Source organism: Oncorhynchus mykiss, chromosome 12 (genome assembly GCF_013265735.2).
Source record: "Oncorhynchus mykiss isolate Arlee chromosome 12, USDA_OmykA_1.1, whole genome shotgun sequence".
Lineage (NCBI taxonomy): Eukaryota > Metazoa > Chordata > Actinopteri > Salmoniformes > Salmonidae > Oncorhynchus > Oncorhynchus mykiss.
Window position 1 is genome coordinate 64,451,073 of NC_048576.1, and position 63,156 is coordinate 64,514,228.

A 63,156-nucleotide genomic window follows, 5' to 3' on the forward strand; every position below is an offset into this window, starting at 1 on the left:
GCTGGGTTCCTGCTAGAGATATCCTGGGGGGAGGCTGCTGTAACGCCCTGATCTGTTTCACCGTTCTTTGTGATTACCTCCACCTACCTCCAGGTATCGCCTGTTTTCTCCATTAGTCCCCGAGGCATTTATCCCTGTGTTTCCTGTCTCTCTGTGCCAGCTCGTCTTGTTTTGCCAAGTCAACCAGCGTTTATCCTAGCTCCTATTTTTCCCAGTCGCTGTTTTTTCCTAGCCCTCCTCCTACATCATCCTGAACTCCGCGGGGACCCTTTCACATGTCCAGGACTTACTGGAGAAGTTGGAGGGAGGAACCCCTCTCCCAAGAGTCACTCTGGGCAAGGCTATTTCACACAAAATAATTACTGTTCACAGGCATCTCAACTGTCTAAACAAGTGAGAGAATATATTTGCTAACATAACACATTGGTCAAGGTGAACACTTCTCTGGCCTATTTAAGAAAATTGATGTTTTGTGTATGATTATACAAACACTTGAATACCATACTTGTGTCAATTATCAAATACTATTGTGTTTTTTTATATGTATGATCATTTTAATTGTTTCCTCTATTACCAAGGCATTAATAAACGCTGTCTTCGTCAGCCATCAAACCACGTAAATCTCTTGTACTTTGTGGTATTATTACCATTCAAATTAAATTGTTGCTGTGTCATATTGTTGCCTTAGTCTTACTTCTAGAATGCTTTGAGTAGGGCCTAAATAGAAAAACAGTAGCAGGAATGGTTTGTAAGAAGCGGAACTCCCAAAACAATAATCTCCTAAATCTCTTCCATCACCAAGAGTCTCTCTGATGGAAAATATTTTTTTCCTGAACAAATACCTGAGAAACACAGAGAGTAGTCTTGCACTTTTGAAAGACTGTGTGCAGGTTTGTGGACTTTATGAACCTAAACACTGAGATAACATTTAAGTTAATTGATAATCAAAGGGTCAGTCGAGGTAAAGGCCTCGAAATTCAGCAAATCACTAAATTCCTCAAGTTGTCAAATAAACAGAAGTTTATCAAATAGCCTACAATTTAACAAATAGAGGCAGGCTAGGGATCAGGTTTGTCATTAATCTCAATTGCCCAGACGATGAGCTACGCACAAGCCAAGCATTGAGCATGTAATCAGAGCCCCGTGACAAAGCACACATTCCCACAGCTGAGGCCATCTCCCACAGGGCAGGCAGCACAACATCGCCTCTGTGCAGAGTTTGACCCGGGCAGGATTCAGATGGGCACACGGAAACACACAGAGAGAACTGGGTACAGTGCTATCCATCTCTCACATGGGTCGTTCGGATGATGGCATGATCCTTCCCCATGGCACATATCCATTGCGCAACACATTCCAGGTCTAACTACATACTGTACAGTTGAACCATAGTTGTAATGTGGTATCAATAAGAGCAAACTGATTTATACAAACACCCTTTTGGAGTTTGATTACTTGTTACTGTACTCCCCACTGATAGATTTACACTAGAGAGATTTTGCAATGATTCCTATGTCAGATGTGAATACTATTTATTGGTCTGATGTGTGTAATGAGGAACACCCGGAAGCTGCACTTGAAGCATTCATGAAACTGCTTCTTCCAGTTACTGATAGGCATGCACCCATCAAGAAATGGAATGTCAGAACTGCCAAATCTCCATGGATAGATGACAAATTGAAAACTGTATGGGTGAGAGGGATGAGGCAAAGGGAATAGTGTCACGTTCTGACCTTAGTTATTTTGTTATGTCTTTATTTTAGTATGGTCAGGGCGTGAATTGGGTGGGTTGTCTATGTTAGTTTTTCTATGATTTGCTATTTCTGTGTTTGGCCTGTTATGGTTCTCAATCAGAGGCAGCTGTCAATCGTTGACCCTGATTGAGAACCATATTTAGGTAGCCTGTTTTCTATTGTGTTTGGTGGGTGTTTATTTTCTGTTTTCTGTGCCTATGTGTTCCACACGGAACTGTTTCGGTTTTCGTTTCTGTCTTTCTATTTGTTATTTTATATTTTTGTGTTCAGTGATTTTGTTCATTAAAACATGACGAACACGTACCACGCTGCATATTGGTCCGATCTCTCATACTCCTCGTCAGAGGAGGACGAATCCCGTTACAAATAGCAAATAAGTCTGACAAGGCAACAGACTGGCAAACATACAGTAAATTGAGAAATCACATAACTAAACAAAAATAAACTAGACTATGGAAGAAAGATTAATGATATATAAAAGAATGATAGAAAAAACCTCTGGAGTACTTCAAATTAAATTATAGACAAAAAGCTAACTTTGCTCCATCTGTCATTGAGGCAGATGGCTTGTTCATAACAAAACCCTTTAATATTGCCAACCACTTCAATAACTTTTTTTGTTAACAAGATTAGCAAACTTAGGTATGATGTGCAAACTACAAATGCTGAAAGGAAGGGTACCAAAGAAATGTCTGCAGCATTGAAGGTCTCAGTGGCCACCATCATTCTTAAATGGAAGAAGTTTGGAACTACCAAGACTCTTCCTAGAGCTGGCCGCCCAGCAATCGGGGGAGAAGGGCCTTCATCGGAGAGATGACCAAGAACACAATGAATACTCTGATAGAGCTCTAGAGTTGCTCTGTGAAGATGGGAGAACCTTTATGGTAGAGTGGCCAAGTAGAAGGCACTCCTCAGTAAAAGGAACATGATAGCCCGCTTGGAGTTTGCAAACAAGGCACCTAAAAGGACTCAGACCATGAGAAGCAAGATGCTCTGGTCTTATGAAACTAAGATTTAACTCTTTGGCCTGAATGCCAAGCGTCACATCTTGAGGAAACCTGGTATCATCCCTACAGTGAAGCATGGTGATGGCAGCATCATGCTGTGGGGATGTTTTTCAGCGGCAGGGAATGGGAGACTGGTCAGGTTCGAGGGAAAGATGAACGGAACAAAATACAGAGAGATCCTTGATGAAAATCTTCTCCAGAGTGCTCAGGACCTAAGACTGGGGCAAAGGTTCACCTTCCAATAGGAAAACAACCCTAAGCACACAGCCAAGACAATGCAAAAGTGGCTTCGGGATAAGTCTCTGAATGTCCTTGAGAGGCCCAGCCAGAGCCCAGACTTGAACCCAATCGAACATCTCTTGAAAGACCTGATAATAGCTGTGCTGCAACACTCCCCATCCAACCTGACAGAGCTTGAGAAGTTCTGCAGAGAAGAATGGGAGAAACTCCCAAAATACAGGTGTGCCAAGCTTGTACCGTCATACCCAAAAAAAATTGAGGCTGTAATCACTGCCAAAGGTGCTTTAACAAAGTTCAGAGTAAAGGGTCTGAATGTGATTTTTCCATTTTTATAAATGTGCTAAAATAAAATGTTTTTTTACTTTGTCATTATGGGGCACTGTGTGTAAATTGATTGGGGGGGCAAAACAATTTAAACAATTTCAGAATAAGGCTGTGACGTAACAAAATGTGGAAAAAGCCAACGGGTCTGAATACTTTCAGAATGCACTGTAGGTAAATTGCAGTTGGCCCTGAACAATGCAGCACGTATCACACTTAGATGTACACGGAGGGAAAGTGTCAGTAATATGCATTTCAGTCTCTCCTGGCTCAAAGTTGAGGAGATATTGATTGCATCACTTTTAGTCTTTGTGCGAGGTATTGATGTGTTGAAGGTACCGAACTGTCTGTTCAAGCAGTTGGCACACAGTTCTAGTAGTCATTGGTACAACACAAAACATGCAACATGTCTCCTCCTCAAAGTCCCCAGGTCCAGAACAGAGGCTGAGAAACACAGTATTAAATAGAGACATGACTACATGGAACTCTCTGCCACCCTAGGTAACTCAAGCTAACAATAGAACCAGTTGAAAAAAATTGATAAAAGAACACCTTCCTGCACAAAGGGGACTGTGAAGAGACAGTCTTTTTATATATATATATATATATATGTTGTATTGTCATTTGCACTGTACTATGAATTAGACCTACATAGTGTGTGTATGTACTGATATGTAGGCCATAGCCTATTTCAGTCCTTGACTAAAAATGTTCTATACTTAGTAGTATGCCATGTTTCATGTGGACCCCAGGAAGAGTAGCTGATGCTTTTGCAGCGGCTAATGGGGATCCTAATAAATAACTAATTGTATGTATAACAATAGAAGAAATTGATATTATACATAGGGACTCCCTCTACGGGTGATTTGTTGGACATGCAGTGGTGGAAGTGAAGTTGCCTGTATGAAATGGGTCAGAAATAACACTAAACATGCAATATTGCATAATGTTATTTTTCCAAGAAATTTGCAGATTTTGATAAATAGCTGGAAATCATGGTCTATTTGGTGTCATAATTGTGTGGGAAAAGTGGAACAACAGACTTGAAATCAAAATTGTACACGTTTACAGTTCCACAAATGACCTACCGAATGAAGTGCCAATGAAAGCCAATGAAGGCTCATACTGGCATCAGTGCATGCATCAAATTGCATAATAGTTCAGATAAGGGTTGCCATGTTCCTAGTTTTCCTGTAAAATTAGGCTACTTTGAAAAGGATGCCGCTGGTGAAAATGTATTGGTCACTAGTTGCTGGGTTTTGGCCACCATGGCAATTTATTAAAAATATACATTTTACTGTGACCTGCTGCTGCTGACTATCAGGCAGTGAGGGAGCCTATTTCTGAGTGAGTGAGTGAGAGTGATGGGGAAAGAGCAGCAAGAGTGCACGTTGTGTAGGCTATTTAGATTATTATTATGGAGACACCTATTTCCAAACTCTTTTCCATAAAACATTAACGTGCTAAAACTGATGTGCATCAACAAATAATGATGACAAAGCACAGGAAAACTACTTTAGGTGCTCTAGAGCACATTAGATAAATTCGCTCGGAGGTGGTTTAAACTGCATTCTTATGTCCACGTTGCTTATTGAAAACCATATCAAGTGAAGGATTTTATGCCAGCTCAGCTCTTGGGTCTCGAGCGCTAAGTGGACATTTGAAATCGAAGTTATGGAACTGGGAAAAGTCCACAATGAAAGTGACAATGACACACTGCATCTATTAGTCATCAATTAGCCTATTCATTTACATGCCTATGTATGCTAATGTAGCCTACCATTTTACACATAAATATGTTAAATATAAATATAAAATATTTATATATTTTTTAACGCACCTCTGAGACTATCACAGTGCAGGTGCATTTATACGGAGACTTGATTACACACAGGTGGATTGTATTTAGCATCATTAGTCATTTAGGTCAACATTGGATCATTCAGAGATCCTCACTGAACTTCTGGAGAGAGTTTGCTGCACTGAAAGTAAAGGGGCTGAATAATTTTGTACGCCCAATTTTTCAGTTTTTGATTTGTAAAAAAAGTTTGAAATATCCAATAAATGTCCTTCCACTTCATGATTGTGTCCCACTTGTTGTTGATTCTTCACAAAAAAATACAGTTTTATATCTTTATGTTTGAAGCCTGAAATGTGGCAAAAGGTCGCAAAGTTCAAGGGGGCCGAATACTTTCGCAAGGCACTGTATATCCATCCTGCCTTGCCTTCTAAAATCTTTGAAAGCCAAGTTACCAAACAGATCGCCGACCATTTCGAATCCCACCGTACCTTCTCCACTATGCAATCTGGTTTCCGAGCTAGTCATAGGCGCACCTCAGCCACGCACTAGGTCCTAAACGATATCATAACCACCATCGATATAAGACAGTACTGTGAAGCCTTCTTCATCGACCTGGCCAAGGCTTTCAACTCTGTCAATCACCGTATTCTTATCGGCAGACTCAACAGCCTTGGTTTCTCAAATGACTGCCTCACCTGGTTTACCAACTACTTCTCATATAGAGTTCATTGTGTCAAATTGGAGGGCCTGTTGTCCGGACCTCTGGCAGTCTCTATGGGGGTGCCACAGGGTTCAATTCCCGGGCCGACTCTTTTCTCTGTATATATATATATATATATATATCAATAATGTCGCTCTTGATACTGGGGATTCTCTGATCCACCTCTACGCAGACGACACCATTCTGTATACATCTGGCACTTCTTTGGACACTGTTAACAAACCTCCAGACGAGCTTCAATGGCATTCAACACTCCTTCTGTTGCCTCCAACTGCTCTTAAATGCAAGCAAAACTAAATGTATGCTCTTCAACCGATTGCTGCCCACACCCGCCCGTCCGACTAGCATCACTACTCTGGACGGTTCTGACTTAGTATATGTGGACAACTACAAATACCTAGGTGTCTGGTTAGACTGTAAACTCTGTTTCCAGACTCACATTAAGCATCTCCAATCGAAAATTAAATCTAGAATCGGCTTCCTATTTTGCAACAAAGCATCCTTCACTCATGCTGCCAAACATACCCTCGTAAAACTAACTATCCTACCGATCCTTGACTTCGGCGATGTAATTTATAAATTAGCCTCCAACACTCTTCTCAATAAACTGGATGTAGTCTATCACAGTGCTGTGACCACTGCGACCTGTATGCTCTCTTTGGCTGGCCCTCACTACTTATATGTCGCCAAACCCACTGGCTCCAGGTCATCTATAAGTCTTTGCTAGGTAAAGCCCCGCCTTATCTCAGCTCACTGGTCACCTTAGCAACACCCACCCGTAGCACATGCTCCAGCAGGTATATTTCACTGGTCATCCCCAAAGCCAACACTTACTTTGGCCGCCTTTCCTTCCAGTTCTCTGCTGCCAATGACTGGAAAGAACTGGAAAAAAATATTTAAAAAAAAATCACTGAAGCTGGTGTATTATATCTCCCTCACAAACTTTAAGCATCAGCTATCAGAGCAGCTTACCGATCACTGTACCTGTACACAGCCAATCTGTAAATAGCACACCTCATCCCCATCTTGTTATTTATCATCTTGCTCTTTTGCACCCCAGTATCTCTACTTGTGCGTCATCATCTGCACATCTATCACAAAAGTGTTAATGCTAAATTGTAATTATTTCGCCTCTACGGCCTATTTATTGCCTTGCCTCCCTACTCTTCTACACTTGCACACACTGTACCAAGATTTTTCTATTGTGTTATTGATTGTACGTTTGTTTATGTGTAACTCTGTGTTGTTGTTTTTGTCTCACTGCTTTGCTTTATCTTGGCCAGGTCGCAGTTGTAAATGAGAACTTGTTCTCAACTCGCCTACCTGGTTAAATAAAGGTGAAATACAAAAATAAAATGTTTAATTTTTAATGTCCATGTTTAGTTCATGAAATTGGAAGTTATCAATTGTGATCATGGTCACATTTCTACCACAATTGCCGATCAGCTGTTAGAATGCATTAGATTAGGCTACAGATTTTAAATAAATAAAATAAAAAAAACTGGCTGTTGTTGACAAGCATAGGCCTATTCAGTTCATATCCATATTATTAATATTTGATTCAGTTATTGAAATTACGATCCCATCCTCAGTAGCCTATAATTGGGCAACAGAAGCATTTCTCACCTTGAAATCACCTCATGTTTCAAATCACTATTCATGTTGAGTGAATTACTGTCAACTTGAATTAAGCAAGCTGCTAAATTGTTCATTTTACATCTTGCCTCTTTCATTTTATATCTGGCACATACAGCAGTCAAAACTTTGGACACACTTACTCATTCCAGGGGTTTTTCCTTATTTTTAAAAATCTTTTCTACATTGTAGATTAATAGTGAAGACGTGTGCAAAGCTGTCATCAAGGCAAAGGGTGGCTACTTTGAAGAATCTCAATATAAAATATATTTTGATTTGTTTCACACTTTTTTGGTTACTCCATGATTCCATATGTGTTATTTTATAGTTTTGACGTCTTCACTATTATTATACAACCTAGAAAATAGTAAAATCTAGAAAAACCCTTGAATGAGTAGGTGTGTCCAAACTTTAAAATGTGTGGTAATGTATATGAAAATATACAGAGGTATAATTGATAGCAAAACGTTTTACTGGTACTGTAATAACGGCACAATTGTCAGAAAAGTGTAAAAAGGCGAATTATATTTTATCTTACGACATATTCAAATTCTTTATTAGTCACATTATTTTGCAAGTATTATTATTTTGATGGAAAACCGAAATTTGCTTCTGAAGTTTTTAGAAGTTAAATCGATATTCCTTCTTCGCTCGATAACGTTGTGGGGGAAATGGGTTTATAGGCTAAATGTGGCAACTCCCTTCTTCCTGGGACTACTTTTCAGGCCTTATGAGCGGGTTTTGAGTCGTCATTATCCGGATTTTGATTAGGACCTGGCAACCTTGATTCAGAGTCCAAGATAAGGATAATCATGGCGGCGCAAACCCGGGCGCTTGTTTCAGCCAAATGGCTTGCAGATGCGATAAAAAGCAACCTTATTGGACCGAATCTTCGAATTCTGGATACGTCCTGGTATCTAGCGAAATTAAAACGCGATGCAAATGCGGAATTTAACCAACAGCACATACCTGGAACTTCGTTCTTTGATATTGACAAATGCTCTGACAAAACTTCCTCGATGGACCATATGCTCCCAACTGCAAACTACTTTGCAGAGTATGTGGGTGGTTTAGGTATAGGAAACGATACACATGTAGTAGTGTACGATACCAGCGATTTTGGGTCATACAGCGCACCCCGAGTGTGGTGGATGTTCCGATTATTTGGGCACAATTCTGTATCGGTCCTGGACGGGGGTATGAAGAATTGGCTGGCCGAAGGGCATCCGGTCACTGCAGAATACACCAAACCAGGACGTGCGGACTTCAAGGCGACCGCCAATCATTCTTGGGTCAAGTCGTATGAAGATGTGCTGAAAAACATCGAGACGAAACAGGTGCAAGTGATTGACGCAAGATCCGCCGGCAGGTTCCGGGGAACCGAACCAGAACCAAGAGATGGTCAGTGGGAGCATATGCAAAGATTTATTTTGTCCTCCTAGAATTGATTACATTTGATGTTATTATACATTTTTGCTAATATGATTTTTTTAAATGTTAGGACATCATATTTTGCCCAAATATTTTTTTAAATAAAATCTCGCCTTCCCTCTTTCTCTATCCCCCTCTCTGTATTGCTCTCCTTATAATATTTTTCCCTCTCACACACAGACATTGAGCCTGGCCACATTCCTGGTACTATCAACATGCCTTTTGCCAAGTTCATGGATGCCTCAGGCAAGGAGTTGGAGCTTGAAGTGCTGGCAAAAATGTTCCGAGAGGCAGGGGTGGACTTGGAGAAACCTTTCTGGGTAACCTGTGGGTCAGGGGTCACTGCATGCCACGTGGTTCTGGCTGCTCACCTGCTGGGACATTCAGGGTCAGTGTCTGTGTATGACGGGTCATGGTCTGAATGGTTCAAAAGGGCTGCCCCGGAGCATGTCATCTCTGAGGGCAAGGGGAAGCAAGTGTGATGTGGAGAGACGAGTAGAGATGAGCATTAAGGAAAATACTGTTGAATGAGTTGCTGATTAAAAGCAGGGAGGGGACACTATGAATCACAAAGGAAGCTACAGATTGCACAAAATATGGAGGTTTTTACTGATTTTGACTGAAGATTTTTGCTGAGTTGGACAAATGTGTTATTGCGAAAGAGGTCACCGTTCAAGAGTCCATGAATACAGAATGCCTATGTTTATATTCAAGATGTCCAATAAAGGTGTTACAAACTATGCTATTTTAATCTATTAATAAAGATTAGAAGGATGGAATGTTTGAGGTATTTGGATTAGAATTGGACTATGGTTGAGTTGTATGCTCCTACTTAGGGGATTGCAGCCTGGCAACATTGTCTTGTAGATGTTGCCACTACCAGACATTTTGTAAGGGGCTTTTAAAATAATGAAACTTGCTCTTAATGCACCATGAAAATGTAAAGAACATGTAATTTTCATGTAGTTGTAGTTGCCTTGGTGTGACCTTGTTATGAGATGTAGGCTCACGAAATGTCAAGGGGTTTTTCTAAGTGCAGTTCGGTTTTAGTATTAACAGAATTTTCTGTCAGTTTGATTGCAGGATGCCACTTTGTTTAATTTGTACAATAAAAATATGCCATCTACTGTACAAAGTAATTTGTATTGTATTTTTTTCAAAGTATAACCATTTTTACCATATACAGTAGTCCTTTGTACAACTTTTACTTATTCAGGGTCAATTTTTAACTTTGGTTAGACAAGAAGTAAATGTAAAGACTTCAATGTCCAACATGTCTACTTTTTACATAGATGGTCATCAATCTAGTATGTGTAGGTCTATATTTTTTAATGGTAACAGCGTTTCAGGTTAAACCACATTTTTCTATTCTTTAACTTATTTTGGTTAGGCATTTGATGTGAGAATTCATGTGTAATTGTCTAATTCTTATTGTACTCACAGTTTGGGCTGGATCTTTGAACACTTTGTGTCCTTATGTGAATGTGACATCACTAAACCCTCACATCAGAAGAAAAAACAGACAACTGCCAAATTAATTCAAAACACAGTTGCTGCACTGTTAAAAATTAAGTGAATCAAAAATTAAATATAGGGTACACACACTACCGTTCAAAAGTTTGGGGTCACTTAGAAATGTCCTTGTTTTTTAAAAAGCACATTTTTTTGGTCCATTTAAATGACATCAAATTGATCAGAAGTACAGTGTAGACATTAATGTTGTAAATTACTATTGTAGTTGGACACGGCTGATTTTTAATGGAATATTTAAACTCAGCAAAAAAAGAAACGTCCTCTCACTGTCAACTGCGTTTATTTTCAGCAAACTTAACATGTGTAAATATTTGTATGAACATAAAATTCAACAACTGAGACATAAACTGAACAAGTTCCACAGACGTGACTAACAGAAATTGAATAATGTGTCCCTGAACAAAGGGGGAGGGATCAAAATCCAAAGTAACAGTCAGTATCTGGTGTGGCCACTAGCTGCATTAAGTACTGCAGTGCATCTCCTCCTCATGGACCGCACCGGATTTGCCATTTCTTGCTGTGACATGTTACCCCACTCTTCCACCAAAGAACCTGCAAGTTACCGGACATTTCTGGGGGGAATGGCCCTAGCCCTCACCCTCCAATCCAACAGGTCCCAGATGTGCTCAATGGGTTTGAGATCCGGGCTCTTCACTTGCCATGGCAGAACACTGACATTCCTGTCTTGCAGGAAAACACGCACAGAACGAGTAGAATGGCTGGTGGCATTGTCATGCTTGAGGGTCATGTCAGGATGAGCCTGCAGGAAGGGTACCACATGAGGGAGGAGGATGTCTTCCCACAGCGTTGAGATTGCCTGCAATGACAACAAGCTCAGTCCGATGATCCTGTGACACACTGCCCCAGACCATGAAGGACCCTCCAAATCGATCCCGCTCCAGAGTACAGGCCTCGGTGTAACGCTCATTCCTTCGACGATAAACACGAATCTGACCATCACCCCTGGTGAGACAAAACCGTAACTCATCAGTGAAGAGCACTTTTTGCCAGTCCTGTCTGGTCCAGCGATGGTGGGTTTGTGCCCATAGGCGACATTGTTGTCAGTGATGTCTGGTGAGGACCTGCCTTACAACAGGCCTACAAGCCCTCAGTCCAGCCTCTCTCAGCCTATTGCGGACAGTCTGAGCACTGATGGAGGGATTGTGCGTTCCTGGTGTAACTCGGGCAGTGGTTGTTGCCATCCTGTACCTGTCCAGCAGGTGTGATGTTCGGATGTACCGAACCTGTGCAGGTGTTGTTACTCGTAGTCTGCCACTGCGAGGACGATCAGCTGTCCATTCTGTATTCCTGTAGCGCTGTCTTAGGCGTCTCACAGTAAGGACATTACAATTTATTGCCCTAGCCACATCTGCAGTCCTCATGCCTCCTTGCAGCATGCCTAATGCACATTCACCCAGATGAGCAGGGACCCTGGGCATCTTTCTTTTGGTGTTTTTCAGTCAGTAGAAAGGTCTCTTTAGTGTCATAAGTTTTCATTACTGTGACCTTAATTGCCTTCCGGCTGTATGCTGTTAGTGTCTTAACGACCGTTCCACAGGTGCATGTTCATTAATTGTTTATGGTTCATTGAACAGGCATGGGAAACAGTGTATAAAACCTTTACAATGAAGATCTGTGATGTTATTTGGATTATTACGAATTATCTATGAAAGACAGGGTCCTGAAAAGGGACGTTTACATAGGCGTACAGAGGCCCATTATCAGAAACCATCACTCGTGTGTTGCAAATGGCATGTTGTGTTTATAATTTTAAAAGGCTAATTGATCATTAGAAAGCCCTTTTGCAATTATGATAGCACAGCTGAAAACTGTTGTTCTAATGAAAGAAGCAATAAAATTGGCATTCTTTAGACTAGTTGAATATTAGCATTTGTGGGTTCGATTACAGGCTCAAAATGGCCAGAAACAAAGACTTTCTTCTGAATCTCGTCAGTCTATTCTTGTTCTGACAAATGAAGGCTATTCCTTGCGAGAAATTGCCAAGACACTGGAGATCTCGTACAACGCTGTGTACTACTCCCTTCACAGAGCAGCGCAGACTGGCTCTCACCAGAATAGAAAGAGGAGTGGGAGGCCCCGTTGCAAAACTGAGCAAGAGGATTGAGCAAGGCCAGCATCCCAGAGTCGCCTCTTCCCTGTTGACATTGAGACTGGTGTTTTGCGGGTACTATTTAATGAAGCTGCCAGTTGAGGATTTGTGAAGCTTCCGTTTCTCAAACTAGACACTATTCTACTTGCCCTCTTGCTCAGTTGTGCACCGGGACCTCTCTCTCCTCTTTCTATTCTGGTTAGGGCCAGTTTGTGCTGTTCTGTAAAAGGGAGTCGTACACAGCGTTGTACGAGATCTTCAGTTTCTTGGCAATTTCTGGCATGGAATAACCTTCATTTATCAGAACAAGAATAGACTGATGAGTTTCAGAAGAAAGTCTTTGTTTCTGGCCATGAAACAAAGACACAAGAGCACGGGCAAGATGGCGATCCCTGAATTTCCTTTCAGGCTGGATACGCCTGGGTTCAAACAGAACCCTCCTTGACAGGTTGGGGAGCAGTATTGAGGGGGAGGGCGGGCAGCGGGACATGGAGCCCCAGCTGGTCCAAACTCCACATCAACATGCTGGAGTTGAGCAGTCTGGATAGCACTACTCAAATTTCTCCCACAAAGGTGGGACAAACATGTACTGGTACAGACAGACAGCACCACAGTGGTAGCATACATAAACCACCAAGGGGGTCTGGGTTCCATCCACCTCCTCAAGATGGCACATACAATTCTGCTGTGGTCACACAATAATCTGGTGTCACTAAAAGCTGTACACCTCCCAGGGATCCTGAACACTGTGGTGGACATGCTGTCCAGAGAAGGCCATCCGGAAGGGGAGAAGCGACTACATCCCTGAATATGAGTCGCATGTGAGGATTCTTTAGGTAAGTGGAGGTGCATCTCTTTGCCTAAGAGAGGAACACACAGTGCCCCCTCTGGTTCTCAATATCCAACCCCCCTGAGCCACTTGGCCTAGATGCCCTGGCCCACGAGTGGCTGAGGAAGAGGCTATACGCCTTCCCCCCTGATTCTGCTGATTCCAGCGACTCTGGACAGAATCAGGGAAGCGGGCCACCAGGCCCTTCTACTTTCCCTGAGATGGCCGAGATGCCACTGGTTAAGCACCATACTGTCACTCTTAGCGGGGACATCATGGGAACTACCTCGGAGGCCGGACCTACTGTCACAGGTGGAGGGCACATTGTGTCATCCAAATCCCTCCTGCCTGCAGCTGTGGGTCTGGCCGCTAAACAGCGAAAATGGTCTGGTTTAGATCTTGAGCCCTCTGTTGTTAACATCTTACAGAGTGCCAGGGCCTCGTCTACCACGTCAACTTATGGCACAAGGTGGCGCATGTTCTGCCAGTGGTGTGTGGAGCAGGGGGTTGCTCCAAAATATTGCAGCATAAAAACTGTGATCCAGTTCTTGAGGTCTTTGGTCAATGCTGGCAGGGATGCATCCACACGCAGCAGCTATTTCAGCATGCCACGATGAAGAGCAGAATGGTACTTGGCAGCCATCCTCTCATGGCAAGGTTTCTCATCAAATCAAATTTTATTGGTCACATACACATGGTTAGCAGATGTTATTGTGAGTGTAGCGAAATGCTCGTGCTTCTAGTTCCAACAGGGCTGTTTAACAGTCTGATGACCTTGAGATATAAGCTATATTTCAGTCTCTCTGTCCCAGCTTTGATGAACCTGTACTGACCTCACCTTCTGGATGGTAGCGGGGTGAACAGGCAGTGGCTCGGGTGGTTGTTGTCCTTGATGATATTTTTGGTCTTCCTGTGACATCGGGTGCTGTAGGTGTCCTGGAGGGCAGGTAGTTTGCCGCCGGTGATGCTTTGTGCAGACCGCACCAATCTCTGGAGTGCCTTGCTGTTGAGGGCGGTGCAGTTACCGTAACAGGTGGTGATACAGGCAGACAGGATGCTCTCGATTGTGCATCTGTAAAAGTTTCAGGGTTTTAGGTGACAGGTCAAATTTCTTCAGCCTACTGAGGTTGAAAAGGCGCTGTTGCGCCTTCTTCACCATACCGGCTGTGTGGGTGGACCATTTCACTTTGTCTGTGATGTGTATGCCGAGGAACTTAAAACGTTCCACCTTCTCCACTACTGTCCCGTCATGTTGATAGGGGGGGGGGGGGGGGGGGGGGGTGCGCTCCCTCTGCTGTTTCCTGCAGTCCACGACTTTCTTCTTTGTTTGTTGACATTGAGTGAGAGGTTGTTTTCCTGACACCACACTCCGAGTGCCCTCAAGCCCACTACTGTTGTTTCGTCAGCAAACTTGATGATTTTGTTGGAGGCGTGCATGGCCACGCAGTCATGGGTGAACAGGGAGTACAGGAGGGGGCTGAGCACGCACCCTTGTGGGGCCCCAGTGTTGAGGATTAGCAAGGTGAAGATGTTTTTTCCTACCTTCACCATCTTGAGACCCAGGGCCTCAAGCTTCATGATGTGCTTGAACGGTACTATGGTGTTGAATGTTGAGCTGTAGTCAATGAACACCATTCTTACATAGGTATTCCTCTTGTCCAGATGGGATAGTGCAGTGTGATGGAGATTGCATCGTCTGTGGACTGATGGGGCGGTATGAAAACTGAAGTGGGTCTAGGGTGGCAGGTAAGGTGGAGGTGATATGATCCTTGACTAGTCTCTCAAAGCACTTCATGATGACAGAAGTGAGTGCTACGGGGCGATAGTCATTTAGATCAGTTATATTTGCCTTTTTGGGTACAGGAACAATGGTGGCCATCTTGAATCATGTGGGGATAGCAGACTGGGATAGGGAGTGATTGAATATGTCCGCAAACACACCAGCCAGCTGGTCTGCGCATGCTCTGAGGACATGGCTATGGATGCCGTCTGGGCCAACAGTCTTGTGAGGGTTAACACGTTTAAATGTCTTACTCACGTTGGCCACGGAGAAGGAGAGGTGGGGCCTGCAGTCCTTGGTAGCGGGCCGCGTCTGTGGCAATGTATTATCCTCAAAGCGGTCAAAGAAGATGTTTAGTTTGTCTGGATGCAAGACACCGATGTCCGTGACGTGGCTGGTTTTCTTTTTGTAGTCCGTAATTGCCTGTAGACCCTGCCACATACGTCTCGTGTCTGAGCCGTTGAATTGCGATTCCACTTTGTCCCTATACCGACATTTCTCTTGTTTAATTGCCTTGTAGAGGGAATAACTATACTGTTTTTATTTGGCCATATTCCCAGTTATCTTTCCATTGTTAAATGTGTTGTTTCGTGCTTGCAGTTTTGTGTGAATGCCGCCATCTATCCACGGATTCTGATTAGGGTAGGTTTTAATAGTCACAGTGGGTACAACATCTCCAATGCACTTCCTTATAAACTCACTCACAGAGTCAGTGTATAAATCGATGTGATTTTCTGAGGCTGCCTGGAACATTTCCCAGTCTGCGTGATCAAAACAATCTTGAAGCATGGATTCCGATTGGTCAGACCAGCGTTGAATGGTTCTTGTCACGGGTACATCCTGTTTGAGTTTCTGCCTATAGGACGGTAGGAGCAAAATGTAGTTGTAGTCAGATTTGCCGAAGGGAGGGCGGGAGAGGGCCTTGTATACATTGCGGAAGTTAGAGTAGCAGTGGTCCAGTGTATTGCCCGATTGAGTGCTGCAATCAATATGCTGATAGAATTTTGGTAGCCTTGCTCTCAAATTTGCTTTGTTAACATCCCCAGCTACAATAAATGCAGCCTCAGGATATATGGTTTCCAGTTTACATAGAGTCGAATGAAGTTCCTTGAGGGCCATCGTGGTATCTGCATGAAGGGGGATATACACAGTTGTGAAAATAACAAACGAGAATTCTCTTTGGAGATAATATGGTCGGCATTTGATTGTAAGGAATTCTATGTCAGGTGAACAGAAGGACTTGAGTTCCCGTATGTTGTAATGATTACACCATGAGTCGCTAATCATGAAGCAAACATCCCTGCCCTTCTTCCCAGAGAGATGTTTATTTCTGTCGGCGCAACACATGAAGAAACCCGGTGGCTGTACCGACTCCAACAACATATCCCGAGAGAGCCATGTTTCTGTGAAACAGAGATTGTTACAATCTCTGATGTCTCTCTGGAGGGCAACGCTTTCCTTAATTTATTTTTGTCTAGAGACTGGACATTGGTGAGTAATATACTCGGAAGTGGTGGGTGGTGTGCACGTCTTCAAAGTCTGACCAGGAGGCCGCTCTGTCTTCCACTTCTTCCAGCAACGTTGTTTTGGATCAGCCTCTGGGATTTGATCAAATGTCCTGGGTGGTGGTCCGAACAAAGGATCCGCTTCGGGCAAGTCGTATTCCTAGTCGTATTGTTGGTAAGTTGATGCCACTCTTATATCCGATAGTTCTTCCTGGCCATATGTACAGTGCCTTGCGAAAGTATTCGGCCCCCTTGAACTTTGCGACCTTTTGCCACATTTCAGGCTTCAAACATAAAGATATAAAACTGTATTTTTTTTGTGAAGAATCAACAACAAGTGGGACACAATCATGAAGTGGAACGACATTTATTGGATATTTCAAACTTTTTTAACAAATCAAAAACTGAAAAATTGGGCGTGCAAAATTATTCAGCCCCTTTACTTTCAGTGCAGCAAACTCTCTCCAGAAGTTCAGTGAGGATCTCTGAATGATCCAATGTTGACCTAAATGACTAATGATGATAAATACAATCCACCTGTGTGTAATCAAGTCTCCGTATAAATGCACCTGCACTGTGATAGTCTCAGAGGTCTGTTAAAAGCGCAGAGAGCATCATGAAGAACAAGGAACACACCAGGCAGGTCCGAGATACTGTTGTGAAGAAGTTTAAAGCCGGATTTGGATACAAAAAGATTTCCCAAGCTTTAAACATCCCAAGGAGCACTGTGCAAGCGATAATATTGAAATGGAAGGAGTATCAGACCACTGCAAATCTACCAAGACCTGGCCGTCCCTCTAAACTTTCAGCTCATACAAGGAGAAGACTGATCAGAGATGCAGCCAAGAGGCCCATGATCACTCTGGATGAACTGCAGAGATCTACAGCTGAGGTGGGAGACTCTGTCCATAGGACAACAATCAGTCGTATATTGCACAAATCTGGCCTTTATGGAAGAGTGGCAAGAAGAAAGCCATTTCTTAAAGATATCCATAAAAAGTGTCGTTTAAAGTTTGCCACAAGCCACCTGGGAGACACACCAAACATGTGGAAGAAGGTGCTCTGGTCAGATGAAACCAAAATTGAACTTTTTGGCAACAATGCAAAACGTTATGTTTGGTGTAAAAGCAACACAGCTGAACACACCATCCCCACTGTCAAACATGGTGGTGGCAGCATCATGGTTTGGGCCTGCTTTTCTTCAGCAGGGACAGGGAAGATGGTTAAAATTGATGGGAAGATGGATGGAGCCAAATACAGGACCATTCTGGAAGAAAACCTGATGGAGTCTGCAAAAGACCTGAGACTGGGACGGAGATTTGTCTTCCAACAAGACAATGATCCAAAACACAAAGCAAAATTTACAATGGAATGGTTCAAAAATAAACATATCCAGGTGTTAGAATGGCCAAGTCAAAGTCCAGACCTGAATCCAATCGAGAATCTGTGGAAAGAACTGAAAACTGCTGTTCACAAATGCTCTCCATCCAACCTCACTGAGCTCGAGCTGTTTTGCAAGGAGGAATGGGAAAAAATGTCAGTCTCTCGATGTGCAAAACTGATAGAGACATACCCCAAGCGACTTACAGCTGTAATCGCAGCAAAAGGTGGCGCTACAAAGTATTAACTTAAGGGGGCTGAATAATTTTGCACGCCCAATTTTTCAGTTTTTGATTTGTTAAAAAAGTTTGAAATATCCAATAAATGTCGTTCCACTTCATGATTGTGTCCCACTTGTTGTTGATTCTTCACAAAAAAAATACAGTTTTATATCTTTATGTTTGAAGCCTGAAATGTGGCGAAAGGTCGCAAAGTTCAAGGGGGCCGAATACTTTCGCAAGGCACTGTAATAACACTTCATATTTTCTGGAATAACCATGTAAGAAATAATACATAAAAAAAATATATATACATTGCATGGTTTCCTAAGGACTCGAAGCGAGGCGACCATCTCTGTAGGTGCCATATTGCATGATCAACGAAGGGAAGGAAGGCGGAGGGATGTTGAATCGGGTGTGAAGCAGCCTCACCGTTGCTTCCTCCTTCTCCTCAGACTGACCATAATATATATCCAGAAGGGAAAAAAAGCCAATTGTTATGCTCACTTAAATGTTCTGAAAATAACAACATTGGCAGGGCTATTCAAGCATAGCCAATATGCAGGGACAATGAATTTGGCATATAGCCTACTGCACAAACCTCATTGCTAAATAACTGTAATTAACTGGTTAATGTTGCATTGGCAAACGTTTAAATAATGTTTTATTTTTTTAAAATCTGAGTTGTAGATCGCGGCTTTCAAAAGGTTGGTGACCACTGATAAAAAGCTTCGATATATAATATAACAAAAAAGAATTGTACAACACCAGATGAAGCCACACCAAAGATGGCCGAAAAGAATGTCCATCAAAGGTGCCCTGCGAAGTGCCTGTGGGTTATGTCGAGATAAACAAATTGAGGTCCTCTTATCTTTAGCGAGCTAACTAGCTGAATGCTACCGTTCAGGTATTCGCATATGCGGTAACAGGTAAGGAAATCTCTCAATCTATCGATTTATGTCAGGGGAAATAACTTGGTCAAATTATTAGCACGAAAGTATCGTCATTAGTAAGCAGCTTTAGCTAGTTTTGATAGTAAAAAGAAATAGGCGACGCAGCTCATTGTTTTTAGCCACCCCCTAGCTAATTTAGCTAGCTAACGTTAGCAAGCACCAACAAGCGAACGCCATCTAGACAGTATCACTTGAATTGTAAGGTAAGTAACTAACAATTTACCTGTAAACGAACTTCATGTTATTAGCAAACTATGGTTACAGGTGGGTGGATGTAAGTTGGTTGGCTAGTTTGATGATTTGTTGCTAATTAGACTGCTAGCAGGGTAACTAGCTACTGACAATATCAATAACCAGAGCCATATGTAAGGGATAATCAACTAGGGGCTATGCGTCCTATGGAAAATAATGAACAAATCAAATTGTATTTGTCACATGCGCCGAATACAACAGGTGTAATTTGGGATCAAATATGCTCTGAAAGCAAACACGTTGACATGAGTACCCTGATATCGGGGAATTTGTGCCATTCTGATTTTTTTCAAATGCTTAGTTACACGCCATTAACCAACAATACTTTAAGAAGTTAAGTAAAACATAGAAAATAAAAGTAACATAATTAAAATGCAGCAGTAAAATAACAACAGCGAGGCTACATACAGAGGGTACCGGTACAGAGTCAAAGTGGGAATGTGTGTTGCGCGGAGTGGAAGTAACCTTCCACGGAGTTATTTTCCAGAGAACGCATAGAGCTCCTAGTTGATTTATCCCTTTTATACCATGGCTATAAATGGACACATTCGCAGGTAGAAATGTGTTCAACACCACTGAAGTAGTTAGCAAGTTTACTTCATAGCTACAGTAGTTGCCTTGGTAACCAAACAAACATATTTGCTAGTTTAGCTAACCTAACCATTAGTCCTAGCTTGCTAATATGGAAATCGAATTCAACAATGACAATAATGTTTTCAATTCGACTTTTGCTTTCAAATGCAGCTCTAAAATAGAACATGTAACATTGAAATAGCCGTTTAATTCTACCATGCAATTTAGGGAAATATTACACGCTCTAGAATACCCTTCAAGCCAATCAGAAACGAGTATTCAACGTTGTAGCCATTTAGTTATAAAGTGGGTGGTTCGAGCCCTGAATGTTTTGTGATTGGCTGAAAGACGTGATATATCAGACCGGTAACATAGGTATGACAAATTACTATTTAGTGGTCCAATTAAGTTTGTAACCAGTTTATAATAGCAATAAGGCACCTCTGGGGTTTGTGGTGCAGCATCCACTTAATTTCTATCTTAAATTAATAAGGGACATTTTGTATAGCTAGTGAAGATTAGCTTTCAAGTTAACTTCATGTCATAAGAATCATGAGTTTTCATGAGTAATGGCAAGTCAACATTTTACACTTACAGTTTAGCCATTTTCAGATGCTCTTATCCAGAGCGATCTACACAAGCAATTGGTGTTAAGGGCACATTGACAGTTTTTTTCACCTAGTCTGCTCAGGTATTTGAACCAGCAACCTTTCGGTTACTGTTCCAAGGCTCTTAACCACAAGGCTACCTGCTGGGCACATTCTAAATGTAATCTGTGTGTTACTAGTTTCCTGTCCAAAATTGTGATCAGTAAAGTAACGTTTGGATTACCCAGACTCAGTAATGTAATCTGATTACTTTCAGTTTCTTTTGGATTACGTTCGCTTTAAGAGACATTAGAAGAAGACAAAAATAATCCATCAAACACATTTGGTGTGTCATAGTGGTCTCTGACTTGTGGTCAGACACCTTCAGGTGGAACAAACTAAAACTGAATTGAATGTCATTGAGAAAACCAAGGAGTTATAATATATTTTTTCATCTAGTTTTTCAAATGTATCTGTAATCCGATTACTATATTTTTTGCTCGTATTGTAACTGATTGTAACCAGTGAGGTTTTTTGTAATAGTTTTACATGTAACTGATTACATGTTATCAATTACTCCCCAACCCTTAACCCAACTATAGTATATCTGGACATTTCCAATAAAAATGTTAGTTAGCAAAACCACTAGAGAACAAGGATGTGTAGCTATCTAGCCAAGTTAATTGAGTGTTTTTATGTCTCCCCACAGGACTGTGTTAATGAGTAGAAATGTCTGGTATCGCTCTTAGTAGACTGTCACAGGAGCGCAAAGCATGGAGGAAAGACCACCCATTTGTGAGGAGCTACCATACAAACAATGAAAATAAACTTGTTATGATGATTTGCAGAAGGCAAGCTTGTTCCTCAAAACTTATTTCCTCCCTCTCTCCCTCAGGGTTTTGTTGCTGTGCCTACCAAAAATCCTGATGGCACTATGAACCTTATGAACTGGGAATGCGCCATTCCAGGGAAGAAGGGGGTTTGTCAACTTTCACATTCTGTAGTTTTTATTCTAACAAGATCCAACAATCACTAGCAGTCTGTCAGAATGAGTAAACAGATATCATAGTCTTTCTTATCGTACATCAAAAAATGGCCAACACAAATGTAAACTGATGTGTTCTCAGTTAAAGGTGTTTTTTATAGTGTGTAGGCACTCCCTACAAACATACAATTCATGGATGTAATGACTATATTCTTCAATTCTCTAGACACTGTGGGAGGGAGGCCAATACAAACTCAGAATGCTGTTCAAAGATGACTATCCTTCCTCGCCGCCAAAATGTGAGTAATCCTGCACATGATTACCTCAATAGGAAGGTGTTGATGTCACTGTCTGATATATTTCCATTTGTTGGTTGATAAGATTATTACATAGGGAAGTGCAGCAGGGAAGTGACAAATGGGGATTGGGGGGGCTTCTGTTATAAGAAAAATGCATAAAATTCTTTGTGAATTCAGATGGTCTACATCGTGCTCCCTGCGCGGGGGAAGGGGGGTGTTGTATCATGCTGCTCTTGCTTTCAGGAGAGTGACGCGTGTAGCTTGTTGTTGTTGACCAATAGATCTAGAGCCTCCGTGTGGCAAGTTATTAGGAGATATCTAGGCTAATCAGTGGGAGATGGAATTAAAATGACAGAACTAAAGGTTAAATGAGAAGTACCGGCTACAACACCAGGAGCCAACAGATAGGCTGGTACTTAATAATCTGAATAGTTGTAAGGGGAGAAAGCACAGTTATGTAGTCTCAATTAGCCAAGCTAACATTAGCTAGCTTACTTAACTTGTTTCTCTAATTTTGATGCAGTCAAGACAGGTACTATGTAATCAGATGAGGTGATAAATAACTAGCAATAAGTTAGCAACCAAGTCGACTTGCGCTGGTAAACTCTCTCTCCCCTTCCTGTTCCCCTCGTCACTGATGTCTCACACCGCAGGTCCCCTCGCCGCTGCCTGCTTGAGCTGCTACTCTCATACTGTATATACAGTGGGGCAAAAAAGTATTTAGTCAGCCACCAATTGTGCAAGTTCTCCCACTTAAAAAGATGAGGCCTGTCATTTTCATCATAGGTACACTTCAACTATGACAGACAAAATGAGAAAAAAAATCCAGAAAATCACATTGTAGGATTTTTAATGAATTTATTTGCAAATTATGGTGGAAAATAAGTATTTGGTCAATAACAAAAGTTTTGTCAATACTTTGTTATATACCCTTTGGCAATGACAGAGGCCCTAGTCATTTTTGATATCGATGATAAGGAAGTCATCAGAAATCCTTTTTAATAGAAATCATCTATTCTATATCCTCTCAGGCAAGTTTGAGCCGCCCATTTTCCACCCCAATGTCTACCCATCTGGCACGGTGTGTCTTTCCATCCTGGAGGAGGAGAAGGACTGGAGGCCAGCCATCACCATCAAGCAGGCACATACACACATACACACACACACACACACACACACACATAAAGACATAAAGAATGGGAGAGGCTTCAGTGATTTCACCGGTTTGGAGGAATGTACGACATTGGCTCAACAGGCATCAAATTACTGTATATTTTACGTGGATCAATGCATGGTATTCCCTGGTCGTGTGATTGTCTTCTCATCTACATTGTTTTGTATTTCAATCCATTCTAAAAGCTGACTTCATCTGTTTTGTATTCACAGATCCTGTTGGGTATCCAAGAGCTACTCAATGAACCCAACATCCAAGACCCAGCACAAGCAGAAGCCTACACAATTTACTGGTGAGTTTCGGTTGAGATACTTTTCTCTTTTTGAACGTTGTACTGTATAATTGATTCAGGCAAAGGGGCTCTTAGTGTGCTTTATAAGACACTTGCAAACATACACAATCCCACTTAGTTAAACTGAAAAGTATAGCCTTGTTGAGTGATACTCAATTTTATAATGGACTAATCCCCCTTTGTTTCCTCTTTTAGTCAGAACAGAATGGACTATGAGAAGAGGGTGAGGGCGCAGGCCAAGAAGTTTGCCCCCACATAAAGCTCAGCCTGAGAAGCCTGATACAACACCTGGGTACTGAACAGCAAGCAGCACTTAGAGGACCAATCCAATGATCAATCTACAATTTGATATGTTCTTCTTCACATGAGAAAAATGTAATGTACTCTACATGAGAGCCATTTTAAAACAAAACAAAAAATTATTCTTTTTGTCCAAATTTCTTTTTGCCTAGTTCACTTCTAAAGCATGCTTAAATCACATGCCTAAAACGCCATTTGCATTTGTGATCTGTAAATCAGGAAGCTACTTTTCCTGATATTTAGTCTTATCAAATATCACTTATTTAATAACAAATCATTTCGAATTGTAGTGTCTGATGCATCATTTTGAAACAATCTGTACTTAAATAAATTAGCCCCCAAAATGCAGACAGAAAATCAATAAGTGAGCCTTATTTTTTGAAATGTCTGATCACATTGAATTTAATTGTAGATTTTTATTGGGATGTCTCTTTAATAAGATGGATGTCAGTGGTGAGAGTGTGCTGCATAGAGAGCTGAAGAGGTTTACCTCCAAAGACTTGAGTGTATGTACATAATATAAATATGTAGGTCCATATGGATCTTATGTTTTTTTCTATTGTTTTAGCAAGTTGATATTTGTGTGTGGTATTAAAGTAATGAACACATTTTAAATGTAAGAATTGTGAAATAAAGTTAATTGAATGGGAAATACAAAACTGTTTGTCCTTTGTCCTTTTTTCTTTGATAGTTGAATGTTTTATTGTCTGTGTGTGGTAAATGTACAGAATATTAGTATTTAGTAGGTATACTTTATTTGAACTGTTATGAGGGATTAAGCTATAAACTTTATTTCCCTGTGGTGGTGTTATATTGAATAACTGAATGACCTTTAGCTCTGAATATGGAGTTCAAATTTCAGGTAATGCGCTCTACTGTATCAGAGCGTTTTACGCGTCTTTTAGTATAATTGTGACATCATTATCCAGATAACGTGTTACTCTTCACGCTGATTGGACGATGAGTGGTGTTCAGAAAACTCTAATTTATTGAGGTAAGGTTAGCTGCAGGATCGCAAAAATACACAGTGACTGAGGCTCTGAATCGTAGCACAGATGTAAGTATATTTAGGCTAACTTTAATAAAATAATGTAAAATATAATTTTCACTTTCGGGAATTCTATTCCATGCACCTGGCACGTGATAATTAAACGCGCCAACGATTGTTCTCGTAGCCCACCTGTCCAAGCTACAATGTATTCATGTCAGGAAAATAAGATTGTCACATTTTTCCGGTTTGGTTCAGTTTGAGCTTTGGTTTAGGCTAAGATTTTATTAATACTATTACTGTATTGTATAAATTATTGATTTTGAAAGTAGACGCACCTGTCAACTGTGCAGAAGTAATCTTATCCGCGGGAGGGCAGCACAATATAATTTTCTGTTGGGTTTAAATGAACCTTTTCAGTGGCAAAGAGTCCTTTTGAAAGCCAATACTCTGTCAAACAGTTACTATAAGTCGAGAAAAGTACCATTTTAATCTCTATTAGCAGATGTTGATTTATGACTCATGGTTTCCCAAATGTTTGTGCATCAGATTTATTATAAAGGATCTTATAATGCTGCATCTTTTGATGGAACACTGGACAGTGAATGTTGACAAGGGAAACCTACAGGACTGTACCAACAACAAGAACATTTGTGGTCAGGCAGTGCATTCTTTAGTTCAGTTCTCTGCTTACATTACCTAGAATCCTCTTCGCCTCTTGTTTGTTAGTCAAGGCAATGACCTCCACCGGCCAGCCGGAGACAACAGTTGGAGACATGCCGCAGGTCAGTAGCGTAGGAGAGGGATGGAATAATTCAGTTTAAATACCAAAACTTGGTATTCCACAACAACCTATGTACACTACAAAGCTCTCAACTATGTTTTTGCAACTGTGTGCGTCTGCATGTGTTTGTGTGTTGAAGGTGAGAGTTTTAGCATGCCCCGAGGTTCCTTCTCTCTTTCTGCCTCACTATACTGACACAGAGTCAGCCTTCGTCCCTCCCCACTGCTCCTACCACAGCCTGGGACACTGTCTGCGCACCAACATCTTTCCAGGTCAGTGTTGCACCAGGTCACTGTTGGGCATCCCTGATTCAGTATGATACCAAAGTGAATTATCTGTGACAGAATTATCTGTGACATATACAGTCAAGGATTACGGTTCCTCTGTCTAATGCTCATGTTCTTTTCTTTTCCTGTCCATGTTTCTATTCTATTCTTCCCAGGAGCTCCTCTGGTGTGGAAGTCCCTGGTAAAAGACTCATACATCGTTCACCCCTTGCCTGCCCCTCCTACAGACCCCCAGTGTTGGTACGGCCGCAGGACTGATGACATGGGTGGGTGACCTGCTGCTAATGCCACTTATTGCTATATCAACTATTACTACCACTACTACTACCGCTCCTAGTAGTACTATGAATACAAATAGTGCTACATTATTCATAAAATGCTTTGATAATAAGTTAGATAATAGCTAAATAAAAAGCTAATAAGCTAAAAATAAACACCACTTATTTGATTACTACTACCAATGATATGACGACCGATCCTTGCTACATCCACTTATACCCAAACTCCCTTTTCATTCTCCTTCCTTTTATTTGTTCTTTCATAGTGAAATGGACAGAAAGAAACATTGTGAATCAGAAGTTGAACAAGACGCTAAAGGAAATGGAGAACAAAGGGTCTAAATGAGGCCATGATGCAGTGGCCATTTCACACCCTCACCGCAGCCCCCTATGCACCTTCCACATAATTTACACCTCTTTTTACACATATATCTACATGCAAGCCCTTACAAACCCTTTCTGGTACACTAGGTCATGCACACACTTGCACATGCACACACACACAACCATTGCCACAAACTCTCAAAACGTAAAAAAAACAACCCATGCTAAAACAACAATTTGTATGTAGACACAAGTTCATGATCTCTCTTTTGCTGCAATAAAAGCAGAACAGCATCCTTCACCTTCACCTGATGTTCTGTGTATTGTAGGGCTCATTTACTTCTGAGGGGATGTATTCATAGCTGTCATCAAAAAATCTACTCATAGTACTGAAACTCACTGAAAGTGATTATATGGTTAAACTAGTAATCTAATCCAGTTTCTATCGATATTCAGATGAAACTTTAAAATGTAAATTCAGTTTTACCAACAGAAGAAGATGACATAAACCACAATTAGGTGGTTACCACATCAACCAATGTTTTTAGGTTGGAAACTTGTAGTAGCTGCTTTGAAGTATTTTTCAAGTACTTTTTGAAGTAATATTGAAGAAAATGTTTACTTAATCTGTGCACAAGTCTCAAATGTACATGTAAGTAGCTGTAATCCCCCTGACCTTATTATCAATGAAATTGCTGAAATGACAAGAATAAGAACTGATGGAATGAATGAAACAGAAAATAATGAAAATGCTCAAAGGATGAACGGTTGGAGGGGATTTTTGTCTCGGATGTCTTTTTACCATGAAGAAGTAGCAGACTAATGCAAAGTGGCAGCATCACTGACGTGGTTTCAACGAAAAACCACAGAAACGGTCTTTTTGTCACAACCTCATCTCTATCTTTGTTGTCGTGTTCGGTCTAGAGGCTATAGAGACTATCCATACTGGGGCTTTAGAGGATAACATGTGTTTTTTGAAGTTATACTGATTCACTTTACTCACCCAACAATAAGACATAAACTGTCATACTGAGCCGAGTGGAAGGAATACTGAGATGTTGTTAATAATTAATCTCAAAAGATCATGTTCCCCTTTCTCCTGCTGACATTTAGTGGGGGGTTTTGTGCGTCATGTTACTCTTACATATTTCTTGACTGTGGTGTCAAATTAGGGAAATTCCAAATTCATGGCCATTAATATGGAATTGGTCCCCCCTTTGCTGCTATAACAGCCACTCTTCTGCGAAGGATTTTCACTAGATGTTGGTACATTGCTGCAGGGTCTTTCTTCCATTCAGCCTCAAGAGCATTCGTGAGGTAGGGCACTGATGTTGGGTAATTAGGCCTGGCTCGCAGTCGGTGTTCCAATTCCTCCCAAAGGTGTTCGATGGGTTTGAGGTCAGGGCTCTGTGCAGGCCTGTCAAGTTCTTCCACACCAACCTCGACAAACCATTTCTGTATGGTCCTCGCTTTGTGCATGCTGAAACAGGAAAGGACCTTCCCCCATCTGTTGCCACAAAGTTGTAAATCATATAATTCTCTAGAATGTCATTGTATGCTGTAGCATTAAGATTTCCTTTCACTGGAACTAAGGGGCTTAGCCCAAACTATGAAAAACAGCCCCAGATCATTATTCCTCATCCGCCAAACTTTACAGTTGATGCTATGCGTTGGGGTAGGTAGCATTCTCCTTGTACCGCCAAACCTAGATTTGTCCAAAGGATTGCCAGATGGTGAAGTGTGATTCATTACTCCAGAGATGGTGTTTCCACTGCTCCAGAGTCCAATACCTGCAAGCTTTACGCCACTCCAGCCGACGCTTGGAATTGAGCATGGTGATCTTAGGCTTCTGTGCGGTGCTTGGCTATGTAAACCCATTTCATGAAGCTCCCGAAGAACAGTTATTGTACTGACGTTGCTTCCAGAGGCAGTTTGGAACTCAGTAGTGAGTGGCAACCGAGGACAAACTATATTTACGTGCTACGCACTTCAGCACACGGCGATCCCATTCTATGAGCTTATGTGGCCTACCACTTCGTGGCTGAGCCGTTGTTGCTCCTAGACGTTTCCACTTCACAATAACTGCACTTACAGTTGACCGGAACAGCATTAGCAGGGCAGATATTTTACAAACTGACTTGTTGGAAAGGTGGCATCCTGTGACGGTGCCACGTTGAAAGTCACTGAGCTCTTCAGTTAGGCCATTTTACTGGCAATGTTTGTTTATTTTTTTGGTAGATTTTTTGTTTCTCCTTTACTTAACCAGGTAGGCCAGTTGAGAACAAGCTCTCATTTACAAACCAAAGTTTATTTGTCACGTGCGCCGAATACAACAGGTGTGTAGACCTTACAGTGAAATGCTTACTTACAGGCTCTAATCAATAGTGCAAAAAAGGTATTAGGTGAACCATAGGTAAGTAAAGAAATAAAAACAACAGTAAAAAGACAGTGAAAAACAGTAGCGAGGCTACACACAAATACCGGTTAGTCAGGCTGATTGAGATAGTATGTACATGTAGATATGGTTAAAGTGACTATGCATATATGATGAACAGATGCAGATATTCCGGGTAGCCATTTGATTACCTGTTCAGCAGGCTTGGGGGTAAAAACTGTTGAGAAGCCTTTTTGTCCTAGACTTGGCACTCCGGTACCGCTTACCATGTGATGTTAGAGAGAACAGTCTATGACTGGTGTGGCTGGGGTCTTTGACAATTTTTAAGGCCTTCCTCCGACTCCGCCTCGTGTAGAGGTCCTGGATGGCAGGCAGCTTTGCCCCAGTGATGTACTGTGCTGTACGCACTACCCTCTGTAGTGCCTTGCGGTCGAGGACCGAGCAATTGCCGTACCAGGCAGTGATGCAACCAGTCAGAATGCTCTCGATGTTGCAGCTGTAGAACGTTTTGAGGATCTCAGTACCCATGCCAAATCTTTTTAGTTTCCTGAGGGGGGATAGGCTTTGTCGTGACCATTCTAGTTTGTTGGTGATGCGGACACCAAGGAACTTGAAGCTCTCAACCTGCTCCACTACAGCCCCGTCGATGAGAATAGGGGCGTGCCCAGTCCTCCTTTTCCTGTAATCCACAATCATCTCCTTAGTCTTGGTTACGTTGAGGTTGTTATTCTGGCACCAACCGGCCAGGTCTCTGACCTCCTCCCTATAGGCTGTCTCATTGTTGTTGGTGATCAGGCCTATCACTGTTGTGTCGTCTGCAAATTTAATGATGGTGTTGGAGTCGTGCCTGGCCTTGCAGTCGTGGGTGAACAGGGAGTACAGGAGGGAACTGAGCACGCACCCCTGGGGAGCTCCAGTCGTGAGGATCAGCGTGGCAGATGTGTTGCTACCTACCCTCACCACCTGGGGGCGGCCCGTCAGGAAGTCCAGGATCCAGTTTCAGAGGGAGGTGTTTGGTCCCAGGATCCTTAGCTTAGTGATGAGCTTTGATGGTACTATGGTGCAACTGTGACCTGGCCAAGATAAAGCAAAGCAGTGCGACACAACATAAAGTTACACGTGATATAGAAACGTACAGTCAATAACACAATAGAAAAATCTATATACAGTGTGTGCAAATTTAGTAAGATTATGGAGGTAAGGCAATAAATAGACCATAGTGACAAAATAATTACAATTTAGCGTTAACGCTGGAGTGATAGATGTGCAGAAGATGAACGTGCAACTAGAGATACTGGGGTGCAAAGGAGCAAAAAATAACAATATGGGGATAACAGTCTGGAGGTTTGTTAACACATTGTCCAAAGAAGGGCCAGAGGTATACAGAATGGTGTCGCCTGCGTAGAGGTGGATCAGAGAATCACCAGCAGCAAGAGTGACATCATTGATATATATATACAGTGCCTTGCGAAAGTATTCGGCCCCCTTGAACTTTGCGACCTTTTGCCACATTTCAGGCTTCAAACATAAAGATATAAAACTGTATTATTTTGTGAAGAATCAACAACAAGTGGGACACAATCATGAAGTGGAATGACATTTATTGGATATTTCAAACTTTTTTAACAAATCAAAAACTGAAAAATTGGGCGTGCAAAATTATTCAGCCCCCTTAAGTTAATACTTTGTAGCGCCACCTTTTGCTGCGATTACAGCTGTAAGTCGCTTGGGGTATGTCTCTATCAGTTTTGCACATCGAGAGACTGACATCTTTTGCGGTCCCCAAAAGAATTGCCACCCCACACCATGACTGACCCACCGCCAAACCGGTCATGCTGGAGGATGTTGCAGGCAGCAGAACGTTCTCCACGGCATCTCCAGACTCTGTCACGTCTGTCACATGTGCTCAGTGTGAACCTGCTTTCATCTGTGAAGAGCACAGGGCGCCAATGGCGAATTTGCCAATCTTGGTGTCTTGGGCTGTAAGCACATCCCCCACCTGTGGACGTCGGGCCCTCATACCACCCTCATGGAGTCTGTTTCTGACCGTTTGAGCAGACACATGCACATTTGTGGCCTGCTGGAGGTCATTTTGCAGGGCTCTGGCAATGCTCCTCCTTGCACAAAGACAGAGTTAGCTGTCCTGCTGCTGGATTGTTGCCTTCCTACGGCCTCCTCCACGTCTCCTGATGTACTGGCCTGTCTCCTGGTAGCGCCTCCATGCTCTGGACACTACGCTGACAGACACAGCAAACCTTCTTGCCACAGCTCGCATTGATGTGCCATCCAGGATGAGCTGCACTACCTGAGCCACTTGTGTGGGTTGTAGACTCCGTCTCATGCTACTACTAGAGTGAAAGCACCCCCAGCATTCAAAAGTGACCAAAACATCAGCCGGGAAGCATAGGAACTGAGAAGTGTTTTGTGGTTATCACCTGCAGAGCCACACCTTTATTGGGGGTGTCTTGCTAATTGCCTATAATTTCCACCTGTTGTCTATTCCATTTGCACAACAGCATGTGAATTTTGTCAATCAGTGTTGCTTCCTAAGTGGACAGTTTGATTTCACAGAAGTGTGATTGACTTGGAGTTATATTGTGTTGTTTAAGTGTTCCCTTTATTTTTTTGAGCAGTGTATATCTGCAACAGTTTGGGTCTAGAGTGTCTCCCCCTTTGAAGATGGAGATTGCATAGCTGTGTGCTTGATTTTATACACCTGTCAGCAATGGGTGTGGCTGAAATAGCCGAATCCACTAATTTGAAGGGGTGTCCACATACACTATATATACAGAAGTATCTTATTTTCAATAAGTGTGGGTGTCACAAGCACTTTCATTATGTGGCTTTGAATTAAGTCTTAGCCCAGCTGTAACTTTTCACTATTCTAAAAATAGAAAACCAATTACGCTACCAATTATATAATATTTCTAAAATGAAATGTTTGAACACCAAATGAGACTCATTGTGGAGTTTAGGATATGATTTCAATCTGATTAGAATGATAGAATCTGGGCCCCACTTATAGTAATTACCAAACACTTTCTACTAAGCTAACATATGGAATTGTTTTAAGATGATCATACCAATGATCATTTAGCTATTTGATTTAGAATGTTATGGCCCTTTGGGTATCTTTTAATTGAATTTCTTATTATTTGATGAAACATTGAATTTGTCCTTACTGCTAATAGCCCATTGATAATGCAATTAACAGATGGACAAATGGACAACATAGCACATGGACAAATACATAGGTGAAAAATACATCAAAAGTAAGTAAAGTGTTTGTCCTATATCTGAGAGATATAAGAAAGATCAGGAAATTATTACATCTTTTTTGCCCATATTGAACCTTTTTTTGGGGGTGCTTTTTTTAACTGGTATCTGGGCTATCTTCTAACGAGTCTTGTGGGCACCCTAGAGCAAAACGGAGAACACTATCGTGTTCATGAGGTAATAATAGTTTGCATGTGGTGCTTCATTTTATCTGGTGGACAACAGTCTGAAAAATAACATGTTGCACCTTAACACCCGACTTTTCGAGCAAGACCTCACAAATGCCTATAGTTAGAAAACTTCCGAGGTGTTGTGATATGATTAGTACACCTTCTCTTTACAAAACGTTGTTCTCACCTCCTCCCATCGTACACCACAGTCGCCCCCCCCCCCCTGTGGTCTACAGATGGAGATTGTTTTTCTTATTGCCTCTGTACACAAATTACACATAACATTGAGGCCTAGCGCCAACTTCCTGCCACAAAGCGGACTCTGACCTTTCAACAAGCGTTGTGTGTGTCACCTACACCACCCCCGCCTCTCTTCTGCAAGCCTCCCTTTACCTATGTTGCAGAGTGAAAAGTACTCAGCCAGAACCCATATATCTGGGGGTGTCAAAAGTGCCATCATGGCCAAACCAACGCATTCACTCGCGTTCTGTGAACAAACAGGCAGTTGTTGCGACATAAGCCTGAACTTCACTTTGTTTGTTGAATACTTTGTTTCTCACCGTTCACATAAAGAGTGTTTCTACAATGCCCTCCTGTACCAAAAGATAAAGCATGAGTCAAGATATGCAGATACACTTCACAGGACCTGCTCATCTCAGTGTGCTAAGCATCTACTACAGCATGCATTTTGTAATGTTGTAACAAGTAGATTTCCATCGGTTTCTATGATAAAAGGATCATTTTCATTTTCAATACAAATTCATTCCACTACATTGATTGATACAAAGCATTTAATGTAACCGTGTGACATAAAATAGCTATCTACCTTTTGCTTATGTTGTTTTGTATGTCACATAATATGTAAGTATGTGATAGAAATCCAACAATGGAGGAAATGGGTATCGTGCTGCATGACACCACAGACAAAAAAATACTCCCATCTATGAGGAAAAAGCGGGTCTGTCTATGACTACAAAATGAGATGTCCGATGACCTTTGCATTGTCATACTAACTCAGTTCATCTTTCTATTGCCATTTCTACTTCTGCATTTTATTGACTTTCACAAGGATCTTTTGACTCCACTATCCATTTACTACTAGCTTGAAACCTTTTTGTGACCTGACTTGCTCTCATGAGGGATCTACAGTATATTGGAAAGCCTTTGTATATTTTAACACACGTCTAATTGTAGTGTATTCACCTTACGCCTTGATCACACCGACAGAGGCAGTGCGCAAATTGGGACACAGCATCATCTGGATGTGTTCAACAAAAGTTCACCTTCTGCTACAATTTCTGTCGAGCTGTCTAAGCATACAGTTTGATGCATAAGTTCCAGTTCGAATCCAATCCAACGTATGCACCACACAGAACGCACTGCAACTACCTCTCCAACGCAATGTTACAAGGCAAATGTAGCGTTCCATTGGAAATGAATGTACTTCTGTTGTACCAAAATGCAATGATGCTGTAGATGTGATCTAGGCGTTACTCTGCCAATCTGGTGCTGCAATTTGTGAAACCACCTGACATTTCAGTGTGAACGTGCGTCTCTGTTCTAGCCTACTTTACTGGTGCTCGACTGAAACAGGATGCGGTGTATTCACTATTTTTACCTTAACACATAAAGGGTCTCAGGGGCCTAATGGCTTTGCTTGTAGAGTATGAGTGGTAGAGAAGTGTTTCTCAATCCTGGTCCTAGGAAGGGCTACCACATTTTTTGTTTTGGACCAGGCACTAATGCACTTAATTGAACTAATCAACTCATCATCAAGCCTTTAATTTGAATCAGGTGTGTGGGCTAAAACTAAAAATCAGGGCTAAAACTAAAATGGGCACCTCTTTGGGTCCCCAGGACCAGGGTTGATAAACACTGTTGTAGAGAATGCTAATTATATGTTTTTTTTTTCAATTTTTTTTTTTTAATCTTCAGGGTTTTGTGTGGCTTCCTGCAAGACACAGGCAAATGTCAGCCTTAGCGAGAGGTTGTGGTTACGTGTGTCACCATGAAATGTCATTGGGCACTTCAATCGAGAGGGAAAGAAAGAGAGAGACAGAGTGAGAGAGCGCTAGAGGCACAGAGAGAGACGGTCACAAAGGGACAGACAGACAGACCTACCTGAGACTAAGGACACAGAGAGGAGAGAGCATCTGCAAAAGTCAAATAGTAAAAACAGAGCAAAGAAAGTAGGAGAACAGAATGAGGACTGTGCTGATACTTCGACCCTGACTAAGAGGGTAAGTCTGACGAGGTAGAATACCAATTTGTTTGCATGTGCATGAGCACTTACTTTTTGTAAGATTCAACTTAATTTAAATGTTATTTAAAAAAACAAAAAAAACATTGAGTATCCCAGTATCATTCTTTTTATCATCTAGGTGTCAGCCGCATCATTGTAATGTAGTAATTTAAAACTAATCCTTAGGGCGGCAGGTAGCCTAGCGGTTAGAGTGTTGAGCCACCATGAAGGTCGCTAGTTTGAATACCCAAGCCAACAAGGTGAAAAATCTGTTGATGTGTCATTGAGCATGGCACTTAACCCTAATTTGCTTGATATTACTATGGCTGACCCTGTAAAACAACACCTTTCACTGTGTTTCTGGCGTGTGACAATAGTGTATGTATGTATGTATGTATGTGTGTGTGTGTATATATATATATATAATGTATGTGTGTTATTTACATCTAGGCCAACCTGGTGAATCTAACAAGCACTCAAGAGGATAGTGTTTAGACTGCCTAGTTTTTTAGCAGTCTATTGGTGCAAACAAACTTGAACATCAGCCTATTCAGGGGAGACAAGGGTACAAAAGGTTTTCTCATTGAGAGTTTAACATTAGGTCATGCAGTATTCAGCAGTCTCTGGATGAATGTGTATTCTGTACAGATATCGATTCAAGAGGAGTTTTCCGCTGCTGCCTTTAAGTGCCTACTTAAACTCATCATGTACTGCTGTCAAAGGGGATGACAGTGGGTAATAATGGTATTGGGCCTGTGACGGAAAGATTTTAATGTTGAATACAATCAAGTCAGGACTTCCCTTACCAGTGTCATGTATTTGCTGCTGTTCTATGCAGCTGTTAGGATTTGTACTGTCTAAATGTTTCTGATGTTCCAATGCTCTGTTATAACAGCCTCTTCATCTTTAGCTTTCATCATCTTAGTTTTACATTTAAGCAGTGGTGGTAATGGCCAACACTCTGTAAGTGACAGTTTTTTTTAATCTATGCCGTCTTTTGTTTTCCAGTTAGACAGTGGCGGTAATGATGTGGTCCATGCTTCACCTGCTGTTCCTGCTCTCTGTCCCACCAGGCTTCACTCACAACCTCCAAGGTAACTAGTGACGACATGTTAATCTCAGCCTACTCATTCAGATAAGATCTGTGAAAAACAAACAGTACTTGCACCATGTGGAGAAACACAATTTATTGATTGAATTGAACGCACAGCAATAATATTTTTGGATTGCCTTTGCTGGCTTTCCCTCCAAGGACTGTTTTGTGTGAATGACTACATCAACAACATCACATGTGTGTGGAACAGCTCGGCAGTAGATCCAGACGTGGCCTGCCAGCTCCTCGGTACAAAAGAGAACTTTAAGAGCAATCTTTTGTAAGGAATATTTTTTGTCTGTCTTTATTATTACTGCAATACAGAAAATGACGGCATTGTGTTTTGAGGTATAAATGCATCCCTGTGTAATATCGAGAGTTTTACTTTTCATTTATTTTGTTTTGTATAGCAATAGTAGTTGCGATCTCAAACCCTTGGATAGGTCGGTGCAAGGTCATTCTTTCAGAGGCTGCAGTATTGTCTTTGAGGGCCATGTAAGTTTTTCCTGATATCAGAATGATATACAGTATGTAATTCTCCATAATTGTTATTGTACATATCAATTTCATTGTTTTCTATCACTGTCGATTCCTATTTTATTTTTCAAAATGAACTAAATCTATAATGTGAAGTGTATTTTTAATAACTGCTTGTGAAAATTTGAATTTTCACACACGTGTAGAACAGATGCAATGAGTTGTTACTTTAATAAACATGCCATCTGCTTTCTGACTGTTTCTCTACAGTATTTCAGTTCAGCCGAGTACCTCCCCAGCATTAAGGTGGAGTGTGACGGGTCTGAGGCGGTAAAGCTCATAAGATACAAACCTATCCACCACAGTGAGTGTCCACTTTTTCAGTGTTCTCTTTTGTCTAGTGTACCTGCGAGAGTAGCCTCTCACTAAATAGCCGTTCTTCTTCACTGGTTCATTTGGGAGTTAGATTCTTGCATGGGTACATATTCAATACTGAATCTATGTGCCACTATCAATGTAAACGTTGCTTTGGAAAGCATCTTCTAAATGACAGGTCTCAGACAAGATCACCCATCACCTGACTGTAGTTCACCAAACCTCCTCCTCTATATTTCCGCTTCATGGTATTAGATGACTGACATTTCCCTCTGTTTCCTTACAGTTAAGATGCATCCTCCTGGTAGTCCGGTCATCATCAATGGGACTAATGCCACCTGGAGTGCTGGTAGTCCGCTATCTTTTAAGATCTATGAATATGAGTTCCAGGTCAAGGTGAAGAGGGAAGACCAGCTATGGGGGGTGAGTGAGAATGACAAACCATTTGGTGGGTGGGTGTGAAAGTGTGTGGTATTGGCTAAACACGCAGTATTCCTGATGAATGAGTTATAGTGAATCTAATTAGTGGGTAGTCATGCATAATACCGGCGCCTGAGTATTTAGCTGTGATTGTTGGTGGAATCTTCGCTTCCATAGACATCAAAGCATGTACATTTGAGTTAAACACACTCATCTCAAATCTGGATTTCAGCCTAAATAGTTTGAGAGTCTTGTAGCATTGTAGTGATTGTGTTTATTTTTGTTTACCTGTCTCTCTGTCAGGAGGCCCAGAGTTTGACCAGACTAAAGCAGGAACCATGGATAGAGCTGGATGTGGAGGAGAGTGGGATTCATCACATCAGGGTGAGAGTCAAGCCGACCCAACCCCCCTCTAGCCACTGGAGTGAGTGGAGCACCACTGCCTCCTGGACATCAGAGGACGAGGTCTCACCAACCTTTGGTACATTTGAAGCCATGCCACAAACTAAAACCTTACATCTACTATATGTTCAGTCATGCAGAAGACTCTCTATCCTATCCAGAGAAACTGACAGTCGGTGCATGGTGAAGTTCATGCGGCCCATATACAAAATTCTGTTAACGACCCATGTTAATTGCATTAAATGGATCCAGATGCATTTCTGAGACCTACATTCCAACCGTGCTCCCGTTCTCTGGTGTTTCAGTGGAGTCCCCGGACCTGACTTTGTGGCTGGTGTTGAGTGGTGCATTTTTCACGCTCATCGTTGTCATGTTGCTGGTCTTCTACAAAACTCATACAAACAATAGGTGAGTAATGCGTAAAGGTGGATTATATGCGTACATGTATGTATTGTTGGGTCAGATCAGGAGTGAGACCTACAACCTTTGGCTCAGTGAGTTAATTTGGTCTTGTGCCGTGTTGATGACGGGGGCTAGATTTTATCATTGGTTACATAATCCAATACGAAGCAGATTTTGCGTTCAGGACCTTAGGTCTGTTTGGGTATGTAGTGTCAAGTTAATTCTGGGACAGACCCAAAATGGCTTATTAAAATCCATGTTGTTTTGGTGCACTATAGGAAACACCAGTATGTGCCTGATCCCGCCAAGTACTTCCAGCCACTTAACTCTGTCCACGGTGGAAACTTTCAGGTACCTGGAAAATACTCCAACTTCCTGCTAAACTTGAAACCTCTTGAACCAATAAAATTCTGTGTATGTGGCGTTATTCACTGGCGTGAATGTTTTCTTGATATGAAAACCTAGTGGACGGCCTAATATAATATTCTGGAACCTGGTTGAGTGGATATATCCGCATTTATGTCCTTATTTAACTTGACTTACTACTTACTTACATTTGATGCTTACAGTTTGGAACAGCCTCTTTAGTTGCCAGTAAAAGGATAGTGCCCAGCCACAGTAAAAACCAAAGGGAAACATTAGTCATGAGCACAGGCCCCTTGGTGTGGTTTCTGTTGCTTTGAATTCCTTGCATTAAGTTAGATGCAGACATACACGCTCTCTCTACCACATGCGCACAATAACACACCAATAAACTCACACATGCACTCATTTTAGACGTACGAACAAGCACACACTGATCTTGCAGCAACTTTCAAAACTTGATACTTGCCAGTGTAGATGCAGTAACATATTTATCCTTTGTCATTTTGCCTAAGTATAAGCATAACTTTCAATTTCACCAATATCTGTGACACTGTACAGAGCGGTGGATACTGACGTGTGTCTCTGGCCCTCCCCATGCAGAAATGGCTGAGCCCCTTGTTTGCTCCAGAGTCCTTCATCACTGCCCAGCCCTGCGAGGACATCTCCCCCGCGGAGGTGTCTGGAACAGAAGTCTGGGACGTCACCGACTCCACCAGCTCCACCACCGCGGCCTTTCTCCTACACTCTGACCCCAACACTCCCTCTGATGGCTGGAACAGCAGCGGCCAGTCCTCCTGCTTCTCCAACATCGGCTACTTCTACACCAAATACCCCAGCAGCCTCTTCATCGAGTCTTGCCCCGTCTACTTCACCTACCAGGGGGACCACAGCTCTCTCTCCGCCACATCCTCCTCCTATGAGCGCCTGCAGCGTCTCGGTCGGCTGCAGAGCCAGCCCCTGAGCCCAGACTCTGGTTTCGGCATGGAGAGCGTAGAGGGGGAGGACCAGGTGGAAGAGGAAGGAAAGAAGGATAAGGAGAGGAATGTGGTTCCAGTTGCCCCTCTTGTCTTACCAGTCTCCCTGCCTGCTCGGATCCCCCCAGGCCCTCACCATCCCCTGAGTCTCCCCCAAATCCCCCTTCATAATCCTGAGTCAAACTCTGCCATGGCGTCTAGCGGCAGTTACAATGCCTGGCCAGTAGAGGCTGCTCTAGGCAGATCCTCCTCAATGACAGTGGAACCCAGTTGTATTGGCTATTTGACCATTAAAGAGCTGCAGAATACCTACAGCAACAAGTCTATTTGAACAATCCATTTTTCACTCAATTTGCATTTTAGTTTAGCTGTTGAACTGATTCTTCGTGCAAACTATGACAAGGCTGATAATGCAGGTACAAACCAATATTTTTTTACATGGAAAATATTGTAGAGTTCTAAATATGTAGCTTATTTGTATTTTATATACATTTTGTATATTACTTGTACTACTATTGAGGCAGCTGGTTTGCCAATGCATTGTTACTTTATCTCAGATAGTTAGTGCTGCTAGTTGTTTTTGTCTTTAAATGTGTTCACTGACAGCTTGTTTGTATGAAGACCTGAATAAAACCTCTGACAGAAGAGAAGTGGGTCAGCCTTAAACTTCCTGTGTTTGTGGCCTTAGATAGTGGTGAGGAGTGGGAAAGTGGTCCTGCTTTGTGTGTTTGCGTGCGTGTGCATCAGTGGCGGTCGGTTCCATTTCAGATGAGGGAGGACCATTTTTCTTTTATATATGAGCATGGCCATATTTCTATTACAGCATATTGGATGACTGTCATTCATATTCATTTCACCCAGTTCAATGTAACATCGATAGGTTTATGCTACTACGTGATACTCAGCATTTCTCTATACCCATCATGAGGTTGTTACAGCCAATGTAGGTGCACACAGATCGAGAGAAAAATTAAAGATAACAGACAGCGACACATTGACAGACAGTGACACATTCAATACCGTCTTGCACACTCTTGCCTGCATCTAGCTGATATAGGGTGTAGTCATTGAGAGTTTCTAATGTACAAATTTGGGTATTTTTATCTCTGTTCATTTTTTACACACAGCCTACATCATTGTCACCATATTAGCTAAAGTAACGTCATAGTCAACATAGCTAATAGAACCTTCTAATGTGTTAGTAAACCTGCTACAGTCATGTAGTAAAGTTAGTGTTCAGTCAGTAAGCAGTTTAGAACTTGCCCCAGTGGCAATACATTTGTAAAACTAAAAAGCTTACCTTGAATTGGAAGTGTTCCAATATTGTGTTGAATAGTTATAGCTAGCATCTTGTTTGAGTGCTAAACTAGCTAGCTGCATTTGCTAGCTAAGTAAGTGAAACTGGAAAAACACTCTTTCTCTCTTCTCCATTTTGGAAGAAATTAAATTGTTCAAAACTGTTCAACTATTGTCTTTCTCTGAGTCAACTACTCACCACATTTTATGCACTGCAGTGCTAGCTTCTTGTAGCTTATGCTTTCAGTACTAAACTCATTCTGATTCTTTGATTGGGTGGACAACATCTTAGTTCATGCTGCAAGAGCTCTGATAGGTTGGAGGACATCCTCCAGAAGTTGACAAAATTACTGTGAAGGCTATGGAAGGGGTTGAGGACCATGAGCCTCCTACATTTTGTATTGAAGTCAATGTAACGATAACTAACAAACTTCCATACTTGACAGTGTTCCATACACGTGACCATATTTTAGCGCCCCCCAAAAATTAATACTTCTAGGTCAAATGTTATATTATTACCATTGTAAAGCACAATTTCTCTGCTTTCCAGCAAAACCAATGATGCGACCTTCATGCTGCCCGTCTCTGCATGATTGAAGAAGGCAATGGAGCTCCACCCAGTCTTTTGAAAAATTGTGGTGGGGGAAGCGAAAGCTACTGAATAGTAGTGAAAGGGGGGAGAGATGTCGTGTGGGGAAACTGCTTTTTTCACTCCAATTTATCACCTCTAAAATGTCTATAGAACAATATAAAGAGTCTATATAACGTGTCATTATTTTTTGAATAGGGTTTTTAGGGCGACGCTAAAATTATCTTCACAAGTAAACTGCGGCTGTCTCGCGACTTTTGAGAGACATGATGGCTTGCAGAGATGATGCGAAAAATGTATGCATTCAGATGTACAATTGACTAGGTATCCCCCTTTCCCTGTCCCTTTCACTGATACGTCACAATGTATTGTGCAGCGTTAGAAGGGTCAGTTTTTTCAACTTTTCTCAAATACATTTGCTCTATTACCATGTCAATTAAAGCTGGAATAGAAAAGTAGTTTACACCCCAGATTTTGATGCCAACACAGTCGCTACAGTCTCATTAGTTTTTATCGTAGCCTCGTTTGAAAGTTGCGGTACGCAAAACCTGTAACCTGTGTTAGCTATCGTTACCCAGAGGAGCGGTCCTCCGTCTACACCATGGTGCTACCCTACCGAGTGCTGTTGAGGCTATTGTAGACCTTCATTGCAACAGTGTGTTTGAATGAATTATTTGGTGAAGTGAATATATTTAGTATAGTTTTATTTTTAAAAATAAGCTTTTGAACTGTTTTACCATTTAAAAAATGAAATTCACTGAGGATGGTCCTCCCCTTCCTCTTCTAAGGAGCCTCCACTGGTGTGGATGTACAGTTAAAGTCAGAAGTTTACATACACCATAGCAAAATACATTTAAACTCAGTTTTTCACAATTCCTGACATTTAATCCTAGCAAAAAATGCACTGATAGTTGAGAGAATGATTTATTTAAGCTTTTATTTCTTTCATCACATTCCCAGTGGGTCAGCAGTTTACATACACTCAATTAGTATTTGGTAGCATATAAATTGTTTAACTTGGGTCAAACGTTTCGGGTAGTTATTTTTCAGTTCTGCCCACAAATGTTCTATAGGATTGAGGTCAGCGCTTTGTGATGGCCACTCCAGTATCTTGACTTTGTTGTCCTTAAGCCATTTTTTCACATTTGGGAGACCCATTTGCGACCAAGCTTTAACTTCCTGACTGATGTCTTGCTTCAATATATTCACATAATTTTCCTTCCTCAAGACTCCATCTATTTTGTGAAGTGCATGAATCCCTCCTGCAGCAAAGCACCCCCACAACATGATGCTGCCACTCCCATGCTTCACGGTTGGGATGGTGTTCTTCGGCTTGCAAGCCTCCCCTTTTTCCTCCAAACATACGATGCTCATTATGGACAAACAGTTCTATTTTTGTTTCATCAGACCAGAGGACATTTCTCCAGAAAGTACGATCGATGTCCCCATGTGCAGTTGCAAACCGTAGTCTGGCTTTTTTATGCCGGTTTTGGAGCAGTAGCTTCTTCCTTGCTGAGCGGCCTTTCAGGTTATGTCGATATAGGACTTGTTTTACTGTGGATATAGATACTTTTGTACCTGTTTCCTCCAGCATCTTCACAAGGTCCTTTGCTGTTCTTCTGCAATTGATTTGCACTTTTCGCACCAAATTACGTCCATCTCTAGGAGACATAATGCGTCTCCTTCCTGAGCGGTATGACGGCTGCATGGTCCCAAGATGTTTATATTTGCTTTATTTGTACTTATTTATACTTATACTTATTGTTTGTACAGATGAACGTGGTACCTTCAGGCGTTTGGAAATTGCTCACAAGGATGAACCAGACTTGTGGAGGTCTACAATTATTTTTCTGAGGTCTTGGCTGATTTATTTTGATAAATCGTTAAAAACGAGTTTTAACCACTCCAACCTAAGTGTATGTAAACTTTCGACTTCAACTGTAGGTGTGTATATGTTTGTGTGTATGTTTTTGTGTGCGTGGGCCTGTGAGTTGTGTGGGGGAGGTGTTCTGATTTCAGAGTGTATTTGTGTAACAGATCTAAGGGTGGTTGTGGCTTATGAATGCTGGGGTGTGAAATTAGATCAGTTTGTGCATTTGTGTGTGTAAACATGTCCTGTCAGGTGTGTGTGAGTTTGTGTATTAGTATGTGGTCTGACATTTAACTGTGACACCACGTCCCCACCGCTGACTTTCGCTCTCTTGAAAAAGTTGTTTTACTTGTTACAAGTCATTGCCAAATCAAATCAAATTTTCTCAGTTACATGCGCCGAATACAACAGGTGTAGACCTCACAGTGAAATACTTACTTACGAGCCCCTAACAGACAGTGTAGTTTCAAAAAATATGGATAAGCATAAGAGATAAAAGTAACAAGTATTTAAAGGTACAGAGTCAATGTGCGGGGGCAGTATGTACATGTAGGTAGAGTTAATTAAAGTGACTTTGCATAGATGACAACAGAGAGTGGCAGTGGTGTGGAGAGGAGAAGGGGGCAATGTGAATAGTCTGGGTAGCCATTTGACCAGATGTTCAGGAGTCTTATGGCTTGGGAGTAGAACCTGTTTAGAAGCGTCTAGACCTAGACTTGGCGCTCTGGTACCGCTTGCCGTGTGGTAGCAAAGAGAACAGTCTATGACCAGGATGGCTGGTGTCATGATGTTGGCCTGTGAGTAAGGTTTATGACCCCCCCATAAATACCTTTCTCTCTTCCCTCTCTCTTGACTCTACAGAGGGACTCTTGAATAGCTTTTGTTAAACATAGAGAGTCTGGGAACATCAAACAAGTGGAGGGAAAGGAACCATATTTCGGTAATAGAACCAGTTGAAAATATGCGTTGTTACTTAATGAATATGATGTTCATTCGGTTGTCATCTGAGACATTATGACTGATGACAGGACGACCTAAACTGTATCTGGGAAAGTCTACACATTATAGTTATCAGATTCACATGGAATTGTTGTGCAATTCAAATGGTAAATATAAAATTATTTGTGAAAAGATTAAACGTAATTTTAGCTTCCAAATGAGAGATTTGGGTTTTCATAGACATGAGACATCCTAGCCGTTAAGTGAGCAACAGCAGCTGTAAACGTTGGCTAGGAAAGGACGGACGAGTATTCCATCTACCATACAACGACGACACTACAACGTATCCCATTCACCAACAGAGACACTCTTCAAAGGACAAAGGACTCTGTTGGGCAACATGGCCTTCCATTTGCCACCACCCTATTGAACCGCAGCTCAGAGTAAATATTTATTGCATTTTCCTTTTCCAAATGGGCGGTACTTTAGAATGCATAAGATACTGTATTTACGATAGCATGGCTTCTCCCTTTGTTCCTCAAATCTTCAAGCTCTTTCACTCAAACCCAACCCACTTTCTTTTTTGTAACCAGCTGTCATATCTGTTCCGTCCGCTAGGGACGTTTTCCTTCATTTATCCTTTATTTCAGCGGTCCCCTCATAGTAATATGTTAATAGCATTTCATGAAAATAATAAAAAGTGTATTATTAATAAAACATAATTATTATTATTATTATTATATATTTTTTTTACAGACAAACAGAAAATAAAAATCATCCAAGAAAAAATAATAATCAACAAGTGATGCTTTTGTCTCCCCCTTTTGACAAAAACAGGATAAGACTTTACTGTTTATTGACATGTAAGATGTAGGATACAGAGTAAAGCAGAGCAAAGCATTATTATAAACCATCTGGTCCTCTCAGCTACTCCTATCCTGCACCAGGTGGGCACCATGCCCCCCAGGGACTCCAAACCTTCACAACAGGGAGAACAAACATACTGGAAAGAAAACTTATCATAAAACAAAAATGTAAAAGAAGGAACTGTGGTGGTGTAATATTTATTCTACTACCTCACCCACAGCATACCATGGGTCATCCTCAGTCAGTCCCATCCTCCCCTGAAAGCTTGATTCAGTATCAGCATCTCCAACTGGAGCATCAAGCAAAGGCATCATGCCTGAAGCCTTCACCACATCTGTAACAGACTTCTTAAAACATGGTATGATGCAAGCAGCACAACACATCAATAATAAAAATACAAGAATTAGGGTCAGAAATCCAGTAACCACCATACCAGGCTCCCAACCAAGAGAACAGTCCAGACTCCTCCACCCCCGCCATGGTCCTCATCTCAGAAGATAGTGCATCAAGCCCGCTAAGGGCCTTAGATATACTACCATCTGGACTGGTGTTATTAGGAATATACGTGCAACATTGTTCACCGAACATCTTGCAGACACCCCCCTGACTGGCAAGAAGCATATCTAAAGCAAGTCTATTCTGTCTGGCAACCCTAGATGTGGCCTCAAGCTGTTCAGGCATACCAGTGAGTGCATCACAGGAGTAATTCACAAAACGCTGTTGATTATAGTAGATATAATTAATCCATGCAGTCTGTCTTGCATCCACTATGGCTGGACCCATAATAGGTAGTAAGTGCCAGAGTCCACCATTCCTACCCAATGCCTGAAATTCATGAGGAACCCCAACAGTCATCCCCAACAGATTAGTGTGTATGTCAACTACATCCTCCGTCCATGGAGCACTACGTCTGTCTCCCATGGGATGGAATGTTTTCAGGTCCCCTGGATACAGAACCCAACAGCTGTTCAGCAGTAACATTAACAATGGTCAGTGGAATTATCAAACTGGTCAGAGCACACGTACCTTGCCAGTCTCCTCTAAGAATGGGTATCAGTACTCTTTTGGGTCCACAGATCCATCACACATCAGCCAGACCACTAGTTTGGTTTAGGCCTGCAACTGGCCAAGTGGCATTAAGTTAATACTGCAATCAGCTTCAGGCAACCTCCCATAGTCTATGCCATTACCTGTACCCATGATGCAACTGTAGTTGCCCCCATACGCCTTAACACCCAAGGGGCCCGATGAGGAGGTACTGTAGGAAACACAAGGCTCAAAGAGGAACAGAGAGTTGAATTGGGCTGAACCTGGTAAAAACCTCTCAGAATACACAACCACCCCTCTCCTTCTCCTATAGCAAATGGGTGTGTAGCCAGAACAGGTCTAGCATGACCACATATAATGCAGTCCTTTCTTTTCAGGTTCTTATCCGTATACCTCATATAGGACAGCCACAAATGGTCACTAACATCAAAACCAGTCTCAGTGCCTAATTGATCAATAGCTGAATAGTCTCTAACGTTAATTACCTGAATGAGATTTGACACAGTGGTGGTAGGTGGCAGGTTCGGTCCAGGGGTGGTAGAGGAGTGTGTCTGGCTCTGGTTCGTCTGGGACCTCTGTGGTTTTGGCAGCACCTTAATAGAAAACAGGCCCATCATGTCGTCCCCAGCCCTTTCCTGTCCAAGGGTGTAAGCACCTGCATCAGAGAGCTTAATGGTTTTGGTGGTTAGTAGGATTTCATCACCTTTACAGAGTTCAACAGTGCTCCCAGGTTTCCCCCATATCATGGAAAACCTATCCACCTTTGTGGGATCCCCTATGCTATAAGGATACCCTCTTCTCCAATCCCAGAACTGTCCCAAATTGGTTATCATGTAATCCCCATACGGACACCCTCCCTCATTACACAGGTACACTGGCACTCCTGTACACAGGTGTTAAAACCAAACACAAATATCTACATTTCTTCCCTGCCCTGTTGGCTCAAAATATGTCCCAAATACTTAACACGAGTCTACCGTCATTAAAACTTATCCTAGCTAATTTTCACACCACATTCATCAGAGAAAATATAATGACACTATAATGTCAATTTCACTGCCTTTTTGTATTAAATTACCTTAATATCAGTATTACAAATGACCCTAGATTCTCCATCCAACCCTTTATCTTTAAAAAATTAAACAAAATAAAAATCACTTGCTTAATTAAAACTCAGAAAATAAAACTCCTAATAGTCCATATGTGAGTGTACCCCTTTAAGATGTCTTGTCTCTGGGAACATGGAAATCCCCTTAAATCCAAAACGTTTACTACAAATAAAACCTAATAGTTATAATAATTCTATTGTATCTATCAAATCATTAGTTTTAAATTACCTTAGTGGTTATATCTAAAACCCATTCAGTCTCTCTTCAAACAGTCTCTCCAAAATGCTTCTTAAATACCCTGCCATTAGACACACACAACTATGATAAACGTACACTGTCCCTTTAACATAAAATAAACTCAGCCTGCAATCAATTTTTATGGGCATTTCATTGTTCCCCATAATGAAAACAGATTCCAATGTTAGTATACCTTAACCTCCTGTTTAATTTCAATGGTGTTATCTGAACAATCAAACCAACATCAATAACCGGGAAGTAATAAATGAATTAAAAGAACAAAATAAATCAACCTTATTTCTCAGCACACTCAATCCTGCAATGTGGGTCCCCTAGGAATATTCAGTCCCTGACTGCAATATTCAATGTACTATCATACGCTAGGTAAATTATTCCATATGAACTGTGTCCGACACTTCTTTAACTAATACCATTCACACATGGTATTAGTACCCTGATTTAATACCCAATGTACCACAGTCGCTCGGCGAACTTATCTTATTTCCGTTATAACCCAGGTCCCTGACCTATCTAGTACATTGCATTCGTTATCATATGGTAATTTACCCCCAATAGTCCCTGACTATTTCCATGCATTTGCATTCATAAGCATTCCATGGTGGGGTGTTATCGGTTTGTTATCTGCTGTACGTTTATTCGCTTGACTTGGTTAGAACACCCCTCCCGTCTTACATCGACCACACCCTGTCTCCCGTACCTAGTGTATATCTTATCTATTACTCAGTGGCTCAATTAATGTTTAACATAAGTATGTTCAGATGTTAATTATGTAATTCTACAATATTAGTTTAGTTCAAACCTCATAATATGAATATACACACAGAATTTTACATTAATAGAGTTTAACACTTTTTTTAAAGTCATGCACACCCCCTCAATATTCAATGATATAACTCTGTGCAAACGTCTCATTTGCAAGTCCGCAACTTTTTAAACATTCTCACTGTTACCAGCTCCAACTGGAATACCTAATGTACCAGCTCCAACTGAAATACCTAATGTACCAGCTCCAACTGAAATACCTAATGTACCACACTCGCTTGGCAGGCTCAAATTAATACAACTCAGACATCTCATCTGAAGGTCCCCGACCTCATTCATACTGATATTAGTCCCCGACTGAATATCAAGCGTATTTCATGCACACGATTTGAGTCTCACAAATCTTCATTCATGCCAGTAAGCTTCAACTTACACTCTACACACACAAATCTTCATTCACGCCAGCAAGCAGACCAGTAGGAGACGCAATGGCCCCGCTTTCTATCCATTCTCTGTACAGCTTCTCACCCCGTCTCTTCCACTCCTTACCCTCTCTGCCTTCATTCACTTCTAGAGTGGACTTCAGCATTTTCAACACCTTTTCTGTTTCCAACGACATTTTATTTACACTACAATACTGTCAACAACCCCCAATTAGGTCTAAAGTAAGAACTCAATTATGCACTGTGGGTCCCCTAGGGTATTAAGTAGTCTAGTGTCCCCCGGATTATCACCTTTACTTCAATACCAAATGTACAAAATAAAAAATACAATCACTCCATATGACTAACGTGTCGACCGGATTACGTTTCTAGAACAACTTAATGTCTCACTCAAACTTGGTAGTCAGTGCGCCGACTTTACTACCCGATGTACTCCACACACACCTATGCTTTGTTAGGACCATAGCGAGACCCTCTCCTTAACCTGTTGCGACGAGCAATCCCGTATCCGGGAGCGTAATTATAGCCTCAAGCTCATTACCATAACGCAACGTTAACTATTCGCAAATGAAATGAAATAAATATATTGGCTCACAAGTTTAGCCTTTTGTTAACAACACTGTCATCTCAGGTTTTCAAAAAATGCTTTTCAACCATAGCTACACAAGCATTTGTGTAAGAGTATTTTTTAGCTAGCATAGCATTAAGCCTAGCATTCAGCAGGCAACATTTTCCCCAAAACACGAAAAGCATTCAAATAAAATCATTTACCTTTGAAGAACTTTGGATGTTTTCAATGAGGAGACTCTCAGTTAGATAGCAAATGTTCGGTTTTTCCAAAAATATTATTTGTGTAGGAGAAATCGCTCCGTTTTGTTCATCACGTTTGGCTAAAAAAAAAAAACGTATCCTGGAGCGTAATTATAGCCTCAAGCTCATTACCATAACGCAACGTTAACTATTCATGAAAATCGCAAATGAAATGAAATAAATATATTAGCTCACAAGCTTAGCCTTTTGTTAACAACACTGTCATCTCAGATTTAAAAAAAATGCTTTTCAACCATAGCTACACAAGCATTTGTGTAAGAGTATTGATAGCTAGCATAGCATTAAGCCTAGCATTCAGCAGGCAACATTTTCACAAAAAGAAGAAAAGCATTCAAATAAAATAATTTACCTTTGAAGAACTTCGGATGTTTTCAATGAGGAGACTCTCAGTTAGATAGCAAATGTTCAGTTTTTCCAAAAATATTATTTGTGTAGGAGAAGGGGGGGGCTGAATAATTTTGCACGCCCAATTTTTCAGTTTTTGATTTGTTAAAAAAGTTTGAAATATCCAATAAATGTCGTTCCACTTCATGATTGTGTCCCACTTGTTGTTGATTCTTCACAAAAAAATACAGTTTTATATCTTTATGTTTGAAGCCTGAAATGTGGCAAAAGGTCGCAAAGTTCAAGGGGGCCGAATACTTTCGTCCTAGAGGGACGGCCAGGTCTTGGTAGATTTGCAGTGGTCTGATACTCCTTCCATTTCAATATTATCGCTTGCACAGTGCTCCTTGGGATGTTTAAAGCTTGGGAAATCTTTTTGTATCCAAATCCGGCTTTAAACTTCTTCACAACAGTATCTCGGACCTGCCTGGTGTGTTCCTTGTTCTTCATGATGCTCTCTGCGCTTTTAACGGACCTCTGAGACTATCACAGTGCAGGTGCATTTATACGGAGACTTGATTACACACAGGTGGATTGTATTTATCATCATTAGTCATTTAGGTCAACATTGGATCATTCAGAGATCCTCACTGAACTTCTGGAGAGAGTTTGCTGCACTGAAAGTAAAGGGGCTGAATCATTTTGCACGCCCAATTTTTCAGTTTTTGATTTGTTAAAACAGTTTGAAATATCCAATAAATGTCGTTCCACTTCATGATTGTGTCCCACTTGTTGTTGATTCTTCACAAAAAAATACAGTTTTATATCTTTATGTTTGAAGCCTGAAATGTGGAAAAAGGTTGCAAAGTTCAAGGGGGCCGAATACTTTCGCAAGGCACTGTAGTTCATTACATTTACTTGATTAGCTCAATCAGGTAATATTAATTACAGAGAAAGGATTTTATAGAATAGCATGTCATATCACTTAATCCGACATAGCCAAAGACATGACACATGTCTTTGACAATTTTTAGGACCTTCCTCTGACACCGCCTGGTATAGAGGTCCGGGATGGCAGGAAGCTTGGCCCCAGTGATGTACTGGGCCGCTCGCACTACCCTCTGTAGTGCCTTGCGGTCGGAGGCCGAGCAGTTGCCATACCAGGCAGTGATGCAACCAGTCCATCGATGAGAATGGGGGTGTGCTCGGTCCTCTTTTTCCTGTAGTCCATAATCATCTCCTTTGTCTTGATCACGTTGAGGGAGAGGTTGTTGTCCTGGCACCACACGGCCAGGTCTCTGACCTCCTCCCGATAGGCTGCCTCATTGTTGTCCGTGATCAGGCTGTTGTGTCATCGGCAAATTAAATGATGGTGTTGGAGTCGTGCTGGGCCGTGCAGGAGTCGTGCTGGGCCCTGAGGGGCCCCTGTGTTGAGGATCAGTGTGGCGGATGTGTTGTTACCTACCCTTACTACCTGGGGGCGGCCCGTCAGGAAGTCCAGGATCCAGTTGCAGAGGGAGGTGTTTAGTCCAAGGGTCCTTAGCTTATTGACGAGCTTTGATGGCACTATGGTGTTGAACGCTGAGCTGTAGTCAATGAATAGCATTCTCACATAGGTGTTCCTTTTGTCCAGGTGGGAAAGGGCAGTGTGGAGTGCAATAGAGAATGCATCATCTGTGGATCTGTTGGGGCGGTATGCATATTGGAGTGGGTCTTGGGTTTTTAGGGATGATGGTGTTGTGAGCCATGACCAGCTTTTCAAAGCACTTCATGGCTACAGACGTGAGTGCTACGGGTCAGTAGTCATTTAGGCATGTTACCGTAGTGTTCTTGGGCACAAGCACTATGGTGGTCTGCTTAAAACATGTTGGTATTACAGACTCAGACAGAGAGAGGTTGAAAATAACAATGAAGACACTTGCTAGTTGTTCAGTGCATGCCCGCAGTACACGTCCTGGTAATCTGTTTGGCCCCGAGGCCTTGTGAATGTTGACCTGTCTAAAGGTCTTAATCACATCGACTGCGGAGAGCGTGATCATACAGTCTTCCGGTACAGCTCTCATGCATGTTTCAGTGTTATTTGCCTCGAAGCGAGCGCAGAAGTAGTTTAGGTCGACCGGTAGGCTTGTGTCACTGGGCAAATCTCAGCTGTGCTTCTCTTTGTAGTCTGTGATGGTTTGTAGGCCCTGCCACATCCGACTAGCATCAGAGCCGGTGTAGTAAGACTCAATCTTAGTCTTGTATTGATGCTTTGCCTGTTTGATGGTTCGTCGGAGGGCATAACGGGATTTCCTATAAGCTTCCGGGTTAGAGTCTCGCTCCTTGATAGCGGCAGCTCTAGCCTTTAGCTCAGTGCGGATGCTGCCTGTATCCATGGTTTCTGGTTGGGGTATGTATGTACGTACGGTCACTGTGGGGACGATGTCATCGATGCACTTGTTGATGAAGCCAATGACAGATGTGGCATACTCCTCCATGCCTTTGGAGGAATCCTGGAACATATTCCAGTCTTTGCTAGCAAAACAGTCCTGTAGCTTAGCATCTGCTTTATCTGAACACTTTTTTATTGATCTAGTGCTTCCTGCTTTAATTTTTGCTTGTAATCAGGAATCAGGAGATCTTTGTATGCATCTCTGTGTGTGGAGTATGGGTGGTTCAGAGTTATTTTCCCTCTGGTTGCACATTTAACATGTTGATAGAAATGAGGTAAAACTGATTTAAGTTTCCCTGCATTAAAGTCCCCGGCTACTAGGAGCACCGCCTCTGGGAGTGCGTTTTCTTATGGAGGAATACAGCTCATTCACTGCTATCTTAGTGCCAGCCTCTGACTGTGGTGGTATATGAACAGCTGCAAAGAATATAGATGAAAACTCTCTTGGTAGGTAATGTGGTCTGCAGCTTATCGTGAGAAACTCTACCTGAGCCGTGCTGTCACGACTTCTGCCCAAGTCGTTGCCTCTCCTTGTTCGGGCGGTGCTCGGCGGTCGACGTCACCGGCCTTCTAGCCATCATTGATCCATTTTTAATTTTCCATTGGTTTTGTCTTGTCTTCCCACACACCTGTTTTCAATCCCATTCATTACCTGTTGTGTATTTAACCCTCTGTTTCCCCTCATGTCTTTGTCAGAGATTGTTTTATGTCAAGTGTTGTTTTATGTTGTATAGGTGCGCGACGGGTCCTCGTACCCATGTTCGTTTATGTATGTACGTATTTAGTGTTTGGAGCATGTTAAGTGGACTTATATTAAAAGACTCCATTTACACTCCGTTTGACTCTCCTGCGCCTGACTTCCCTGCCACCTATACACACGACTCTGACACGTGCAAAGCTTGAGACTTCCTTAGATATCGTGCACCAGCTGTTGTTTACAAAAACACATAAACCGCCGCCCCTTGTCTTACCAGACGCCGCTGTTCTATCCTGCCTGTACATCGTATAACCAGCCAGCTGTGTGTTGATATTGTCGTCGTTCAGCCACGGCTCTGTTTAGCATGTTTCAGAAGCATGTTTCAGATGTTTCAGTTTCTAATGTCCTGTTGCGAGTTTCGTCTTCCCAATAACTCGTCCATTCTATTGTCCAAAGATTGCATGTTTGCTAGCAGAATTGAGGGTAGTGGGGGTTCATTCAATCGCCTCCTCTCCTCAGAAGGCAGCCCGCCCTCCGGCCTCTCTTTCTCCGCCTCCTCTTCCCACAGATCACTGGGGTCAGGGCCTGGCAACATTATGCAACATTATGTACAAAAATAGTAATAAAATAAGTTATAAACAACAAAAAAACACAATCGGTTGGGGGCACGTAAAACGTCTTGTCTTCTGCTCTGGTGCCGTTTTTACCTGCTATGATGACAAGAAAAATGCATTTGAGCTTGGGGTGGGGGGTCAGTGAATGAACTGAGAGAAAAGCATGCAGGGCATTCTACACCATTAAAAAACAAATTCAAATTGAAATACCTAATCCCACATTTTAAATACCTATTAAAATACACATTAAAATGTGTCTAAAGCTAATTGAATATGTCATTGAACCAATTTAACTTTATGGCAGCGAGGTGTTGGGTCCACTTGCAAAACAAGATTTCGACCAATGGGATAAACACCCCCATTGAAACCTTACAGAGTTCTGTAAGATTATCTTACATGCCCAGAGGAAAACTACAAACAATTCATGCAAGGCAGAATTAGGCCAATATCCACTAATAATAAAAAGTCAAAAAAGAGCAATTCAGTTTTTGAAACATCTAAAATACAGTGATCCCCTCTCATATCATTACAAAGCAAAGAAAAGTCCCCTCTTCTAGCTGGTCCTGGGGCTGAGTTCACAAACCTTTTCTACTAACACACTGAAGCCTCAGGACCCAAACATCAAATCAATCAGAATAAACCAAATTACAACACAGACAAAAATAAACTACATTACCTATGGTGAAACACAAACAGAAGCACAAAGCAAAATGTAATGCTATCTGGCCCTAAATCGACAGTATACCATGGCAAACTATTCAAATCAAATCCAAATCAAATGTTATTTAACCGTGGTTACAAAAACAAAGTACAGGCTCAGTGAGCACAGCCTTGACATTGAGAAGGCTAGACACAGGAAAACCTGGCTCCGAGTAGAGGAAAGGCTGTGGAACCACTTCACCACAGGAGAACCCGAGTCAGAGCTGCATTTCCTGACAAGCATTTTGCTTGGATTGTCTGGTAGTGGTCTGAGTAAGGAGGAGAAAACTGAAAACTAGCTCTTATTGACAGAGACGTTCGGAACTCTGTTTGTTAGTGGTCTACTAACCAATTTACTGCATAGTAATATCACCATGGAAAGCCAAAACTCCCACCCATGCAAACCTGCTGATTAGAAGGTCCTGTGCAGATTGTTTTTTCAACCAGTAATTATCAGGAAATAACACTAATACATTTATTTTCACACTTTTACAGTGTTAATTGTGATACGAAACACAGGAAAACTGAATTTTAAACTGTTTTAGTGCGGGGTCAGCTTTTTACCACCAGGTGGCAATAGAATAAATCCTCTGCCTTGTAATGCACAGCCAAGGAAACAATAACAGACCTAAAACAATGATTGGCTTACCTTAAAAGGGCATTCTGCAGTTGTTACATACATTTTTTGACCTTTAGATTAATGATATATACCCATTGCTTCTTGAAGAATATAATTTATAAATATCTTAGCTCAACTGTGTCTTACCCCACCAAAACCCCAAATATATGCTTGTTCTTCTCCAATGTTTGTAAACAACGTAATTGTAAAGAAGCACTGAATATGCCTCAGAACATGGTTAAAACCATAATTTTGATCTCATGGATTGTCAGTCCTTGCATCCATAGCTTTGTCTATGAATTTTAGAGTGGTTACATTTCTCCAGCCCCATCCCTCAGCGATTTACAGTTGAAGTCGGAAGTTTACATACCCTTAGGTTATATTGAAGCAACATCTCAAGACATCAGTCAGGAAGTTAAAGCTTGGTCGCAAATGGGTCTTCCAAATGGACAATGACTCCAAGCATACTTCCAAAGTTGTGGAAAAATTGCTTAAGAACAACAAAGTCAAGGTATTGGAGTGGCCATCACAAAGCCCTGATCTCAATCCTATAGAAAATGAACTGAACTGAAAAAGTGTGTGCGAGCAAGGAGGCCAACAAACTTGACTCAGTGACACCAGCTCTGTCAGGAGGAATGGGACAAAATTCACCCAACTTATTGTGGGAAGCTCGTGGAAGGCTACCCGAAATGTTTGACCCAAGTTAAACAATTTAAAGGCAATGCTACCAAGTACTAATTGAGTGTATGTAAACTTCAGACCCACAGTGAATGTGATGAAAGAAATAAAAGCTGAAATAAATGACTCTCTCTGCTATTATTCTGACATTTCACATTCTTAAAATAACGTGATGATCTTAACTGATTTAAGACAGGGAATTTTTACTTGGATTAAATGTCAAAAATTGTGAAAAACTGAGTTTAAATGTATTTGGCTAAGGTGTATGTAAACTTCTGACTTCAACTGTACATAAACAGTGTCAGGGTGCACCGTTTTGTTATTGTTTGAACCACATAGTGCCCCTTCAAACTCCAAAGACTAGAATGGGAGGAGCCCTATAGTTTTGTAACCATAACAGTAAGGCTGTTATGACAAGCCAACTTCACAGAGCCTATATGGTATACACTGCTGGTAAATCTACAATGGATTCCCTGACCTTTTCAGCTGCTCACGAAAAGTTTTCATACTCCCGTGTATTATGCTACGACTTCTCTATAACTTAGAAGAATGATAAGACAAGAGGTTGTATCAAGTTATCAAATGATTAGAGATACAAGACTACTGAATGTCTAACTAAATAAGACTCCCACATCAATCTCGAAAGCAGGTCACTTTGAACTTGGCCACCATTCAAGTTGTCTTACTACCTTTTTTTCTGTAGAATTTGTGGCATTTTCCATGTATACCGTATGAATTCAGGAAGAATTCTCCATTGAATTATTCATTGATATTTACATATTGTCCTCAGACAAAGTCCCAACATTGCACTTGTATAAGACTCTGGTACCTGGGCAACAGAGCGCCTGTTTGGTTTTGTCTCGTGTGAGTCTTTGTCTGTTTGAGGATCGCCTGCCTGCCTGCCTGCCTGCCTGCCTGCCTGCCTGCCTGCCTGCCTGCCTGCCTGCCTGCCTGTCTGTCTGCCTGCCTGCCTGCCTGCCTGCCTGCCTGCCTGCCTGCCTGCCTGCCCGCCCGCCCAAATGGTTGATGAAGCTACGATGAGAGAGAGAGAGACCGAGGGAGAGAGAGGGAAATGAAAAAACTTATACCAACATACAGTAATTCTACAAATGCTGAGCTTGTCTTTGAACAGGTCCACCCTGGATTCAGAGGATGTGGGGCCAAGTCGAGTGTGTCTGTCCTCTTTATTTGTGTGGATTAGAACCAGAGCCCGGAGGAAAGGGTCGATGACACTGTAATCGTAACCAAGATACAAACCAGCCTAAATGAGAGGGAGGAAACATATGGAAGCACTTCTATTTGAGGCAATATGGATAACCAGTGTCATGGAATGCGTAATAGGGGTTTTTATTGACCCAAATTACAGCCTGCCATGTAAAGGCACGGGGACGAAGACCACACAAACACGTATACAAAACACAGGGTTGAAACCCAAACAAAATAATAAATACACCGGGGCAAGACCCGTAACATACACGCACACAATGATTCTACACGGGATGAGACCCGTAATCATCTTCGCAATACAAGCGACACGAAAGCTAAAACACAGCACAGGTACTCACACGACCAACAGACATTGTAACAAAAATCGACAGCTCAATGGAAATCAAAGGGCACATTTAAACAATTACAATCAGGGAAATGGGGACCAGATGTGCGTAATGACACAGTTCTGGAGGTATCCGTGACACCACAGAGAAAGACTCTACAGGATGGTAACATCAGAAAGTTGAATAATGAGACAATATTTCTGTAATGGAAGGCTCCGTTGGTACTTAAAGAATATGATGTCAGATCAGTCATTGTTTTGGTGGATTGTTACTCATGATAGGACGACATAATTTTATCTTTGAAAGTCTACGCATTATAGTTATCAGATTTGCATCAAAATGTTGCAAAATGTATGTGATTAAACATGAAACTATTTGTGAGAATATAAAATGTGATTTTAGCTTCTAAATGAGAGAATTGCTCAATCATTAACCCCACCCACGGGAGCACAGACATCGGTGAGATGGATGAAACACGCCCCTTCTCCTCCCCAGTACAAAAGCACCCATAACGATCATTAACATTTAGTTACAGAAATGTGAGGACTGCTGTCCTAACGTTTAGAAGGGTGAATTTCAACGTGGAGGTGACGATCACCACGCTGGAATGGTGAATATCGACTAGACCAGCCAGAATACAGCACAAGCTGATTATGGCAACTTGGAAGGAACTTTTAACTATTATACATTTTAATTCCCAGGTATGATGAAATATTATCATTGATTAATCAATTTGCTTTTGCAAAATTCATTCACGTCCAAGTCCCACAATACTGATACAGTACTGATGGTTCATTATTAACGGCTATTAATAGATAAAAATTGTCTTTGCTGCTTCCAACAAATTCCAAACCCAAACTTTGAAAAAAAGAAAAAGGACATTTTTTCCTCTAAATGTTTCCAATAATGTGCAAGCTATCAGAGGCGGTGGTCCCACCTCCTCCGCTAATTAGTGAACCCCCCCCATAAAAGACTTTAGATAGTCGGTGCATGATGGTCACAGTTGTAAATGAGAACTTGTTCTCAACTGGCCTACCTGGTTAAATAAAGGTGAAATAAAAAATATTAATTAAAAAGAGAGTTCGTACTGTTAGGTGAACTAAACTGGGATATGCTTAACACCCCGGCCATCCTACAATCTAAACTAGATGCCCACAATCTCACATAAATTATAAAGGAACCTACCAGGTACAACCCTATATCCGTAAACATGGGCACTCTCATTGATATTATCCTGACCAACTTGCCCTCTAAATACACCTCTGCTGTTTTCAACCAGGATCTCAGCGATCACTGCCTCATTGCCTGAGTCCGTTATGGGTTTGCGGTCAAACAACCACACCTCATCACTGTCAAGGTCTCCCTAAAACACTTCTGCGAGCAGGACTTTCTAACCGACCGGGTGAATTTCAAGAAGAATTTCTCTATGGCTGGAAATGCTTTCAACCTGGCTACCCCAACCCTGGCCAACCCTGTCAAGGTCTCCCTAAAACACTTCTGCGAGCAGGACTTTCTAACCGACCGGGTGAATTTCAAGAAGAATTTCTCTATGGCTGGAAATGCTTTCAACCTGGCTACCCCAACCCTGGCCAACAGCTCTACACCCCCCGCAACAACTGGCCCAAGTCCCACCCGCTTCTTTTTCACCCAAATCCAGACATCTGATGTTCTGTAAGAGCTGCAAAATCTTGATCACTACAAATCAGCTGGGCTAGACAATCTGGACCCTCTCTTCGTAAAAATTACCAGCAGCCATTGTTGCAACCCTTATTACTAGTCTGTTCAACCTCTCTTTCGTATCGTCTGAGATTCCTAAAGATTGGAAAGTGGCTGCGGTCATCCCCCTCTTCAAAGGGTGAGACACTCTAGACCCAAACTATTACAGACCTACAGTATATCCATCCTGCCCTGCCTTTCTAAAGTCTTCGAAAGCCAAGTTAACAAACAGATTACCGACCATTTCGAATCCCACCGTACCTTCTCCGCTATGTACCTTCTCCGGTTTCTGAGCTGGTCACGGGTGCACCTCAGCCCCGCTCAAGGTCCTAAACGATATCATAACCGCCATTGATAAAAGACAGCAGCTGTCTTCATCGACCTGGCCAAGGCTTTCGACTCTGTCAATCACCGTATTCTTATCGGCAGACTGAACAGCCTTGGTTTTTTCTAATAACTGCCTCGCCTGGTTCACTAACTACTTTTCAGATAGAGTTTACTTCTCAGATAGAGTTCAGAATTGAACCACAGGGTTCAATTCTCGGGCCGACTCTTTTCTCTGTATGTATCAATGATGTCGCTCTTGCTGCGGGTGATTCTCTGATCCACCTCTACGCAGACGACACCATTCTGTATACATCTGGTCCTTTTCTTTGTAACAGTATAACTTTAGTCCGTCCCCTCGCCCATACCCAGGCTCGAACCAGGGACCCTCTGCACACATCAACAACAGTCACCCACGAAGCATCGTTACCCATCGCTCCACAAAAGCTGCGGCCCTTGCAGAGCAAGGGGAACCAACCACTACTTCAAGGTCTCAGAGCAAGTGACGTCACCGATTGAAACGCTATTAGCGCACACCACCACTAACTAGCAAGCCATTTCACATCTGTTACACTCACCCCCCTTTTGACCTCCTCCTTTTCCGCAGCAACTAGTGATCCGGGTCAACAGCATAACAGTATAGACTTTAGTCCGTCGCCTTGCCCCGACCCGGGCGCGAACCAGGGACGCTCTTCACATGTCAACAGTCACCCTCGAAGCATCGTTACCCATCGCTCCACAAAAGCCGCGGCCCTTGCAGAGCAAGGGGAACCACTACTTCAAGGTCTCAGAGCAAGTGACGTCACCGATTGAAACGCTGTTAGCGCGCACCACCGCTAACTAGCTAGCCATTTCACATCCGTTACATTTGGATACTGTGTTAACAAACCTCCAAACAAGCTTCAATGCCATACAACACTCCTTCTGTGATCTCAAACTGCTCTTAAATGCTAGTCAAACTAAACGCATGCTCTTCAACCGATCGCTGCCCACATCCGCCCGCCCGATTAACATCACTATTCTGGAAGGTTCTGACTTAGAATATGTGGACACCTAAATACCTAGGTGTCTGGCTAGACTGTAAACTCTCCTTCCAGACTTGTATTAAGCATCTCCAATCCAAAATGAAATGTAGAATTGGCTTCCTATTTTGCAACAAAGCATCCATCACTCATGCTGCAAAACATATCCTTGACGTCGACAATGTCATTTACAAAATAGCCTCCAACACTCTACTCAGCAAATTAGATGCAGTCTAAAATCAAATCAAATCAAATCAAATCAAATGTATTTGTCACATACACATGGTTAGCAGATGTTAATGCGAGTGTAGCGAAATGCTTGTGCTTCTAGTTCAGAGTAATCTAACCTAACAATTCCAAAACTACTACCTTATACACACAAGTGTAAAGGGATAAAGAATATTTACATAAAGATATATGAATGAGTGATGGTACAGAACGGCATAGACAAGATGCAGTAGATGGTATCGAGTACAGTATATACATATGAGATGAGTAATGTAGGGTATGTAAACAAAGTGGCATAGTTTAAAGTGGCTAGTGATACATGTATTACATAAAGATGCAGTAGATGATATATGGTACAGTACATACATATACATATGAGATGAGTAATGTAGGGTACGTAAACATTATATTAAGTAGCATTGCTTAAAGTGGCTAGTGATATATTTGACATCAATTTCCATCAATTCCCATTATTAAAGTGGCTGGAGTTGAGTCAGTGTGTTGGCAGCAGCCACGCAATGTTAGTGGTGGCTGTTTAACAGTCTGATGGCCTTGAGATAGAATCTGTTTTTCAGTCTCTCGGTCCCTGCTTTGATGCACCTGTACTGACCTCGCCTTCTGGATGATAGCGGGGTGAACAAGCAGTGGCTCGGGTGGTTGTTGTCCTTGATGATCTTTATGGCCTTCCTGTGACATCGGGTGGTGTAGGTGTCCTGGAGGGCAGGTAGTTTGCCCCCGGTGATGCGTTGTGCAGACCTCATTACCCTCTGGAGAGGCTTACGGTTGTGGGCGGAGCAGTTGCCGTACCAGGCGGTGATACAGCCCGACAGGATGCTCTCGATTGTGCATCTGTAGAAGTTTGTGAGTGCTTTTGGTGACAAGCCGAATTTCTTCAGCCTCCTGAGGTTGAAGAGGCGCTGCTGCGCCTTCTTCGCGATGCTGTCTGTGTGGGTGGACCAATTCAGTTTGTCCGTGATGTGTACGCCGAGGAACTTAACCTGTTGCGACGAGCAATCCCGTATCCGGGAGCGTATATATAGCCTCAAGCTCATTACCATAACGCACCGTTAACTATTCATGAAAATCGCAAATGAAATGAAATAAATATATTGGCTCACAAGCTTAGCCTTTTGTTAACAACACTGTGATCTCAGATTTTCAAAAAATGCTTTTCAACCATAGCTACACAAGCATTTGTGTAAGAGTATTGATAGCTAGCATAGCATTAAGCCTAGCATTCAGCAGGCAACATTTTCACAAAAACAAGAAAAGCATTCAAATAAAATAATTTACCTTTGAAGAACTTGATGTTTTCAATGAGGAGACTCTCAGTTAGATAGCAAATGTTCAGTTTTTCCAAAAATATTATTTGTGTAGGAGAAATCGCTCCGTTTTGTTCATCACGTTTGGCTAAGAAAAACCCCAGAAAATTCAGTCATTACAACGCAAACTTTTTTCCAAATTAACTCCATAATATCGACAGAAACATGGCAAACGTTGTTTAGAATCAATCCTCAAGGTGTTTTTCACATATCTATTCGATGATAAATCACTCGTGGCAGTTTGGTTTCTCCTCTGTTCAAAATGGAAAAATGCACGCACCTGGAGATTATGCAATAGTTTTGACGGAGGACATCGAGCGGACACCTGGTAAATGTAGTCTCTTATGGTCAATTTTCCAATGATATGCCTACAAATACGTCACAATGCTGCAAACACCTTGGGGAAACGACAGAAAGTGTAGGCTCATTCCTTGCGCATTCACAGCCATATAAGGAGACATTGGAACACAGCGCATTCAAAATCTGGCTCACTTCCTGTATGAAATTTCATCTTGGTTTCGCCTGTAGCATTAGTTCTGTGGCACTCACAGACAATATCTTTGCAGTTTTGGAAACGTCAGAGTGTTTTCCTTCCAAAGCTGTCAATTATATGCATAGTCGAGCATCTTTTCATGACAAAATATCTTGTTTAAAACGGGAACGTTTTTCATCCAAAAATGAAATACTGCCCCCAGAGGTACAAGAGGTTAAAACTTACTGCCCTCTCCACTACTGTCCCATCGATGTGGATAGGGGGGTGCTCCCTCTGCTGTTTCCTGAAGTCCACAATCATCTCCTTTGTTTTGTTGATGTTGAGTGTGAGGTTATTTTCCTGACACCACACTCCGAGGGCCTTCACCTCCTCCCTGTAGGCCGTCTCGTCGTTGTTGGTAATCAAGCCTACCACTGTAGTGTCGTCCGCAAACTTGATGATTGAGTTGGAGGCGTGCATGGCCACGCAGTCATGGGTGAACAGGGAGTACAGGAGAGGGCTCAGAACGCACCCTTGTGGGGCTCCAGTGTTGAGGATCAGCGGGGTGGAGATGTTGTTACCTACCCTCACCACCTGGGGGGGGGCGGCCCGTCAGGAAGTCCAGTACCCAGTTGAGCTGGGCGGGGTCGAGACCCAGGGTCTCGAGCTTGATGACGAGTTTGGAGGGTACTATGGTGTTAAATGCTGAGCTGTAGTCGATGAACAGCATTCTCGCATAGGTATTCCTCTTGTCCAGATGGGTTAGGGCAGTGTGCAGTGTGGTTGAGACTGCATCGTCTGTGGACCTATTTGGGCGGTAAGCAAATTTGAGAGGGTCTAGGGTGTCAGGTAGGGTGGAGATGATATGGTCCTTGACTAGTCTCTCAAAGCACTTCATGATGACGGAAGTGAGTGCGACTGGGTGGTAGTCGTTTAGCTCAGTTACCTTAGCTTTCTTGGGAACAGGGACAATGGTGGCCCTTTTGAAGCATGTGGGAACAGCAGACTGGGAAAAGGATTGATTGAATATGTCCGTAAACACACCAGCCAGCTGGTCTGCGCATGCTCTGAGGACGCGGCTGGGGATGCCGCCTGGGCCTGCAGCCTTGTGAGGGTTAACACGTTTAAATGTTTTCCTCGCGTCGGCTGCAGTGAAGGAGAGTCCTCAGGTTTTGGTTGCGGGCCGTGTCAGTGGCACTGTATTGTCCTCAAAGCGGGCAAAAAAGTTATTTAGTCTGCCTGGGAGCAAGACATCCTGGTCCGTGACGGGGCTGGTTTTCCTTTTGTAATCCGTGATTGACTGTAGACCGTGCCACATACCTCTTGTGTCTGAGCTGTTGACTTGTGACTCTACTTTGTCTCTATACTGACGCTTAGCTTGTTTGATTGCCTTGCGGAGGGAATAGCTACACTGTTTGTATTCGGTCATGTTTCCGGTCACCTTTCCCTTGTTAAAAGCAGTAGTTCGCGCTTTCAGTTTCACGCGAATGCTGCCATCAATCCACGGTTTCTG

The 63,156-nt window shown here is 42.0% G+C and overlaps 4 protein-coding genes across 6 annotated transcripts; all 4 read left to right on the plus strand.

The window, feature by feature from the left end:
- Positions 1 to 8,224: 8,224 nt before the first annotated feature.
- Positions 8,225 to 10,045, plus strand: LOC110538023 (3-mercaptopyruvate sulfurtransferase). Its single transcript, XM_021624556.2, has 2 exons — positions 8,225 to 8,880; positions 9,091 to 10,045. The coding sequence occupies exons 1-2, from the start codon at positions 8,292 to 8,294 to the stop codon at positions 9,390 to 9,392; spliced, it is 891 nt and encodes a 296-aa protein (XP_021480231.1). The 5' UTR covers positions 8,225 to 8,291; the 3' UTR covers positions 9,393 to 10,045.
- Positions 10,046 to 19,043: 8,998 nt separating this feature from the next.
- On the plus strand, positions 19,044 to 24,339 carry LOC110538025 (SUMO-conjugating enzyme UBC9). Of its 2 annotated transcripts, none has more exons than XM_021624559.2 (7): positions 19,044 to 19,194; positions 21,340 to 21,425; positions 21,526 to 21,609; positions 21,842 to 21,914; positions 22,946 to 23,055; positions 23,301 to 23,380; positions 23,576 to 24,339. In XM_021624559.2, exons 2-7 carry the CDS (start codon positions 21,360 to 21,362, stop codon positions 23,637 to 23,639), a joined length of 477 nt encoding a protein of 158 aa, XP_021480234.1. In that variant the 5' UTR covers positions 19,044 to 19,194; positions 21,340 to 21,359; the 3' UTR covers positions 23,640 to 24,339. The 2 variants fall into 2 exon arrangements, with proteins under 2 accessions (XP_021480234.1, XP_021480235.1); XM_021624560.2 differs by having other exon boundaries at positions 19,193 to 19,421.
- Positions 24,340 to 24,639: 300 nt separating this feature from the next.
- Positions 24,640 to 27,053, plus strand: LOC110539154 (testis-expressed protein 33). The gene is made up of 5 exons (XM_021626114.2): positions 24,640 to 24,737; positions 25,398 to 25,453; positions 25,592 to 25,724; positions 25,895 to 26,005; positions 26,284 to 27,053. Exons 2-5 carry the CDS (start codon positions 25,406 to 25,408, stop codon positions 26,361 to 26,363), a joined length of 372 nt encoding a protein of 123 aa, XP_021481789.2. The 5' UTR covers positions 24,640 to 24,737; positions 25,398 to 25,405; the 3' UTR covers positions 26,364 to 27,053.
- A 6,952-nt stretch (positions 27,054 to 34,005) lies between these two features.
- On the plus strand, positions 34,006 to 39,589 carry il2rb (interleukin 2 receptor, beta). 2 transcript variants are annotated; one of them, XM_021622445.2, is made up of 10 exons: positions 34,006 to 34,422; positions 35,437 to 35,518; positions 35,677 to 35,797; positions 35,928 to 36,012; positions 36,265 to 36,358; positions 36,656 to 36,792; positions 37,093 to 37,270; positions 37,497 to 37,599; positions 37,872 to 37,944; positions 38,560 to 39,589. In XM_021622445.2, the coding sequence occupies exons 2-10, from the start codon at positions 35,449 to 35,451 to the stop codon at positions 39,262 to 39,264; spliced, it is 1,566 nt and encodes a 521-aa protein (XP_021478120.2). In that variant the 5' UTR covers positions 34,006 to 34,422; positions 35,437 to 35,448; the 3' UTR covers positions 39,265 to 39,589.
- The last annotated feature ends 23,567 nt before the right edge of the window (positions 39,590 to 63,156 follow it).

Excerpts from the sequence above, each read along its gene's own strand:
- il2rb (XM_021622445.2), top strand. The coding sequence starts at position 35,449 with ATGATGTGGTCCATGCTTCACCTGCTGTTCCTGCTCTCTGTCCCACCA. Across the intron at positions 36,013-36,264 it reads GTATTGTCTTTGAGGGCCAT|TATTTCAGTTCAGCCGAGTA; the intron begins GTAAGTTTTTCC and ends GTTTCTCTACAG. Across the intron at positions 36,793-37,092 it reads GGGAAGACCAGCTATGGGGG|GAGGCCCAGAGTTTGACCAG; the intron begins GTGAGTGAGAAT and ends TCTCTCTGTCAG.
- LOC110538025 (XM_021624559.2), top strand. The coding sequence starts at position 21,360 with ATGTCTGGTATCGCTCTTAGTAGACTGTCACAGGAGCGCAAAGCATGG. Across the intron at positions 21,426-21,525 it reads GGAGGAAAGACCACCCATTT|GGTTTTGTTGCTGTGCCTAC; the intron begins GTGAGGAGCTAC and ends TCTCTCCCTCAG. Across the intron at positions 21,610-21,841 it reads CCATTCCAGGGAAGAAGGGG|ACACTGTGGGAGGGAGGCCA; the intron begins GTTTGTCAACTT and ends TCAATTCTCTAG.
- LOC110539154 (XM_021626114.2), top strand. The coding sequence starts at position 25,406 with ATGACCTCCACCGGCCAGCCGGAGACAACAGTTGGAGACATGCCGCAG. Across the intron at positions 25,725-25,894 it reads GCGCACCAACATCTTTCCAG|GAGCTCCTCTGGTGTGGAAG; the intron begins GTCAGTGTTGCA and ends TATTCTTCCCAG. Across the intron at positions 26,006-26,283 it reads CCGCAGGACTGATGACATGG|TGAAATGGACAGAAAGAAAC; the intron begins GTGGGTGACCTG and ends GTTCTTTCATAG.
- LOC110538023 (XM_021624556.2), top strand. The coding sequence starts at position 8,292 with ATGGCGGCGCAAACCCGGGCGCTTGTTTCAGCCAAATGGCTTGCAGAT. Across the intron at positions 8,881-9,090 it reads CGAACCAGAACCAAGAGATG|ACATTGAGCCTGGCCACATT; the intron begins GTCAGTGGGAGC and ends TCTCACACACAG.